The 72,089-nt window shown below is 46.2% G+C and overlaps 1 protein-coding gene and 1 pseudogene across 1 annotated transcript; one reads left to right on the plus strand and one right to left on the minus strand.

Moving 5' to 3' along the window:
• Nucleotides 1-11,026: 11,026 nt before the first annotated feature.
• OSR1 (odd-skipped related transcription factor 1) lies at nucleotides 11,027-34,458 on the minus strand. Its single transcript, XM_020784234.3, has 3 exons — nucleotides 34,111-34,458; nucleotides 16,731-17,411; nucleotides 11,027-12,226 (listed from the first exon to the last, which is right to left on the minus strand). The coding sequence occupies exons 2-3, from the start codon at nucleotides 17,375-17,377 to the stop codon at nucleotides 12,091-12,093; spliced, it is 783 nt and encodes a 260-aa protein (XP_020639893.3). The 5' UTR covers nucleotides 17,378-17,411; nucleotides 34,111-34,458; the 3' UTR covers nucleotides 11,027-12,090.
• Nucleotides 34,459-43,585: 9,127 nt separating this feature from the next.
• LOC144587150 (uncharacterized) lies at nucleotides 43,586-46,195 on the plus strand (annotated as a pseudogene).
• Nucleotides 46,196-72,089: the final 25,894 nt, after the last annotated feature.

Raw genomic sequence — 72,089 nt, forward strand, 5'->3', positions numbered from 1 at the left:
AAGGGAAGCCAAAGGCTCCTTTTAAAAAAATTGTAACCATAATTCATTTGCCAAAAAGTTTATAAGGAAAGAAACTGTGACTAACTTCTTCCTAGGGGCACTGGAATTGCAACAGTAACTTAATTACTTTTTTTTAAGGAACTAAGCTTCTTCTGGGTGAATCTCAAGCCAGGAATCACATCTACCCACTGGAGAGGACCACTGTAGAAGAGTTTCCCCAGTCTGATGCCTTCCAGATGTGTTTAGTGCCAAACGACCACACCCTACCTCAACTTAGAGCTTGGGAGAGTTACTTTTCATAACTGAGCAGTGGCAGAAGGATCCTCTGGGACTCACCGAAATTCTTCTTCTGATGAGTAACTTTCCAAGTTTTGCCTGAACCAACATGGCCATACAACTCTGTGCCCCTCGCCTTTGCTTCTCCTCTCTTCTCTTCTCCTTGCCCATCTGAATTCTTGGAAAACCCTCAGGAAATAGATGAGCTTCCCTGTAGGAAGTCCTATAAGACTGCTACCATTTAGGCCCCAACATAAAGACGACTTATGCCACGAGTACACTCGGACAGCCTTTATGGAAAGCCTGTGCTCTCACCTTCAGCTAGGTTGGCAAGTCTTTGTGGCTCCGTCTAAAGTTGGTTTTGAAGACCATGGAAGAATTTTATCAAATATGGACCATTTAGAACAGCATCAAAATGAACTGATTTCTGCTTTGTTTTTATAGCAAGTGCCATATGTACAAAGTTGACATTTTATACATGTTTTATAGATTCACCCCATAGATATAAATCTTTGCTGGACTCATCCTGCTATGCCAGGACAAGGAACTGCAACCTTTTGCCCTGCCTGCTCAGAATACAAAGGCCACCACCCCCCACCACCCCATGAGCTGGATCCCTTTAGGATTTCTTTATTAGCTAGATCTGCAGAGATGCTGCTTATGCTCAAACCAGACCAGACTGGGATGGAGACCTGGCAGATGGTTTTGCACAGACTTTTAGCAAACTGCTGTTCAAACCTTATTTTTAAAGCACAATGCACACTTCTAGGAGTGTATTTTTTTTCTACACTCCCCTTAATTTTTTTAGCAGTTCATACAGACAAAATTTTACATCTTGACAGTCTCACCACAAAAGAGACTACCTAAATTGATTGGTTACCCCTAGCAATTGTTCTTTCTTTTCTTATAAAATGTAATTAGTCCCATCTCAATACCTGCACTTTTTTGGTCTCTCCCACCTCCCTTTGTTTTTCTTTCTTACAAATCTTTTTCTCACCCCATCTGGGTACCAGCATCATCTGGGTTAGGAACCCCTTTGCTCCTTACTTCTCTGGAGATTTTTAATTATTATTATTATTATAACCTGTCCTCTTTTTCCTTCCTTTCTCAGAAATCTTACCCTTCCTCCAACCAGGTGCTAATTCAGCCTGTGAGCCTATCCACACTGGCATATCGTTATGGTATATGCAACCCTGATGGCACTGTTTTGCATGGGAAAAGAAAGAGATCTTGTCTGCTTGTTTTTGTACTTAAACTGATCCATCCATCCCCTTTAAGAGGTCTCCCACACCTTTCTCACCCTTGCCTAATAGCGTGCATTCTATTTAGCAGGGCAGAACAGTCCAGGAGGCCAGCTGAAAGCAGGCTCACTGCATGGCGGCTGCACAGCCGCCTTGTAGGTGGGCATCACCTCCACCACTGCAGCTCCAGAGACCACCTTAGCAGTGGCAGGGACAGCAGCTGACATGCTGTGAACCTGTGATTCCCCCCTGACTCTAGCAGCTTCCCACCTCCACTGATCAGCTGTCTAGTGGAGGGGACAATCTGAGAGGTGGGGAAAAAAAACCCTTGCACTGAGGCTGTCTCCTTACTCATGAGTAAACTGTGTAAACTCACCTGGGAGTAAAGCGAGTAAACCTTGCTTTGAATGGATCTGTAGCACAGAACCCACTTTTCCTGTACCTCCACAGAGGATCAGGGAAAGCACGGAGGTGATAACTGATCGGACTACGAGAGGTCACCTACTGTGGGGATTGGGGGGAGCAGGCCAAAGGGCACATCGCTTCTCCCCCTGCAACTCACTAGATGCTTTGTAGCCTGAGTCACCCTGCACCCAAAATGGCCAGTCTGGATAGGCCCTTTAAAAGGGTTTTTAAAAAACATTTTGCCTCTTCTCTTCCAAACCTATGTTCCTCTCTTCCTTTGTCTTTGTCTCCACCATAGACCAATGCTTGTTCAGCCTTTCCATCTTTTAATTTTCCTCTCCCTTACTCTCCTGGGCTTACTACATTCCACTTCTCCCAAACGAAGGCAACCATATTTGCATATTATTCCAATTGTTTGCTCGTTGTACATATCAGGAGGCAGATTATGAAAGGGTTGACCAAGATGGTCTCACTCCTTCTAATTCTTCCTTTCAAAGTTGGTTTGTAGACAGAAGATGGACAATTAGGTTTTCTTGAAAACTGTGCATAGAACACAAGGTTGCATAGTATGTTGGGCATCACCGTGTCCTCTTGAAGTTCACCATCTTTTCTTCAGCTGCAAGAGAGGCAGACACGCAACTGATACAGTGTTCTGAGGTATGTGGATTCCACAAAGCCTCCTTTAAGCCTCATTCGTGAAATTTGCAAAAATGTTCTCCATTTCTCACAAATTTACTAAATTTGCAAATCAATATTTGCACACACAAAAAACCGACAATTGGTGTCAGCCAAAAGTAGAGGAAAAGGAGAGCTGTGAGCACCCATTCCAGAGTAGAGACAGATGGGCAAGCATTGTCATTGGCCAGTGGAAACGAAGCTTTCTTCATGGAGATCACCGTTTGTGCAACAGCAGCACTTTTTTCACAGGGCAAGACTACCCTGTGGAACCTTCTAGTCACTGGAAGCTCATTAGAGTAGTAGCCCTTCTGTTGGGTGGCATTTATTCCTATGTAAGTGGACACAAAGGAGAATGCAGCCTGAAAGACAAAGGGCTATTTAGAAAAGATCTGTACAGTCTGTCTGTCTGTCTGTCTGTCTCTCTCTCTCTCTCTCTCTCTCTTTTTCTTGCACTGTCTTTTTATTTCAGGTTAACATTTTATTCTGGTGTTAGCTCTGTTTTCCTTGTATTGTAACATGTAGAAATACACTCATAGAGAGTGGTCTTGGCATCTGGAAATATTCGGCCAAACATCCTGGCACAAGCTGTTGGATTTTCACACATTCTTTCAGCGGCTTCTTTCCTTCCAACCCATCCCCTCCCCCCACAGGCACACATGTACACCCAACTCACACCACTGTGCCCCCCCCCACACACACACACCAGTTCCATTCACACTGAGACTTCTTCTCCTTCTTCAGCAGATGTCCTTCTGGGGAACTCATACAGAGGTAGAGGAGAGATTTTCTTACCTTACATTGCATTTCTCCATATCAGACTCCAAGGGGCCCTAGCCACCGCAGGGGAGAACTGGAGGCGGCGGAGGTGTGTGTGTGTGTGTGTGTGTGATCTGGCCATCTGACTGATCTCCTTTCTTGGACTTAAATCAGAAATTTTCCTTTTAGTTATTACTCAGATAAAAAGATGACAGAACATCAGGAGATAACTTGTCTTCTCCTTCAGCTCCCATCATGTGTGAACTGCAGGGGAGACGTTCCCACCCATATATCCCCTGCTGTTCTGGAGGAAAAAAGAACAGAACACAGATAGGTACGTTCTCCTGTCTTCTCTTGACACCTTTGAAATGTGTAACTCTTCCTTCCTTTCATGCAGTTATATATAAAGGACGCAGCCCACAGTTTTAGAATGCCATACCACTCCCAGATGCCTGGCATATTTTCTTGAAGGCAGCAAGATCTATTTGCCTTCCCTGTTATTAAAGGCTCTGAACCAGGGTCTTCATAACTCCGTTATTGATAGTTTCTACCAGTTACTTCTAACTATAGATCAACTAACTGCTTCAGGGTTTGGAACTAAAATGTAACTAATTGTTTTTTAAAAACACTTTTCAACCTTTATCTGGAAGTTGAGTCATGGCAACTGGATTCCTTTCTTATTAGGTTGAAACGTTTCACTACTCATCCAAGTAGCTTTTTCAGTCTGAGGAGAGTTGGTAGGAGATCCCTGATATATCCTCCACGTTGGTTTCACTTCACTTTTCAAACTTTGGTACTGATCTTCAAAGAACCTGGGAAGAAATTGTTTTCCTTCCTGATTTTCAAAAAATAACAAAAGTAGCCACTTTTTAATATGTTCTTTTTTAAAAAAAAAATCTGAGAGCTACAAACTGGGCGATGGTGCAACACAGGATTCTCTTCCCATCCACTTTCCTGTTGCCTCAACACTTACAACACAATGTGACCCAGCAGTGCAAGCCAGCACTTGGACCCCCTGGTCAACTATTTAGGAAGGTTCCACTGTCATAACCAGAAAAGGAGCTAAAAATGCAGAGTTGCACTGCACAAGGAGTGTGATTGTCCTTCCTCCTACCACGTGTTTCACCTTGGACCTACCATGTTGCCTCTCTGTAGGCCTAGGCCAAATACTTAGGCATTGTCAGTATCTGAGTTGATGTTCTCTTTCTGTTTTGTTTTTATTATCATGTCTTCATTGTTCAGAGCTGGTTGGTTGGTTGGTTGGTTGGTTGGTTGGTTGGTTGGTTGGTTGGTTGGTTGGTTGGTTGGTTGGTTGGTTGGTTGGTTGGTTGGTTGGTTGGTTGGTTGGTTGGTTGGTTGGTTGGTTGGTTGGTTGGTTTTAGAATGTTATCTGTGAGCTATCCTAAGGGGAGCAATCAGGATGCAAGGTGAGGAGGAGTGCGTCCCAAGGCTTCATGCAGTCCCTCCAGGCTTTTTAGTAGCTCCAAGTCATCTGCCAGCCCCAATTACCTTTTTAAAAAGTGAATTAAACTTCCTGAAATATAAACATAACTGACCCTCTGAAGTTGTGGATGAGTGACTTTATTGGGACCCATAATGGTGAGTACTCCACATCTACTCTGGCTGCACTGCTATGGGTTTTGACAGTGTGACCCACAACATGACAAACGCATTTAATTGTTCCTCTGATCAAGTGATCAGTGCCATCTTCTACCACCAGCCACCCCTGCATTCTATATATGGCAAACAGGGAAATCTTGGGCCAAGAGAAGAAATGAGCGCAAAGGTGACATCAGGAACGGCAACACACAGAAGTCAATGACAGAAAATCTCAGGCTCCCAGGACACCCTGTTTAGCAATGTGGCTATTGGGGAACAGAAGAGGAATTACAGAGACATTTGCTAGGCAGAGAGGTGACCTGGTTTATAGCCATATATGTCTGTCTGTATCTAGAGGTTTAAATAGAGTCTGGAAGTCTTTTTGTCCTTTGGATACACAAATAACCTGGTTTTCTTTATACTCTTGTGTACAGCTAAAAGGCTGTTTTCTTTGGCAAAACTCTGGTCTCAGCACAAAACCCATTTTTTTCCAGAAAGTACAAATCTTTGTATTCCAAAGACAATGGCCTAACAATGGTCTGTCACCTGGCATTGTGTGCCAGGCAGCAGACGATTTGCATTAGCTCATGATTCTACCCATTGCAGAGGTTCATCTAACCAACATTTTCTGTGTTAATCCCCTTGTTAATAAAGGTATTGTCACTGCAGAAGTTCATTGGCCATATATACAGTATGTACAGTGTGTGCATACACATGCAAACATATATATACATACATACACAAATGTGTGTGTGTGTGTGTGTGTGTGTGTGTGTGTGTGTGTGTGTATGAATCATGAAGGTGCCACAATACTTTCGTTTTTGTTATACAAACAACTCAGAGTAGCTGCAAGTTTGTTTTAAAACTAAAAAGACCAATCTAACTTATTTTGAAAGAGAATGGTTGGCCCCACCTGCCTTTTAAAAAAAATGTGGAATGCCTTTTTTTTTAAATTTGGAAGTTATCCAGGTTGCAAGGACTGAAACATTCATCTTCAAAAAGACTTTTCAAAATGGAAAAACAACCACTTCCTTATAAACTGAGCATGTTGGAACAAGATAACTTCCAAATTAAGTAAGAAGATTCCGAAAAAGGTACATTGTTGTATCTTTGTGAGCTAGGAAGGGAGCTATATCGAGGGCAGTGAAAGGTCACAGAAAGAAATTTTCTTTGACAAGTTTTTTTAAAAAACACAGGCTTACTTTAAACAAAGTACCAGAGTGAGTCTTCCTCAAAGGAGGCCTTTCAAAAAGGAAAAACAACCCCTTTGTTATAAACGGTGTGTGCATGGAACATGCTTATCAGCAAGACTGTTCCAAATTAGATACATTATTGCAGCTTCATCCCAGGAAGGTTGCAGGGAGACAGAGTCAAGAAACAGATTTTCTTAAAAGAGAAAAAAAGAGAAAACCACCTAAATCTAGGCTTATTTTAAAGAATAATAGAGTGACCGTTCTCCAGAAAGGGGGGCATTTTGAAATGTATGTCCAGGGAATGAGCATACAATTTTGTCGAACATATTCTAAGTATTTCTGTATTAGAAAAGTACAGAACTGTTGTTTTTGTCCCCGCTATGAGTGTTTTCAGTAAATATTCTTTCAGGGTTTCTGAGACCAGGTTCCTGATTCCAGTCTTCAAAGGAGAAATCAGCTCCAGGTCTCAGGTAACCTGAATTTCTGATGCTGTCAGTCAGGACCCAATTAGCGGACTCTCTGGAAGATAACTTTTAGTTTATTTCTGGCCAAACAGGCATATCAAAGTGATTATATATGTAAAAATATTTTAAAATATATTTTTATAAGAATAGAGAACAAATGTTTAGAAGCTCACTTGTTCAAGCTGTGAAGTTACTGTTTTTTTCTCTTTGTGGCTGGGGATGGTCTTGATGTTAGCAGAGCTTTGGTGACCGTATGATGTCATTGTCTCAACCACTCCACCCATCTTGTCACTGTACAATTGTTTGGTAATTAACAAAAAAAAAATCTCCAAAGACATTATGTGCTATCAAGTCAATTTTGGTGTGTGATGACTATAAGAGCTAATGACTTCCAGGCTGTCATATCATCTGCTCAGATCTTGCAAACCAACAACATCTTATGTTAGGTTGTTCTCTCTTCCTACTGCCTCCCCACTTCCTAGCAGTGTTGTCTTTTCCAATAATGTCTGCTCAGATCTTGCAAACGAAGAGTTGTGGATTCCTTTCTTGAGTCAACCCATCTCATGTTAGGACTTCCTATTGTCCCCCCACAGCACTTTCCTCAGCAATATTGTCTTTTCTGGTCAGTTCTTGTATTCTCGTTATATGTGTGTGGTAGGATAGCCTTAAGTTACATTTCTGCAGACAGGACCTTGACTGCCTTTATGGCTGTCTATGGCATCTTCAAGGCTCTCCTCCAACACCACATTTCAAATGAATTGACTTTTGTCTCTGTCTTTCTTTCACATTGTATTGATGATTTTGACCTTGATTTCTAGTGACAATCTTTGCTAACTCCAACTTCTCCCTTAAAAAAAAAAATCAAAAGCTGAGGAGACATCTTTTGGGAAGCATGCACACAGCATATTCATAGAGCTTTAGATCTGATGTAGATTTTCTTCCTCAGTTTGCTTAACCTGGAAACTGGAACATAGGTTTCTAGTCTGCATTCTGCAGAGCAGGCATAGCAACGTTAGCCGAACCAAGAGGTTAAAAGGTGTGTATATTTTTCCATTGTATATGTTACACATTCACACCTTTGCTTCACCATTTTATTAAGTCCAAAAAATTCCTTCACAATATTTTGGCAGAGGAACTATAATCATATCCCATCTTTTCTTGCTTCTGTCCCCTCCCAGAAACCATCATGCAGATCATGTGCTCCTCTTCTGAGATCCTCTAGCATTGGACAAGTGTACATGAGGGAAGCTTTCTGTTATGTAGTATATTTAAATATATTTAAACTCCTGTTTTTAAAAATCCAGGGGATTCAATTCTTTAAAAAAAAAAAAAAACACCACACCTCCAGTTTATAAATGTGGGATATTATTCTTCTGTACCCATGATTCAAAATGTCAAGAAATCACCTGTTATTACTGCAAAATATTGTGCTTGCACTGCCAGCAGGAAAAAGGATGCCAAGCTTAACGTAGCAAAGGGCAGCCTGAATGGTGACAACACCAATGGCAACAGTCAAGATGGTCTACAGGATCCCCTTTTCCACTCACTGCCATTCACACTTGTTGAAAAACAGCCTTGACAATTGCTTTGTGTTTGGGTGAGAAGTGGTGAACTGATGAAGGAGTCAGCTTCTGGGATTTTCCATTGCATGATGTCACTTTGTGAATGGTAGTGAGCTTTTAGTAGAATGGATACAGAAACACAATAACCCACATTCATAAACTGGAGGGTTTTTTTTTGAAGAAGAAGAAGAAGAAGAAGAAGAATTGAATATGTGTCAGATCCAAGTGCTCCTTCAGATATCATGCTTCTATAGCACGGAAGAATGCCTTTTGAAGATTCAGATAGACCTCTAGTCTGATCCAGCCCGGTTTTCTATATACTTATGATTTTATGCCATGGCTCAGCTTTCTATAATCTGGTTCTCTGTGGATGTAAACTATTATTATTATTTTTTTTTACTATTTATTAAACATATTCTTAGCAGACACTCAAGGTGATTTGTTATATGAAGCAGTAGAATCCAGTATACAGCTTCAAGTATCTAACAGAATCAAATAATACATATGCTTTAAAAGTTTGCATGCACCAGGGTTTTTAAAAACAGACAACTCTGAGTGTGTTCTAAAATATTTTCTAACCCCAAAGAGAATCCCCATGTATTGAGGGTTAGGACTAAGCTTATGGTTAGGGTTGGAATATGTCTAGAATTTTCTTAGAAGTGTTCTGAAAACAGTCTCCAAAGGGGGAAATCATCTGGAGGTCTTGATCAATCTGAACTTTTGACCCTGTCAATGGGGACCCAATTAGCTCACTCTCAGGAGGAGAACTTTTAAACTCTTTCCTGGACAAACAGGCATTACAAGAAGGATGTTGGGTACATGTCTTGTATTTCTGGACCCCAATGAGAATTTCATTGTTTCCCTTCTCCCCCAAATGGGGCCAGACTGCTGACAATCAGAATGTCACTTCTCCTTGAAAACAGTGTATGACTTTAAAAAAAAATCCCAATACATTGCCTTAGCTGGAGTTTTAAAAAAATAGCACTCCAATGGCAAAAGAAATCAGTAAAATTGTTGGAACTTCTGTCCCAAAGTTTTTGTTTGTTTGTCGTTTTTGTTGCTGGGGAGGAGTATGATTTTAAAATAAACAGGTAAAAGTTGGAGAACACCTACTTTGTAGATCTAGTCGTCTGGGGGCCCGGCAACAAAACAAAACTCAAAGAGACTGAACGATACCCTCCAGGTGGGTGAGAATTAGAAACAGCCAAGGAGGGAACTAACTTCATTTCTCGTGGGAGGAAATCCCAAAAGGTAAGGCTGACTATTGAGAAGGATGTATCTCGACTGCCTGTCACCCTTACAGGTCCTAGTGGCAGGCCAATAGATAAGGTTTCAAAATGGATCTTAGTATGCTCCTAAATGGGGATTATGTTTGTCATCCAACACATCTAGAAGGTATCAGTTCAGGAAATGGTGACAAGTTCAATCTGAGCTACGCAGTGTGGTGTAGTGGGTAGAGTGACTGACTGAGACTCAGGAGGACTGGGTTCGAATCTCCACTTGGTTGTAGAAATTCACTGGAGGCCAGAGGGGGGAACTGGTAAAGACAGTCCTTAAGTATCTCACTTACCTTGAAAGCCTCATTAGGATCGCTAGCGGTTGGTTCTGATTTGATGGCAACAGAACACATACAGTACAACACAACATCTGGGATTAGACTCCAAGGCTTCATGATCAAAATCCAGACAGAAATTACAACTGTGATCCATGGGAAACGTCATTCTTGAGCTTGCTCATATATCCTGAAGTTACCAGCATGATATGACTTGCATTTGCATTAAGCCCTCACATGATTGATCTTACAGAATGTTCCAATGTTGTCAGTTCACACATTCTGTGCTCGTTAGAAAGTGCTTTTTTCATCATAATTTAGGCAAACTGGACAGTAAAGAAAGCTGACTGGAAGAAACTTGATTCACTTGAAATGTGGCACTGGAGATTTGGAGATATCCTGGACTACCAGAAAGATGACCGAGTGGATGCCATATCAAATAAAGTCTGTTTTTTTCTTTGGAAGCAAAAATGGTGAAACTGAGGCTGTCCTACTTTGGGCGCATCATGAGAACACTTACTGGAGAAGACTATATTGCTGGGAAAGATGGAAGGCAGCAGGAAAAGAGGAAGACCAAATATGAGAGGGACCGACTCTCTAGAGAAACCACAAGGCTTGAGTCTACAAGAACTGAACAGGGCTGTTGAGAACAGAGGACATTCTGGAGATCACTCATTCCTAGGGTCTCCATAAAGTCAGAGGCGAGTTGATGACACATAACAACAAGAAGCAAGCACTGAGGGACCAATCAACACAAATTATTCTGGTTAAACTTAATTTCCTGAGCTATCCTTTCGCAACCACATACAAATAAGATGGGTGGGTATATCTTTTTTAAAAAAATATTTGTTTTGGTTACTGTGATACAATGGATGGATGTTGGTGTGATGAATAACAAAATGATAATTCAAATCAAAGTATTTGCAGAATCCTAAGGGCAAGTGGTTCCCTCCCCCCCTGCACCACGTCACATCAATTCTTACGAGTTGGTGGCAAAGGCTTCTGGGAATTGCAGACACAACAAATTGCATAACAACCGATGCTTTGAACACTGTACTATACGGATTTGAACAAGTCTGTCAATACTAAAATAAATTCAGTAATCCTGAAGGCGACACAGTGATCCTTCTTTTTTCTTTTTTCTTTCAAAAATGTGTTTCATCAGCTTCAGATCCATCAACGGATTCGCATTCCAGGAAACAATCCCAGAACAATAGCAGTGCAGGATCACAACAGAAAGCAAAAGTACTTGCTAAGAACATGTTCAACCCAGAGAGTGAAAAGGTCACCGGACAACATCTGCCTGTAAAATACCGATTTATTTTAATACTTAAAAAAAAAACAACCAAAACCAAATAAATCCAGTGATAAATGTTCATTATCAAGAATCAGCATAAAGTGCCAAATAGCAATAACTTTAACCCAAAACATATTGGAATGTCTCAATTATTATTATTATTTTACACTGTTAAGAAGGAAAAAAAAAGATGACTTCAGATAAACTCTCCGGTTGAGCTCGGTCAAACCCCACCCCCACAAAGCCATCCGGACACCCCGGCCAACTTGAAAGTACCACTACGCTTCCCGCTGTGCACAGCAGTCACTTTGATTTACTGTGGTCAAGCTTCCCCTTTCTCACCTTGCATCGGCTTTGTTTTGTTTTTGTTTAAATAAATCCACAAATTACAAGGCACTAGACCCGCAGCCAAACAAACAAAAACCCCAGGATGCTTGCCAGAGTGTGTGTAGAGGAGGAAACCCACCGATGGATGGAAGACAACGAAGGTGTTAAATTCTGTAAAGAACAGCAAGGGTCTGTTCTGTGGGACAGGAGAGCCATTTGGGGGGAGCCCTCTTTCCTCCCCCCACACACACATACACAGTTTGTCTGTGGGTTGTCCTTCCAATCTCAAGGTGCCCCAACTGTGCAGTCAGTTACTTGAGCCATTTCTTCTCCTCAAGTGTATGAATTCTGAACTTTTAAATAGTCACGCAGAAACACCCACCCACACACCCACAGGAGGGTAGCTTTTTCTTTTCAGCAAAAAAACTTCAAGAAGCCGCTTTCGGTGTGAGTCAATGGCGACGGTTCCTCTTCAATACTTGAGCACCACCTTTTGACGTAATGTTTAGTGGAGTCATGCAAGACTTACACTCGGAAACACCAGGGTTCTGGAAAGGCTGTCTGTCTTTGGATATAGAGAAGGCTTGTGTGTGTGTGTGTGTGTGTTTGTTTTTCAACTCTCTTTGGGTTTTTTAAAATTTAAATTAACAATGTTCTGTGTTTCCCGTTGTCTCTGTCGAGAATTTGGTCTAGAATGCAGAATGGTCGGGGGATGAAGATCACAGGAGGCACCAGAAGCTTTAGCATTTCATTTTGGAAGGTTTCAGTTCTTTTACTTGTGTGTGTAGTGTCTTGTGAACAGCTAGAGTCCTGGACTGGCAAAATCCTTTCCCACATTCTTGACATTTAAAGGGCTTTTCTTTGGAGTGGATATATCTGGGGAAAGAAGAAGAAATAGGTTTTGGTTTTGGTTTTTGGGTTTTTTTTAAATGTACATTTGACCTCTCTATCAAAACATATTTCTGTCTCTGCTGTCTGGAACACACAATCAGAGCCAGGATCAAAGGTCAATATGGCGAGGCACCTGCCGAGGCCCCACAGACCAGCAGGGGCCTAATAAGAACATTCCCCCCTGGATTGGCTTCCCTTAGTCTGCAACATATTGATCTCTGTGTCTGACCTGGCAACAGCTGGCGGGAGAAGGAAGTGCATTCAATGCCTCTGCCTGGGTCTGTTCTGCCTGCCAAGCAACCAAATGACTACAGTGAAGATGAGGAGGAGATGACAACAGGGATGAGGAGAAAGAAATCACCAAGGGAAAAGTTTTTGACTGAGGTCCCTTGAAAAGCTGGAGCTGCTACTCTTTGGGCAAACCTCGTTCAAGAGGGAGCCTTGGTATCTGGAACCAAACTGCCCTTCCTATAGTTGAGGGCCTAGAAGTGTCATCTAGGGTGTCCGAGCTGCTGTATTCATTTCAAAATTATGTTCTGCTCCTTGATGTGAACAGGGAAGCCCAGCTGGAGTTTTCCTTTCTGTTGAAGTGCACCCCCACGCACCCAGTGAGTGCTCCTGAGCCCCAAAGAGATCATTGGAGGCTGGGTTTCATTGCAGCCTGCAGTGCTATGCATGCAGCGTCCATTGATTTTAATAGGGCATAAATCCTGTTTAATGAGATTGAGCCCGATTTAGCTGTGGTTACACTCAAGGGAATGGATGAAACCCTAGAGGCACATAAAGTTAAACCGTACAAGCATATAACTGTGCGGACACTCGATGTTTTATGCCGATTTCCATGAGTCATGACCCTCGAGTTAAAACTCCCAGCGTGGCACCATGGACTCTCCAGTAGCCTAGGATACAGGCTGAAATGGGAGGATCAGAGGAACTCAGATCAGATCTCAGATCTCTTGATGTGGTCCCCTTAAGAATTACCTCTGAAGGGTGTTCAGAGCAGCCATCTTGGGAGAAAGGGGTTTAACCCTTTCCTCAACTTCAACCCATCAGCCAGACTTTCAGGCAGGCCCACTCGACTGCCTGAGGTACGCGTCAAATCACTCCTCCACGTCATGACACAGCATTTTAGTGCATGAAGCAAATCCCAATCAGCACCTCTCCACATTCCTGCCACTAACAACACAATAAAGGAGGAAAAGGAAAAGAAAACTAACAATGAGCTGCCCTTTCATGATATTCAAATTCTGCTGCTTGACTGTAGCCAAGGGGAGGGCTTCAAGTCGAAAACATACAGTCACCTTTTACTTCCCCTCGTTCAAGGCGGGAATCATAAAGTTACTGTTTGCCTTTTTCTTTCCTTTTCTTTTTTAATTACTGGGCTTCTGTGGCAGGGCAGTCTATAAATTAAATAACGAAAGCTTCAATCCCCTGGAAACTATTACTGGTATTTTCTTTAGAAAGCTCCTTAGAGGTTCACTCAAGCTTTCCTGCTCACAGCAATTGTCAGAAGTAAAACAGAGGGGGAAATTAATGGATTGGCGGGGGGGGGGGAATCTGAAACACTGAAGCTGGAATGAGCAGTATCTCTTGGAAACTAGAGAGAACCTGCCTCCAGTGGCGCTCTCCACAGTTGGGGACTGGTCCTTGAAATACACTTACACTGCTAGTTCAAACTGATCTGAATCCAGTTTATCTATCAGGAATGCCAAGAGCAATTTGGGAAGCCAAGCGTAATTCTCTGTAAAGCTTCCGAGGTTACTTGGCTGACAGCCACTGCAGTTCGAAACTGGTTTAAATTTGTTGCATAAATATATTTTCATTCTGAAACTGGAAATATGGAAGTCAAGTACCAGCCGGGTAGAGGTATTGTTATGATTGAGATGTGGCTGAGCTTCCCTCATGTAAATATCAACCTTTGGGCTCACTTGTGGTGAGGAGTACATCAGAAACTGAAAAGCTTATGGTGGGAAGAAACAAAATGAATAAATAAGTAAGACCTCATCCACAAAGTAGATCTGCCAGTAGATATGCCTTTTAACCCACTACTCCAGCTTTACTCCCATTGCACTAAATGGGATAAAAGGATTGACCCAATAAATTCCACTGAATCTCAGTAGGATTTCTTCCATGAAGTTGTTTTCAGTAGGAGCAGGATAAAACGGGGTTGAACTCAAATAGCTGAATAATGTGGAACACTGTCTTTGTGGCTGCTCCTGTTGTTTTATTTAGTAGTTATTGGAAAGATTTATTTTTAAGTTCCCTTTCAACATAACCCCTCCCATTCAAAGGAGCATTTTAAAAGTGTGAAGCTATAAAACATGATAGAACAATAATTTAAAAATAGTGATCAGAATAAAAAGAATAACATGTAAATAAGTATTCTTTGTACGGAACACAGATTAGTTAAATCAAGATCATCTGATACGCACAACAGTGCCTAGGAATGACTATCCTAATTCATTGAAGGCCAACGTGAGAAGGTACCTCTTCCAAGGAGAGGGCCTAATCCAGCTGGCCCATCAGGCCAAGAGAGGTCAAGCCCTATCTCTCATTCCTGTCTGTCTCAGGGCTCTCCCAGTTGGGACATAAGTAAAGTTTTCATTTGTTGAAAAGGTTAATGCAAACTCATTTAGGGTCCAAAGTGTATCAGTTACGGTATATCCCCATCTACGGAGGATGGGGGAGACCCAACCACCTTGGAAAGTCACTGCCGGCCAAAATAGACATCATTAGAACTGGTGTGGGACACGGGGTCTGACTCAATGGGACTCGGAGTCCAACGTTTCGCAGCTGCTTTGACACTGGTTTCTCCATTCCTCTTTGTCCTGGTATACGCTGTGATTTGCCTGTCCCTATGTTATTGCAAAGGTCCGCGAAGTTGGCAGAGACTCCTCAGACTACCTTCCAGGGCCAGAGAGCCATGAAGCCACTTATTAGATCAATTGATCAGCACTGTCAGTTTGCCTGCTCAGAAGGAAGTCCCCTGGAGTTCAGATGGGGCATACTACATAGATTTGTGTAGCATTTTTGTCTAAGCTGAAGCCTGTCAGAAATTTCTGTCTGTAATATCCAGCCTCCCCAGTCAGCACAGACATTGGGCGCTAGTGATTGGAATGATAAGAAGTATAGTCCTGGGCCTCTAGAGTTGGGGAAGGGTTAGGGTGTAAAATGGCCATTGTCTTCACACCAGGGAGGTGAAATCAGTTTTAAACATCTTGGCCATGTATCCTGTTTTGAAACCTTCTTTCTTACCCCTTGAAAATATATGTGCTCGCTAAGGGAGGTATGAGTTTGGGTAATGGATATTTCTCCGTCACAGTGGGACAACATGGATGCAGATTATTTAATAGAGGAGAGTCTGTTACAGAGGAAGCCTCAGGGCACCTGGTAAATAGGAGCTCCCCTCCTAGCTCACTGCCTCTGAGATATTTCATAAAGTTCATTACTAACTTGGATGTGACAATGAAAAATAAGACGTATTAGTAAATGGCAGGGCGCATCAAGATCCCAATGCTGGTGTCAAGGAAAGACTCTGAGGCTTTCCTGAGCTCAACTTAGCAGAACGATCGAAAAAACTACCCAATACAGCAGGGCTGATTTATCACATTTTTAATTAATCAAAGTAGTCCACCTTACCAAATATAAAGGCCTTCTCCACCAAGACACCCTCCGAATATTTTGGACTGAAGTTTCCATCCATCAAAACAAAGTGACCAAGGTTTGGGCAGATGATCTAACAATCTGGGTCTCTCTCCCCCACCCCCCAACATAATGATTAAATCCTGACTCTAAACAGGGATAGGCAACTTGCAGTCTTCCAAAGGTGGACTGAACCCACCCTCCATCCTCATCACTCAGCACCAACATTTCTGGCTAGTGGGTTCAGAGCTGCAGTTTAGAAGCATCTGGAGGACCACAAGTTGTCTAAACTTCATGTGAAGTTAACCGATAGCACCACTGCATATTAGAAACTACTTATTTTACTTTTCGATTAGAATTTATTTTGGCTTTTTGTTTGTTTAACTTCTGAGGTACCCAACAGGTAAAGGGCATGACTAACAGAGTGTCTTAGTATTTGTTTATATCTAGTGACGCCTATCCAAGCTGTGCTATAGTAAAGATTTGGGGAGATACGCTGTAAAATGATTTATAATAAACATGGGCATTTTATTTATTTATTGCACTTCTGAACTTTGCACCAAAAAGGCATCTAACAATACTAAAATATATCTCAAAATGAATGTTGATTAACACATTTATTATTCTTATTCTTATTCTTATTCTTATTCTTATTCTTATTCTTATTCTTATTCTTATTCTTATTATTAACCCATTAAATAAGGGAGGCAGAACATATAACCCTCCAGATGTGGTTAGATTCCATCCCCCATCAGTCTTAACTAGTGTAGCCAACAGTGAAGGGTGATGGGATATGCAGTGGGGTGACCTCTGGATGCCCACATATCCGCCCCATCTCTGGACCTACCTGTGATCCCTCAAGTGATCTTGCCTTCGGAAGGCCTTGTGGCAAATGTCACATGTGTACGGCCTTTCGTCTGTGTGGGTTCTTTCGTGAATCAACAGGTTGTAGGACTTGGTGAAGTGTCTGCCACAGAATTTGCACACAAATTCCTTCTTGGTTTTGGAAGGTAACCTCCCGCGGGTGGGCTTCTTCTCCGGGGAAAGTTTGGTGACCTCCAGCAAGGAGCCCAGGCCGGGAGGGGAGCCCTGGCTCTCCATCTGTCCCAGTTTGGAAGGGTCCTCCTGCGTAGCTGCCACGGCCAGGTTGGCGAAATCAAATCTGGGCTTGGCTTTGAGAGGCATGTTGGTGGCTTCATGCTTAGGATGGATGACGTGGGGGAAGAGAGGGAAGGCAGGCAGCTGGAATCGGGCATCCACCAGGCTGGCCACGCCGGGCACTTTGGAAAAAGACGAGCGAGGCAAATGCATGGCCGGGTAGCCCAGGGTCCATTGGTGGAGGTGAACGGCGTGGAGGGCGCTGAAGCCGTAGAGGTTGGGCAGGTGGTCCGAAGGGACGGCGGGCAGGCCATTGAAGGCTTGCAGAAAGGAATAGTTGGTGAGCTGCAGGGAAGGGTGGATGGGCACAGGGGCAGGCAGAGTCTTGCTCCCCATGATGGCCGAGAAGCCCACGACAGAAGGCAAGTGCCTGCAGGAAAGGAGAGACAAAAAAGAACACAAAGGGGCTTGATTATTCCAGGCTGAGTGCTCAAGAATCCACTGAGGCGTTGGTGAGCCTTTTGTGCGTTCAGCTTTCACTTCATTGGAATGTTTTGGCTTTGAGCAGAGATCATGTCAAGCTGGACTGTCCTTCAGGATAACCGGTCTCTAGAAGAGGGAGTTTCTTCAGATCTAGACCTGATTTCTCACCTCTCACAATTTGCAAATTAGCTTGCTCCCTTTTGAAACTGGCCTTAAGGCTTTAAGCATGAGATTCCTCGGAAGACTGCCTCAATCACTTCTCTCCAACACCAAGGTGACTGCAGCTGCACTGGTGGGTTAGGTGCAAAGTATACTTTGACGGAGAGCTGATAGTTTAAAAACTGCATGCCTAAGAGAGCGAGCAGACAGAGGTCCAAATCTTGCCTTGGCCATGAAGAATTTACCAGGTGGCTCTAAGCCAAACATTATTTTTAAGCCCCCTGGCCTAAACTATTATACAGAAGAACCAACGCTGACTTACCTGACTTTTTTAAATGTTTACAGACCAGTGGTGCCAAGTAGTTGGAACTGCTATCTGTGGGGTCCAATAATCATGGCCCTCCCAAATGTGTTAAGATTGCAGCACCCATCATCCCTCAGCATTGGCTATGGTGGCTAGGACTGATGGGGGTTGCAATTGAGCAACAATGAGAAAGCCACACAACTTCCCCACCACCACCTCTGCACCAAAACAAATGCTGGGTGTTAAGTCACAGCTACTGTTAATTATCACAGTAACCTGCAATGATGTGAGTCAAAAGTAGCATGTGAGGTGCTAGACCAAACAAAAGACCCCTGTTGTTCATCCCATGTGGATTCTCCAGAATCTAAATCAGTCTTCCCAACCTTGGGTCCCCGACCAGATAGGCAGGGTATAAATTAAATAAATAATAATAATAATAAATGTTCTCAGATTAAACTCCCAAAGTCTTTATCTTCCTGGTCACTAACTGTACTTTTATTATTATTATTATTATTATTATTATTATTATTATTATTATTATTATTATTATTAGTAGTAGTAGTAGTAGTAGTAGTAGTAGTAGTAGTAGTAGTAGTAGTAGTAGTAGTAGTAGTAGTAGTAGTAGTGTTATTGTTATTGTTATTATCATCATCATCATCGTGTCGTCGTAGACTACGACAACGACTACTACCACCAGCACCACCACCACCACCAAAGGCTTTTACTACTAGCTGTGCTGGCCCAGATTCCTGGGAGTTGTAGTCCAAGAACATCTCGGGGCCCACAGTTGGGAACCACTGATCCAAATAGAAAAGAGAAAGACATGACCTGTTGAAACAACTCAGCCACCTGGCAATGAACACTGAGGTCCTTTGCTTCTTTCCGAGAACATTTCGCAGGTGAGATGGCCAGTGTGTGTTTTCTGCTCCTCATCTTTGGAATCTCCTTGGAGAGCTTGTTGGGACTCAGAGAAAGCATGTGCTGTGCTTCTCTACTAGACTGGAGGGGGATGTCGCAGGGACGACTGGCAGATATTCCTTTAGGCAGCAGAAAGCTAAAATTGTCTGCCTGCCTGATGGTTTGTTCCCTTGGGGGTAAAAATCAGTGGTGTAGTGGTGCCAGGGCTCACAGGGTCAGAGCATCATGCCTTTAGCATTTGCTGGGACAGTGGCATCGTCTGCCACCTTCAGGATTCCCTCTCCTTTCTGAATTTAGCTGCAACCCACACAGTAGCTGTGGAGGAAAAAAATGAAGGGTTTTTTTTTCATTTTTTGAAAATTAACTGATCTGATCTGATGCGTTCTGAATTTAAACACAAAAGTAAGACACACCAGCTTTTTAGAAACACCGCCTCCTGATGAAGATGAAAAATACTAAATATAGATTATTCATGCAGATTTTAATAGTTGCCTGTATTTTTAAACTCTCCTTGAGGGCGTCGCTGACATGAGGAGTGCCTACACTGCAGAATGGATGAGTGCCATACTAATCATGTTCCTTGCCCCCAACTTTCCTGAGGGCTCCATTCAGCTTTTCTCTCTCTGGATATATGCAGTCCCCAGTTCTGGCCCAATTCACCAGAGTACCTGTCTATTGAAGGTAAACAAGAAGAATGCAAAACATTGTTCCTTGGCCACACTGGAATGTGAACAGACAGAAACCACACTGACTTATTCTCCTGCCAGAACAACATAAGAGTAATATCTGGGCGCCTTTAAAATTGGCTGGCAAATGTTTTGAGGACTTTGCCCTGCCTCAGCAGAGCAAATTGCAACGCTCAGGCGTTGTTCCAGCACAATCTGAACAATGATCAGTGCTTGTGTCATGTCCACGTCCATGTCAATGATGAGTGCTTGTGTCATGTCCACGTCCCTTATGGGGGTGCAATGCCGGAGTTTGGGTTTGGAGGTGTCCTGGGCCATCACGTTGGAACTGACTTATAGCAACCCTAATAGTAGTTTTTTCAAGGTAAATGAGGTACCTCTGGAGTGGTACCTCCTCCGGTGAATTTCTATGGCCAGGATTCAAACCCTGTTCTCCAGAGTCCTAGCTCATCACTCTGCCCACTACACCACACTGGGAATTCACAACTTTCTGGCCATAAGGAGGCATCTTGTAACCCAGGTCTCTATGCAAGAGTGGTCTGGTGGAAGAAGGCCGCAGAGCTTCATCGTGTTTTGCTTGCATAAATTGTGCGCATAATGTATGCCACTGCAACCCAGTGCATCTGTCCTGGTTTAAAAATAAACCCTGCTGGATAGCTCGGTGGCTGAGGTCTCTGGCTGGGGAGCCAGAGGGTGGGGGTTCCATTCCCCCACTGGGCCACCTTGACCAGGGCTGGACTCAATGATCCATAGGGTCGCTTCCAGCTCTGCAGTTCTAAGATATATAGAATAAATTGTATAAAATTACAAATAAATGTAGGAGGGCAGGAGTAAGTGCCTGTGCCTTTTGCCCTCTCCCAGGGATACCTGCTTCTCTTCCTCCCTCCTGCTGAGCTGCTTCAACTTTAACCTACAATTTGCTTTGGGAAGCAGAGATCGAGGATTTAGCAGAGCTGACTTCAAAGTCTTCTCTCCTCCCCCTCCCATTCACTCACATCCTGGGGCATCTGAATGGAGGCTGCCAGCCCTTTCTACAGAAGAAGTAGAGGGACCCTTTTTCATCCCCACCTTATCCTTTTGAGGGACCATCTAGTCCATTAAGGAGAGCCAGCGTTTCCTAGGGGAGAGAGGTTAGGACTCCAAAGACTTGGGTTCAAATCCTAGCTGGACCATGAAAACTCATGGGAAGACAAGCAGGCAATACTATAGTCCTTCCTCAAATGCATGATACTTTGAAAACCCAAGTGGGTGCGACTTGAGGGTGAGTAAGGGACGTGGTGGCGCCGCGGGCTAAACCGCAGAAGCCTGTGCTGCAGGGTCAGAAGACCAAACAGTCGTACGATTGAATCCACATGACAGAGTGAGCTCCTGTTGCTTGTCCCAGCTCCTGCCAACCTAGCCGTTCGAAAGCATGCAAATGCAAGTAGATAAATAGGGACCACCTCGGTGGGAAGGTAACAGCGTTCCGTGTCTAAGTCGCACTGGCCATGTGACCACGGAAGATTGTCTTCGGACAAAACGCTGGCTCCATGGCTTGGAAACAGGGATGAGCACCGCCCCCTAGAGTCGAACACGACTGGACAAAAAAAATTGTCAAAGGGAACCTTTACCTTTACCTTTAAGGTAACTGTGAGCTAGCAGGCCAATTAAAGAACCTGGGACATACACCCCTTACATCTGAAAGGCTGCAGTTAAGTCCCTTCCTAAGGCTGGTGTTACTCTAAGTTAGAAAACAGGAATTTAAGCCTCGGTGTCTCTTTCCCCGCTCAGCACTGTGGATCAGGGACCCTCTTGGGAAAACGGGTTGGGAGCGATTTTCCCTCCCTGCTAGAATTCCACTGGATAGCAGGGTGAGCTGCTCCGGCCAAGCCAGTGGGTGATTCACAGTCCCCGTTCTCTGGGAAAAGAAAAAGGGGTGGGGGGAAAGACCCCCTAAAAGGCAAGGGGAGGCCGGCACAAGATCAGAGCCCTCAATTTCCGGAACACAAGAGCAAAACAACTCGCCTTTGGTGGCACGTCTGTCACTCCTTTTATGGCACTTGATTGCCTGGACAGAGAGAGAAAGAGAGAGAGAGAGAGAGAGAGAGAGAGACTGTGAGTGTGCCATAGATGCGGGCTTTCTTGTGCCCAGGGGTAAAACCGGCCTCTTCTCAACCTGACGCCTTGTGTGTGAACCACGTTCCCCTTGCCAAGGATTCCTGTTCCCATTGCGGCCCATGGGAGTTGTAGTCCCCAGGCATCTCGATTGAAGCCAAGAGGGAAAACCGACTGGTTCCCCGTTCCTGCTGGGACAGAACTACCCCCGTTCACGTTAGGAGGGCCAAGAGAAAACGAGTAGAGGGAGAGTTGTAGACACGTGCTGAGGAAAAAGGGTCGAGTCTGGGCTCCGGGGCCCAGCCGCGCACCCCTTAGGCTCGCAAGGCGGTGCCCGCCAGAGGGTCCGCCGACCTGTCAGGGCTTAAAGCGGCGGTCCCCGACCTCTTATGGCGGAACAGCCATTGGGCAAGCCGCGAGGGCGCGATCCAGTCCAACTTCAACTCCCTCAAACTCCTGCCCTGTTTTTGTAGGGGATTTTATAGAAATTTAGGAGGCGCGGGGGGGGGGAGGACACGGTAAATCAAGTTGTTGGATTGAAGAGGAGGAAAATTGGATGCGGCTCTTCTCAAGTCGGAGAAGACACGTCTGTTCCGGCATAAACCCCACCGCGTTTTATAGGATTTTCTAGGCAGGCCTTCAGGCTCCAGAAAACGAAACCGAGCCACCAGTTTTTGACGTCGAACTGCCTAAGGTCCAGGAAGAATAATTCTGGAACTTTTCCTGCTCTCGGATCAAAAAACGCTGGCTAGATTGGGCTTACTTCGTTGTCATGCTGCATTCCTTTCTTTTTGGGTTTGCTTTCGCGAAGTTTATTTTAAATTTCCCTTCTTTCTTCCGTCCCCGGCAAAACTCAAGAGAAATAACTCAGAATCCAAGGAAGGAAGGAAGGAAGGAAGGAAGGAAGGAAGGAAGGAAGGAAGGCTGCAATTGAAATAATTTTCGGGACGGGTAGGAATAAGATGCGAAATGGAAAGGCGAGAGACTGGCCCCCTCGCCTATGCGAAAAGCGAAAAAAAAAGGGGGGGTTAACAAGCCGGGAATGGTTAGCCTGGAAGTTCTGGCGTTGGCCGGATCTTCTCACTGCCGAGGTGCCTCCGAAGCCCACCTTTCACACCACTTTACATAAATCAGCTTCAAAAAAAAAGGAGGCGGGGGGGGGGAAGGGTCTCGCAGCCTGGAGGAATTCCATCGCATTGACCCAGAATAAGCGAGGGTGACATTTCGCCAAGATTTGCCTTTTCTAATTGGATAAATTTGGGATAGGGGTCGATTCAAGCGGGGGCAACCGCGCACGCTCCCCCCCCCTCTTCCCGGCAACCTCCTCCTTTCGCGACCGCGCTCGGCTCTCGGAGCTGCCTCCTTTCCCCGGGGCCGTGCGTGGACTGCGTGTGTCCACGATCTCGTCCCGCCCTTGGGCGGGGGGGGGATCGTGGGGAAATGCCTTACTGACCCGTTTTAAAATAGAACCGGGCAGCTACTAGGAGCTGAACTCGTGCCTTGTCCAGGGCCGCCCCGTGCTACCGATCCTGAACCGTAGAGTTGAAAACGTGACCTCAGATAGCCATAAAAACTGACTTGCGCGTGAGTCCTGTACACACGTGCTTGAGAGTGCGTGTCTTCCTGCACGCAATGTGGAGTTATTTCGGAGCAGACGGGTCTGCGCTGGCACGAAACAGTTTTAAGATTATTTAGCAAACGAAAATGTTGGAACCCCACGAGAAGGTCTCTCTTGAAACCCTCGGGCAAGTAAAGGAGAGGCGCTCGCTCCTTCCCACGAAGCCGTTCTGGAATCCCAGCCTTAGCCCGAAGATGGGGATTGGGGTTTATGGGTGACCGGGTGGAGCAACGAGGGGCTCCGTCTCGGTCTGTGTGCCAGACTGGAGCTAAGCTCCCAGAAAGCAGCAGGATCGCAACCAGAAGAAAGCCAGATTTTTAAATCCTTCTTGATTTCACCTTTTGTGAAATTTAAGCCATCCACACGCCATAAACGCTGCCATTTCGCAACGCTGGTGTTCTATTTTAACCACGTGCCTCAATCCAGCCCTTGGCCTCTCCATCGCTAGCAAGCGCGCAGCCCTGTGGAGCCTGTAAGCACACGGTCAAGGTCCTGCAAGGCTGCGATGAAACGGATTTCGTTGCAACTCGCCACTACCTATGCCTCCTTCTCGAGTTCCTTTTTTTTCCTCCCCCCCTCCCAATTACTGGAGGAAGGGGGTGGGGAGAGAAAATCCAATTTGTTTTAAACCCCAGGATGCGGTTTAACCGGCTTCTGGATGAGTCTCTTGAACAGAACTGTTGCCTCCCACCTTCCTCGCCCAAGACCGGCGCTGGGAGGCGCGGAGCGGTGGGTCGGGGGTTGGGGGGTAGGGGGAGAGAGGAGAGCGCCTGGAAACCGGAGTAGGTGAAGAGGAGGGCGCTCGGAAACGAATTCAAACCTCTGTCACAGCCCCGCCCCAGAAAGCCGCAACGGCTCTTCCCATAATAGCCTCCATTGTGCTCATAATGGTTTTGTTCGCTAGGAACAGTTAGATTAAAACAAAAGGAGGTGGCAAACTGGGGGGGAGGCGCACCCAAAGAGATTGTGAGAGTTCAGGCTACGACAAGTTGTTTGGCCTGACTCCAAACTGGTAAATTATCCTTCTATATCCATTCAGTTTGGCTAAGATCAAGTGTAGTGTGTGTAGTATACACAATCCAGGGGGAGAAAGGGGGGGGGAATAGAAGGGCCAGGGTCTTTTCGGGAACATCAAAGCAACGAACTTTGGAGGTCTACGGGGAGACTCCCCCGCCGGCCAACCTCCTTCTCTTCCCCCCTCCTGCCCCCCTCCCCAAAGCAGGGCCTTTATTTTATTTCAGCGTCACCTCTACCTTTAAATTCTGTTTCTTGTCAGCAGATCTTTATCAGCAGGGTGTTTTTTCTCTCTCTTCTTCTTCTTCTTCTTTTAAATGAGAAGAGCCTGGGAGTCCTCAGGCACTCCGCACTCCCACCTTTTCCTCCCCCGCTCGCCCGCCCCCCCTAAACTCCAAGAGTCTCTCTCTCTCTCTCTGGAAAAGTACATGAGACCCAGGACACTTAAGGGGCGAAAAAGAGAAAGGGCAGGAGATGAAGGAGGAGGCTGCGATCCTAAACATGTTTCCTTTGGGAAGGATGCTGGTCACACCTTGACTTCGGAGGACAGGGCTATCTGGATTGGGCGCCCCGGCTGCAATCCTACGTCTACTCTGGAGGAGAGTAAGAACACAAGCCCTTTCTAAGTCAGCGGACCTCACTACCTCCTCAATAGGGGCCGGGCGGGCGCTCTGGAAGCAGGATCCGTCCCAATTGGGTTGGGACAGAGCACAGCAGGACCAAGTCCCATCAGAGAGGCCGTGGGGCTGGGGGGGGGGCAACAATTCCTCTCACGAGCCCAAAGGGACATAAGAGGAGTTTAGGATGACGCTGCGCGTCTTCGCTTAGGAGCGCATTCGGAATCTCGAAGTTCTAATGGGCTTAATGGATTTTTCCCAAGAGGTTCCCTGAAATTATTTCAAGTGGAACAGGCCGAAACCACCCGCTGGTTATGGACTACCTTGCGGTGACCATCAATAGCCTGGCTTTCTCGACTGGAAGCTAATGACGGGAGGCACTGATTTCTACCGACCAGACTGGCAAGACGGAGTCACTTCGCTTCCCCAATCCACATTCCACAGAAGACCGAGACATTTCATGTTTATTGACTTTAACTAACCCCCCTCCTTCCTTTGGTTCCCTTGTGAACATAATTATTTACACCTCAAGAGGCAAGCGCTAATTTATTCCGAAATCAGTTCCACCAGGTCGGATTCGGATTTATTCCTCCTGGGTGCAGGCGTTGGGCTCAAAGGCACGAGGTTTCTCGTTATTGCCAAGTGTCTACTCTGAGGAGGACTGAGACTAAATCCAACCCTTTGCGTTCAATGGAACTGCTTCCATGAAGGGATGCTTTTAAGGCCAAAGGGACAGATCCCAATAACCTTCGAATTGCAGAGCTGGAAGGGACGCTCTGGATCATGGAGTCCCGCCTCAAGGAGGCAACGAGGGGGAACCGAACTCCCAATCAGATGCCTAAGCCACTGAGCTATCTAGCAGTGAGACTTTCTGCCAAAGAAGTGTGGTTAGGATGCTAACCCTGTGGCCGGATGTAGTAACCTAGGGACCTTAACAAGAGTTTGACAAATAAGGAAGTTTCTTTCTTTCTTTCTTTCTTTCTTTCTTTCTTTCTTTCTTTCTTTCTTTCTTTCTTTCTTTCTTTCTTTCTTTCTTTCTTTCTTTCTTTCTTTCTTTCTTTCTTTCTCTCTCTCTCTCTCTCTCTCTTTCTTTCTTTCTTTCTTTCTTTCTTTCTTTCTTTCTTTCTTTCTTTCTTTCTTCCTTTCTTTCACTGTAATTCCCAGAATCTCAGAGCTAGCCTGTTGGTTAGGGGAACAGCAGCTCAACGTCACTTTTCCTCTCCGAAGCAAAGCTTCCTTTACGATGAGGGAACTGCGGGGAAGTCTGGCCATGGGAAGTTCTTCCTTCCAACTCCGACCGTAAGCAGGGCTTACTTGAAATTAGAGTCCTCTGGAACAAACGGAATTGGACTTCCCAATAGGTGTATTTAATTACTGGCTCTAAAACGAAAACCATCGGATTCAAGGCCGTGGGGGCTTCCTCCCAAACACGCTCTTAAGCTGCAGTCAATGCCCTTGAAATCAATCGGATTTTACTTTCATGACAGGCTATAGCTGGGGGTAGGAGAGGAAGCCCTTCGCCTCTCGCCGTCGATAGAAAAACTGGGCTGGAGTCAAGCAATCCGCTCGCCCGCGTTCCCTCCCTCCCTCCCGAACCAAAACCCAGTCGCTCTCAGTAGAATCCAAGGGCCAAGAAAGAGTTTGCCAGTTAGCCTGATGGATCGGGGCCGAGCTGAAGCCGATTTCATCGACAGCTGCTTGGCAACATCTGTGAGGCAAACATCTGGAAGACAGGTAGCGCCTCCCCCCCTCCAAAACACTGCTCTTTGTCAGGTCAAGATCTGCTATTTTGAGAGGGGCAGAAGGTTTTTAGTATAATTTAACAAAATTGGGGGAGGAGGCCTACAAGGATTGGGGGAGGGGGATGGAGAGAGAGAAAGTGAGAGCCCGCCCTACTTTAATTTTGCAGCTCTCCATTTTAAAACAAAGTAAACTCTATGGAGCGCCTTTGAGACACGGAGGTGAGACCCTCCAAGGCAGAACAGATGCAATTGCTCAGCCTGTCTGTAATCCTACAGCTTCCTTGAGAGTAATCAATATTAAACTTAATAACATTTATTTAGAAGTAAATGTGCCAGAATCACTCAGTAAGAGGTAAATCTCCTTTTTTTCCGGAGTTCTGGGTGAGCCACTGGAGACAAAGACACTGGCATTCATTCACATGGATAATTTCTTTGTTAACACGTGGTTATTAGACATCTATTTACTAAAATATGGTTGACGGGCAGCCCCTGATATTGGGGGCTGGAGCCGTTTCCTTCGGTTCACTGCCCCTTTCTACCACCCAGGCCTCCCTACCCTCACAGCAAGAGTGACCAGGTGAGGCAAGGGCGCGCACACTCGTCCGGGCTGGGAGTCCAGCGCTTCCCTCTCCACATAGGTGATCTCAACGCCATTTCCTTCACCTGCTCCACTGGAATTTCATCTTTTCTGTGGCTTGATTTTAAGGTAGGTCTGAGGGGATGATGGGCCTTCCATCTGATGTCCCTGGATTGCAGTTCCCATCACCCTTCACCACTGGCTCTGGCTGATAGGAACTGGAGTCCGACAACATCTGGAGAAGGTCAGGTTGCCCAGCCCGGTTCTAAGGAGTCACAGACAGGCAGAGCGACAGGGAGGCAAGGAAAAAAGGAACCACATCCCATCACTAGTTTCCCGCCCCAAGGAAGAGGAAATTGATCATCCTCCAATGTGGAGGATAGGCACTCAAGGACAACTCGGTGCCTTGCCAGTTTGAGCTTCATCGGAGCCGTCTGGACCCTAAAGGGAGCCCATCATCCTCACCCAGGCGCCCTGCAGTCGGATCTTCTCTGCTCGTATAAAACGAGAGAAAATCGCACCGTGTCGTGTCCATAGGGCTCACTTCCTACTACGGAGTTTTAGCCGAGGAGGAAAACCACGTTGGCACCCCAGAAGGAAATATTCCAGATTAGCTCCCCTCCCCTTTACCCCCCCCCTCATTCCCGCACACAGATGACCCATACTAAACACACACAGACGCGGCAGAGAGTAATACTTCCCTGGCATCTGTCGTGCTTAAGGCCTCCCGGGAGTTCCCAGTCTGAGACTCCTTGGCACCCGCGCTGGGAAGCGACCGGGCCCCACAGTAATAACAAGTCAAGTATTGTGGCACCATAAGGATGACCGCGGTCTATTGGCATAAACTTGCCAGCTCACTCTCTGGCGATGCAGCCCGCCGACGGAGAGGCCAACTAAACGAGTCCCTTCTTAAAAGCCCACCTGCCTCTTGGTTCGTTTTGCTGCCCCGGACGAGCAGTTCTAGAACCTTAGAACCGCAGAGCTGAAAGGGACCCTATGGATCATCCAGTCGAGCCCCTGCCAGGGAGGCTCAGCGAACGATCCAACCGACGTTTGACTTCGCAGCCAGAGACCTAAACCACCGAGTTATCCAGAGCTATTGGAGCATTACGATCACGGAAGGAAAAATGTCACTAGCACGCAGTGAAGGTTTTAAGGTTCCAGTGGAGGGGCGTTCCACCGACACCAAGATAACGTCCTTTCCAGGTGCTTTGTGGTTTTGCAACAGCCCCTGGAGGCCAATTGCCCGAAACACGTGGGTCATATTGAGGAAGGAAAGCCAGATGGAAAGCGTTTTTCCCGCTCAGCCAAGACAATCCCTCGCGGCTGCTCTCGCATGAGGGTGGCAGTGAAATTTTCCTTTAATTTTATGGCTATATTGCGGTTCAGCAGATGGCAGGGGCTTGCATTTTTATTTTTCTCTTGAAATTATCCATACGTCTGCCATGTCTTCTTTTTTTTTTTAAGGCGACGGGGGGGGGACGGACTGAATGATCTGCAGATGAAATATTCGATTCATAAATAAAGAGTGGAGCATCCGCAAACTCCCCCTTCCCCTAATTAATCCCACATGTCGAAATGGCCGAAATCAATTAGCTGGCTAGCTTTGCAAGTGCCTGCATTAAACGCAAACACACTCACCTCTGCATGCTGGAGGGAGAGACCGCCGCGAAAGTTGCAAACAAGCGGGCCTGTCAGTCGAAGCAACGACCTACCCTCCGCCTTGGGTTTTGTGTTTTGCTTTTATGGGGGGAAAGTTGTTTAATTACTCCGGTGTCGCTTTGCCGGCGGTTAATCGTTTCGTTATTCCCTCGGCCAGATCCGTAGCATATTTTCTTCCAATTCCCAGGAAACGAGGAAGGAAAGCGCCACCTTCCAGAAACAAACCCAGGGATCACGTTCGGCTAAGGCGGCAATCCCATAAATGTTTACCCGAGAGTAAGTCCTCGAGGGACGGAATGGGTCTTAAGTCAGAGTACAGGACGGCCTGCTTTCTTCAGGTTACGGCTTTATTAAGGACCGGCCTTTTCCTGTTTTCCCCCCATATTATTCCACGTCTATATATGGAATTTTCTTCCACTTTCATTTTGTTTTAATTTATATTTACAGCTTTATAGCACTTTCTAATCTCCCCCCCTCCCTCTTGCTGCGGCGTTCCTTTTCCCGAAGCGCCTGGAAATTTATTTTTCTTGCCTCACCCTTTTATCTCTTGCTTTCTTACCTTCCCACCTCACGTTCTGAGCCTAAAACTCCGTAAATCATATTATTAGGCAAAGTGTGTGTGTGGAGGGGAATCCAAAACGAAATTCAAAAGCGCCTTTAACTTAGGATCGCGGCCTGCGTTCTGGAGTAGCCTGGCTCAAGAGCTGCGCGGCTGTACTGGAGCCTAGAGACGTAAAATTTCCAGAAATTTTTGAAGCCATATAAAACGGCTTTCTGGGGGGAAAAAACAACGGGGGGGGGCGGGGAACCTGTTCCTCCCCAATTTTTACGTCCCCCCCCCATCTCCATCTCTAGATAAGACGCAGCCCCAGCTAGAGATGTTTAATTTGTGGAAATGTTGAAGACATATGAAACGGCTTGGAGGGGGGGGGGAGGGGGGGTGATGTTCCCCCCTATTTTCCAAAAATCCGTGTGTGTGTGTGTGTGGTGTCTCCCCCGTTTTTCCGATTTTTTCCAGGCATTCCCGTCTCTACTCAGGGTTCCTCCCGAGCGAAGTGGCCTGCAGGGCCTTCCAAAAAAAAAAGACCCAGTGCTTTCTTTATTTTTTCCTCTTTTTTTTCTTTCCCTCTCTCCCTCCCTCCCTCCCCGTTGCCGCGGGCAGCCCGGGAGGAAATGGAGCGTGGCCTCTACCTGTGTTTAGGAAACACAACAGGAAAGGGGCTGGACGGGGCGCGCAGCATTCCGCTGCCTGGAAAAAAAAAAGTGGGGGAACGACACGGCGGCGGGATCTCCTCAAGCGACGCTATGTACGGCTCTAATTGAGCGTGAACGAGTTAATTGCGTCCCCTAATGAGGGCTGGGAAGGGATCCAGCGGCCCCCGTGCCTGCGCCTTGGAGAGCTGGGCTCGAAAACCCGGGCAACGGGGCTTTAGAAGCGCAGAGCTCACGAAATAAATGTGATTAATTGGAGCAAGTTGGACGGCGCGATCGGCGTTGACAAGCCCCCCCCCCTTCCAGTCCCCGGCGGCCCTCGCCGAGTCTTTGCACACACGAGAAAAGAAGGCTTCGCCCCTACGAAGCAGGAGGATCCCCGGGATCCAGAAGGCTTCGCACCAGCTATCAGAGACGGCCCTCGCGATCTGCGAGGGATTCGGCCTGGATTTGCACAGGGTCACAAACTCACACACAGACACACACACACAAAACAACACGCACAGGGGAAAGAACAGGGACCTCGAGGCTGTCCGAGGCATCTTCGGTGGACGTTGCTGATGCGCCCCGACCGAAGTGCGCGCTTCAACGAAAATCCGCATTCAATCCCCTCAACCGCCTGCGCCAAAGCCTAAGGTCCGAGGCACGCTTTCAACGAGATCCGTCGGGGCGGGAGGGCGCGGCGGCGCAAAGAGGACCCGCGACATCTCAGGAGGGGCGCCGCTGCTGCGGGACCCCCCGCGCCCCCTTCCGCGGGCCCCGCTGCCCAAGCCAGAGAGCTTCCTCCGAGGTCGTCGAGGCCCACGGCTGTCCCCTGGATGTGTGTCCTCCCACCTCCGGGACAGAAGAGTCGAGGGTCTTTTCTTCACGTGACTCTTGCTAGGCCTCCAGCTTTCTCCCCGTGCTGTCTGGTTGGTTGTGTGAACGACCCCCCCTCGGTCCGGCCTCCTCGCGGGTCCGACATCCCCCTTTGCTTTTTAAGACGGCGGCGCGATCCTAAACTTTTGGACTTGAGAGTCAAGAGAGTTGAGGATCCTGCTGGATAGGTCCGACCCACCCACCTACCCCACAACCCCCGGAACCAGGATAGAAACCATATGATTGGGAAACAATTCGCGTGTTTGTGTGTGCGCGCCCGCGCAGTGGGTGTTAGGACTCATAGGCGCCTGCGGAATTACGGTCTGGCGCGGTGGATTGGGGCTCCTCGCTTTGCAAACGGGATCCAGCCCCCGGACCCAAAAGGAAAAACTCCATGGAAACACCGAGCAGACACGTGTATACACTCCAGAAGGAAATCCCCCGGGTTTTCCATTGGTTTTTACTCTCGAGTAAGCATGCATAGGATTGCAGCCTCAGCTTCCCTACTCAGCTGTTTCGCACACACACACACAGTGTGAAGTGGCTTCGGTCTGCGAACCGGGGTCAGTGAGCTTAACGGGATCCAGTTTCTTAGGAAAGTTACCAGGGGTGTTCAAACGACACACAGCTGGAAGGAATACTGTGGACTTTCAATTTTGCAAGGTCTGCCGACCACTAAGATGCCCTTTAGGCTGCGTGCTGCTGACCCCTCGCTCGCTCCCTCCCACGACGTGAAAGGAGAAAAAAAAACTCTTGAAATACCAATCCGGTGAATTTTTCAAATAATCATCACTCTCACGACGGAGACGCCAGGGAATTGACTCGAAATGGCAGGCCTCACAATCGAGCGCCCTGTATAAATCTATAACCAACAAGTGGCATATGTAATTCATATACCCGTTCGGAGATAGAATACGGAATTACTTTCGCGGAAAAAAAAAATCACGTTTACTTTCTCACCCACATTGGCACCTATACAGACGTGTACGTATATGAAGCATAGGCAGGAGAACAAGGAGAGAACAGTGAGTCAATTAATTTACAACGATTAAGAAATAAACCCGTTCCTTCGAAGTCCCTGGCTTGATTTCACCGTATCGAATGCAAAACCCGTGAATAATTCGGACTGACGGAATCGAGTTAACGGGCTGTGGGAACGAATCGAAGAGGAGTTTATCCAAAGTAAACCGAAGAGCTAGTTAAGAGCACACCGAGTTAGGCCTGGCCGCCCCAAGGTGGCTGTTTACTCTCACTCCCTTTTCAGCCAAGCGCCAGACACCACGTCTCTCTTCTCGCCTGATCTGCTTTCTAAAGACGTGGAGGGGGACCTGAATTCGAACCCACGCCCCCCAAAAGGCGCCGCTTCCCTTTCAATCCGGGGAAGATCGCAAGCGCTTAGATCCGACCTGGGGGCCAAGTTTTGATCCGCTCGGGCCCACCCCGCACCCAGGTGGGATTCGGACCCACAAAGGCAGCCTTACACGAGAGAAAGGCCGGGAGAAACAGGCCAGCCCCCCCCCCCTTGGAACAGAAGGCCTCGCCCCACGGCCGCCGCGGATCTGACACATGGGGTCCGGTGTTTGTTCCAGCCCAGCGTGAGCGCCGGTGGCTGTCGCCGGACTTTTTGGGAACAAGCCCCCCAAGCCTCCGCCGGGGCAGGGGAGCCAGGCGGCGAGTTCAAGGCACTCGGGCGCCCAGCAAACGGCCCCGAGGGCGATCCCTTAAAACACGGCGGGTAAACAGCACCGGGGAGAACTTGCCTGGGCGGCGTTGCAAGCCTGAGCGCCCTTCTCGGGGAAGCAAGTCTGGATGGCCTCCACATTTTCCGGCAAACATGGACGGGGCTCGTAGCGCCGGTTTACCAACGGCCCTACATTCGTACGATTTCGGTTTCAATGAGAAGGCGGGAGGAGGGCTGGTCAGCAAACGAAAACAAGCGTCCCCCCTCCCCAGATGCTCCCTCGATCCCCAGCCCGGCTTATAAACACGACCCGAAACACACCCCGAACTTAAAACGCCTTTAAGAAGAACTCGGTCCCCGGGATTTCGGCCCAAGCGGGCCTCCTCCTATTGATGGTGTGGAAGGAGACCCAAGCAACCCACAGCTAAAGTTCATGCAGCAGGTACAATCCAGATTCACCCCTGGAGGAAGGGCTCCTTCCCGCACCCCCTGTCCGCCGCCCCATCTCCCGACCCCCGGCCTTCAGCGGGGCACAAATCATATTTAGCCCCGGCGGGACAAGTCGGGTTCGAATCCCGGTTCGGAAAGAAGTGTTGGAGACACCGACAGACGGAGTTTCTCCGCGTTTCGGGGCTCTCCGAGTGAATCTACCGGGAACACGTTCCCCCTGTTGTGTCTTAAGATCAACTTCACTGTTGTCCCTTCCAGGTCCCCCCCTCCCCCCCAGCCTTTGAAAGCACTTTTAAGCCCAACTGAGCGCCGTCCCCAGCCTCTTAAGGGCGCATCGCATTTAAGATGGGAATGGGGACTGACCGGAGGAAATTCCTGTTATAGCTTTGGGGGGGGGGGGGACACAGTTCTGGTCCCTTTCCTCCAGCGCCGGTCCCGTTGCTTTCAATAGGATTCGTTGCCATTCTGTCTAGGACGGCAGCCCGGGAGACCGAAGTTCTCCCGGGAACTTTCTCGCCGAGTTGCCCGCAGGCTTTGAGCCTCAGAGGAGCAAAACTGAGAAGCCAGCTCCACCCCTCTGGCGGCGGGAAGGGGGCTTTCCTCCCCCAGGAAGGAGGATCGGAGCCTTGGGACCCGGTGCAGAAGGCGTGCCAAGAGCTGGAAAGGAAGGCCGGCCCTGCTAAGGGGAAAGAGATGCCCGGGGGGGGGGGGGGGACCGCCGCTGGGGCCGCCGCCGCCGCTGCCTCGCTTGGGCCGCTCCAAGGCCGGAGCCGAAGGAGAAGGAGAAGGCGGCGGCAGCGCCTCCTCCGCCTCCTCCCAGGGAGATGGGAGCATCCTGCGCACCGGGAAGCAGCCCGGCGGCGTCCAGCGGGCTCTCCAAGGCAACGCCGTTGGACCCCGGGGAGAGGCAGGCAAAGGAAGGCAAGGGGCGCCCGGCCCAGGGAGAGGGTGGGGGGGCGAGGGGGGTCTCTCTCTCTCTCACACACACACACACACACACACACACATTGTCTCTTTCCAGGTCTACTTCAGAGGAATAGATGGATGGCTTTACCTAACCGCGCTCTTTGCTCCCTCGACGGCTGCGGCGGCTGGATCGGGCTCCTCCTCGGGTCTTCCAGGGGGAAACCCCGTCGGGCAGGCTGGCGAGCCCCTGGCCTGCGCTCTCGCGGGCGGGCGGGCTGGCTGGCTGGCTCTTCCCAGCCGGGCAGCCCCAGATCCCGGTCGGGGCCGCGGGGCGGGCTGAAGCCGGGAGGAGGAGGAGGAGGCAGAAGAAGAAGAAGACGACGAGGAGAGCGCGGGCGCCCGCCAGGTGGGCTCCGGGCGGGCGGCGGAGGGCGAGCGGCGAGGAGGCTGAACGAGCGCCCCGGAGCAGGCGAAGCGCCGACTGAACGGACGCCTTCCTCGGGCCGCCTCCTTATTTCAACCCCCGGCTTCCCTCCCTCCCTCCCCCCCTCTCCGCTCTTCGCCTCCTCCACCCCTGGGCATGCGCACTGGGGAAAAAAAGTTTGCGAAAAACTTGGGAAACTGTCCCGCGGGCGGCTCGGCTCCTGGTTGTGGGGCAGCCCGTCCGCCGCGGCCAAGGTTTGGCAAGGAGTCAAAAGCCCCCTCCCCACGCTCGGGCAGATGGGGAGGGGCTGGCCTGGAGGTGATGGCGGGGGGCACTTCTCTTCCCACCTCGTATCTTTTTCTTGGGAGCCTCCCTGCAGAGTCTCCCTCTCTGGAAAGGTTGCGCGGGAAGGGGGTCGTCAAGCCATCGCCTGCCCACTGTTGCCGGGGTGGCAAGATCGAGGCCAGGGTGGCACCGGAGCGTACAGAGCCTCGCTTATGGATCGGCAAGGGCGCCCTTGGGCAGCCGGACTGAAGGCCACGTACTCCAGAGCACGTTGGTCTGGCATCACCATCGCTCCCCAGCCTCAGTTCCAGAATACATTTAAAAAAAGGGGGGGGGGATTCTCGACCTCTAAGGTGTAACCCAGTGGAGCCACATCTGACCTGAGCGCTACTTATCATGGTTCCCAAAATGCGTCCAGTCTTAGCAGGAGAGGCTCACTGGATCTATCCTTCCCCTCCGGCGTACTAGGTCCCATTTCGGGCATCTTTAACCTCGGGTTCGGTCTTGTCCCACCGCATTCTCCCATCCAAACCCTTCGCTTGCGGGGTAGACTCCACGGACCTTTAGGTCCCATTCGATCCAAGGACCAGAGGTTTCTCTCCTGTCCTGTCAATGAACCCTCCCCGCCCTTTGAAATGTGTGATCTGGACTTTGATCCACCCGGGCAGATTCTTCGTGGGACAGACAGGCCGACCAGTCCCGGCCGCCCTATTTAAGCCGTCGGCGAGGAAGCGGTGTCAGTCTGGGCAAACCCTATTTAAGCCATCCATCATCAGGGAGGAAAGCGGGCTTTCTTTGCTCCGAGTTGACTCTCCCCTTTCCGATCAAGGTAGCGCCACATAACAGGGAGGTGAAGACAGATCTGTCCTCAGAACAGCAGCTGCTTTCCCCAGCCGTGACAGGTTCTGGGTCTTGCTATCAAATCCCCGTCACTTTTTTTAAAAAAAAATACCCCCCACCCTCTCACACACAAACACACGCAAGGGCACAGTGGAGAAAAGCGCGCATGAGATAGTGGGTTGTTCTGATGGAGACAAACAGAAGCCGAAGGCTAAGAGGAGAACGAATCAACCCAACGCCGTGTGCTGTTCCCAGTTCAAAAGCAAAGCGCATCCTGCTCGAAAAAAAAACCATACACACACATCCATCGTGAGATCCTAAACCTCGGTTCCCGCCGCCCTCTTTCTTGGGAGTGATGCTCACAAAACCAAGTGTCACCGCGTCCACACGATTTATTTATTTTATTTTTAAATTTTTCTGCGAGTGGGAGGAGGTCATAGAGGGAGGCGCCGCCGCCAACACGGGGTGGGGTGGGGGGTGGGGGGCTGCCTTTGCGCGTTTTTCTCCGGCCTGATCCTCTCCTCGCAGGAACGGGACGCCAGCCTGCCCACCGTGGCTTAGGACGCGGCAGCCCTAAACACCTCTTGTGTGCATTAAAATACATAAATAAATTGTAGGTTGGAAAGGAAGCGTCCCCTGGTCTTCCTCCACCCGCTCCTCTCCTGTCACCCGTGGCCAGTTGGGATTCCGTTCGGAACAACCGTGCAGGCTGGGATCGGGCTCCGCGGCTGCGCCTGGACTTCAGAGTAAAGATACTCTGTGAATTCAAGGCAGATTACTTCCGAAGGAAGGCGTGTGCGAGGATCGGGGCTTCGAAGGGTTGCCTTCTCGGAAGAAGGGAAAACGGCTTCGATTGACAGGGTCTTGTCCCCGCAGCTGGAAAATTATCAGGGGCAGCTTAGGTACGAGAACCAACAGTGCAAACGCTCTGTGCTCGTCATTAAAAGAAGAGGACTCTACTCGGGTCCCGGTAATTTTTGCAGGCACAAAAATTAAGCCACAACACACCTGCTTCTTCAGAACACCCGGGAGGGCCTGGTGGTGGTGCGGGGTTCAAGGAGGCAGCCTTTTGGCGCCAAATTATGGGCCACGATCCAAGCGAGCTTGCTTACATCTCCCGAGATGGCAACGGGAAAGCGTTAAAACGCAACGTATAGATTGACTAGAGAAGACCACACGTTGGGAGAGACAGATAAAACTCCCACCCACTTCAATTTCAAAACAAACACGGACTGGATTCTTTAAACAATCTTTCGATTCTATAAAGATGCGGGAAAAAGTAAGATTAAACGAGGGCTCTTGAAAACCAGGATTTTAACCACAAAGTCATCCAGAACTGCGGGAAACGCGCGCTGCCTTCTGTGTCTCCCGTACCTTTACTCGCCAGCCAACCAACATTCATAAACGAATAACGCGTTTAAGCTCAAACGAATCCTCCTCGCCTGGCCCTAGAGCAGAGAATGCTTCCCAACGTGGATTTATATCCTACAATCCAGTGGAAGTGGAGAGAATTTGACAGGGAAGGAGGTGACCCCTCTAACATGGCTTGATTCCGTCCTTCAAGCCTCTCGTTTCTAAGCACAGATGAGATTGCGCGGTTAGAGAGCGACCTTAAGCACTCGCCATTGGGTCTTAGGATCGCACTCAACCGATTTAGGAAGGCTTCCTTCAGAATAGGGCTGCAGGTAGAGGATGGCACCACTGCTCCTTGAAAAGAAGCTACACTCACGGGGCAAATTTCTCTGCCCAGTTACATCGTTTCCTTGCTAGGAGGTTCGAGGCGTTCAGCAGGAGTTGTTTCAGAGCAAGTGTGCCATCTACTCGCGAGTAAATTTTGCACCAAGGAATTGTGTTTGTTTTGTTTTGTTTTGTTTTGTTTGCCACCTTGGACTATTTAGCCAGAGGGGAATCCGCAACAAATAATGGCTTAAATTCGAATTCACTCCAGGTCCAGAAAGGTAACGGCTTGGAGCCCGCGTCGATTTCAGTGGAATGCTCTTTTCACAAGATGAAAAAAAAAGGAAGGGAGGGGAGGGAGGGAGGGGGAAATCGAGAGAAACTGGCCTGGATCCTGCTTCCGAACCTCCGAGGCTGACAGCCCGGCCACTCCGTTTCTCATTACCGGAGTGGAAACAGTTTAACCTCGCATGTAAAGGGGCTGGTGGAGAATATAGCCGCTGCGCTCTCTTCGGACGTGTTTGTTTAACATACGGAATATTTGGAATAGTCTCTCTCTGTGTGTGTTTCTCTCGAGGCGGCGGCGGAGTTTTTGAAACCGAAGTGACACGACTGGTGTAAACATACTTTCTCCTAACTGCTCTCCTGATTGAATAATGGCGCTGCGGAGCCGCTCCAAAAACTGGGAATTCTCCCGCGACCTGCGCTTCGGTTTTATTACATCCCTCCTCGGGTTCCCGTCTCTTTAACAAGTCCGCTTTTTGCCCCCTGCCTGCCTCAACCCCCCCCCCCACGCCAGCGCCGCCAACGGCGCTTTAAATTAAAATAAAATAAAATATTTCCGAGATATGGAGGGAATACCCTCGCTTCCTCCCAACCCCTGCCCTTGCTAGCTAGGATCTGCAAGCGATTAGCAATGAAGCCTGAAGTTTACGAAGCCTCGTTTGAAGGAGAAAAAAAAAGTGTGTGGGGGGGGGAGAAAAAAAAGAGGTTTTATTTGGAGGGGGGGCATTCTTTCCCAGAGAAAGTTCTAACTGCCAAGAGACTTGCGGAGCAAGAGAATAACCCCCTCCCCATAAAAAAGTACACGATCAATCGTCGCAGAAAACGTTTCCCTAAATATCTGGTCGTTTTGAGTGGCTCCAGGAGATATTCAAGACCGTATAAAGAGAGGCCGCAGCGGCATCCAAGCAGGGAAGGCACGCCATCCTTCACGGATCCTTCGTGGGCAAATTTAGGAAAACAATCGGGTTGGGTTGGCGGGGTGTCCCTGAGTGGCATTCTGGCTCCTCACTTCTGAACGCTGCACAGCGCCGATCCTAAGAGTGCAGAGAGATCCAAAGTACATCCGCCCCAGCACAGCGCCCAAGAGGAAGCGTTGAGCTTCCTCAGTTTTAAGACCTTCAGGACAGACCCTTTTCTCGGTCCCATCGTCCTCAAAGGGATGTTTAGTGAGGACCGCAGAGAGCGTCCCCCCTACACACCTTTTTTAAAAAAAAAAAAAATTGGCCGTGGAACTCCATTCCACCAGAGGCTGGGCCTGGCTGCTCCCTATTCTTTCTCTGCAGGCAGACCTTTGCGAACCGAATGGATTGGGGGCGAAAAAAGCTTTGAATGGGAATGGGGCACTTTATGGATTTATAAATGTACTTTAAAAATGTTTTTAAATTGTTTTCAGGTAACCACTTTATTATTATTATTATCATTATTATTATTATTATTATTATTATTATTATTATTATTATTATTATTATTATTATTATTATTATTATTATTATTATTATTATTACTACTACTACTACTACTACTACTACTACTACTACTACTACTACTATTACTACTACTACTACTACTACTACTACAGTGTCCTGGCCTCGAAGATAGAAGATCGTTTGACTCTACAGAATTTACCTAAACGTTGACTTACCACTCGATGGGACTAGCAACAAGATATTGCTTTATAGTATTAATTGTATTTTAATATTTAGCTTCTTGTGATCATGGATTTTACGGCCGTTTTGTAAGCCGCCCGGCGGTCCTTGCATGGGTAGAAAAGCGGAATATAAATGAAACAAATACTACATAAATACAGTTAAGAACCGGTCTCATTGACACCAGCACTTCTTAAGGATACTTCGGCATTCCTGATCCCCGGCCGTTCTGCGTGTAGTTTCGGTCCTGAGCTTCCTTCTTTCGTTCCTCCTGTGTAATGCTATCCACTTTTAGTCAGAAACAAGGTAGAAATTGCAGGCGCGCATGTGTATGGCAGTAGCGCTCAGTGTTCTCCGCCTACTAAGTGCCTTCACCGGCAGTAAGGAGGCATAAAGATGAGATCCATCGATCCATCCATCCATCCATCAATCGCCGTGTTGGAATCACACGGATTCCCGTGGAAAACCCTTGTCTGAAGCGTGAGAGGTGCTCTTACTTGGCCTGAAAAATCGTGTAAGATTGGAGTGCCCGAATCCTTCGGCTGAAAGAGAACGCATTTTGCGGAACGAATTCGCAGCCAATGGGAAAGGCTCGGAATAAGAGTTGCCTGTCTAAACCAAACCCACCCACTTGCCAGAAGAGTCCCTCTTTTTTGGGGGGAGGGGGAGAGGATTTTATTTAGTAGGACGTTGCCTCAAGCCAGAGTCACCTTAAATGATGGAGAAACTCATCGCGGTTCTTGAGTCCAGCCCTGTTTGGATCCTGGACTGGGCGGAGCGCCCTGCTCTAAGCAACCTGATTGCTTCGGTTTTTTAGCCCCTGTGTGGCTTTGAGGTACCAAGAGGAGGAGCTTCTTTCCTCCGAAGCCCGTCCCAGTCACTCGAGGAGGCCGAAGCCCGTCCCCGGTGAGTGTGCAGCGGTTCAAATCCAGCCTCGGCCACTCAGATCCACTTCTACCCCCTCCCCCTTGCTGGCGCGCTGCGGGATCCTAAGGCTTCCGGAGGGACCGAACCGCCCGTGGCAGGTGACCGCTGCCCCCCCCCCAACAGCTCCCCGCGTCTCTCGGCTTCAGGACTGTGGCGCTGAAGTCAAACCAAAGGCATGGGTTCCTAAACCCTCTCCACCCCCCCCCCGCGGGGAAAAGGTCAAGTCTGTGTCTCACTTCAAGCGGGGGCACAGAGCAGCAAACCTTTGGTCAAAGCCGAGAGCAGCCACACACACACACACCCCCGGAAGAAAGGAACAGACCGATCCTCTGGCTCCTGCTTCCGTAGCGGAACCCCCCCCCCCCTCCGCCTTCTGCAAAGCCGGTCCAAGCTTTTGAAAAGAAATCCACAGAAGCGGTGAGGATAATAACGGCGATTGATTAACGAACTAATTAGCCGCACCTTTTCAGTATACCTGCCATAGACGCACCTGGAGCAGCTCCCCGAGAGCAAAAGGCAACCTCGCTTGGGGGGGGAGAGGGGGTCCATCGGGAGTGCAAGGGGGAGTGGAGGAAGCCTTCGAGCACGTGACCGCCGGATCCCGCGTGGAAACCCCCCCCACGCCCTCCATGCTCCCCCGCCCTCGTGGCCAATTCTCCTCTCTTTATTTAGAGCCCCGCTTTCTGGCTCATCCTGACTCCGCAACACACCGCATCAAATGACGTCACTAAGTCAATCATATTGCATTCAGCGGGTCTTCCAAACAGGGGAAAAAGTTGGGGCAGGCGTGCCACCGCCATAGGCGGCTGCTCAGATCATGTTCCCCCTTCAGGTTTCCTGAGAAGGACATCAGAAGTGGGATCGGGCGCCAATCCCGTTGAGAACAGGATTCGGAGTTCGGTAGAATCAGCCCTTCAAGGGTTTCGACTTCTTGTGTAAGATGTTGGTTTAATTTTCGTAAGGGGAAAAGGACCTTTTTTAATCCTTCCTGCACCCACAACTACACGCACACGCGAAAACAAGAGGAAGGACACTTAATGCGGGTTATCGCCCTCGGAACAACTCTGTATCGTCTTCATGACGCGGTGGCCGGGCTGAGTGTGGTGGAGGCAGCACTCCTGCACTCACCGGAGAGGGAGCTGTCTTGAACCCGGCCAGATTTACTCCTGAGTCGACAGGCTGAGGAGTATCTATAGAGCGGCGCTGGAAAGGTGGATGTCAACAAAATGTGGCTGTCATCTCCGACCCATTTGCTCTGTGGGCAAAGTGCAGTTATTCTCCTCGCATGCCTGACCTAGAGGGATGATGATGATGATGACCCCCCCCCCGCCCAGGGCTTCGACCCTCTTGTCCTTCAGGCTTTCTTGCTGCCTCCTTACAGAAGGCGCGCCCTTGCTTTCCCCCGGTTCATGAGGGCCTCTTCTCGGGCTGAATGGTAGGGACAGACCCCGTCGAGCGAGGTTGCCTGAAATAACACAACGGCGCTTACCTCCAAGGAGACTGCGCACCTGGGGAAAGAGGAGGCTGGAACTCCTTTGAGGAGAAAGACGACCAGCATCTCATCCGCGCCTCTTGCCGGGCCGAAGCACATCCCGGTGCTTCGGCAGTAACAGCACTGAGAAGATCATGATGATGGCACAGACCCTAGAACGAAGGGCCGTGCGGGACCTACCGAATGGACCCTGTACAACCACCGGGTCTTTTTTAGCCAGCTGCCCTGGCCTCGGGGATGACCCCTAGAAGGTACTTCCCAGCCGGCCTCCTGGCTCCCTTCCCACCGCAGTTTGGACCAACTGGATAGGATGATGCTAGGGAAGCAGGACCTAGCGCGAAGTGCGCAGCCCGGCACCGCCCATGTTTCCCTAGTAATGTTTCCCTAGTAAAGCTCATTTTTTGGTTCGGTTCATTTCATTACATTTTCAGGCCAATGCTCTCAAGGTACGACAGCCCTGCGAGGTAGGTCAGGCTAAGAGAACAAGGTGCTCCGGCGCGTTTCCTCGTCTTGCAGACCTCGACTACAGAGAAGGTCGCAAGTCCCGGCTCTAACCACTGCAGCACGCTGCCCGCCCGCCTTAGCCCCTTACGGAGAAGGGACCAGACCGCCCAAAAGGCGACCGGAGCCCCGTCAAAGCGACGGAGGCAAAGGACTTCACTGCGAGGTCCGGTCCCTGCCCGGCTTAAGGCCCGAGGCAGGTGGAGAAGGCGCTGTAGCCGCCCAGGATTCGCCTCCTCCCCCCCCCCCCAGCCCCTGGGAGGGACGCTCCCGAAACAAACCACGCCAGGGAGCTGCCCGGGGGAGGTGGCCTCTTTCAATCTGCCTCAGCATCTCCTGGCTCAAGCTCCCCAGGCACGGACGAGCACACGCACCGCTTGGTCTGGGTCCTTCGGCCTTTGCCTCCATCGGTCCTGGCCGTGTTCTGTGGGGCCCGGATTCCGAGCAAATCCTGCCTACTGACACCCAGGCAGAACTCTGGCATCTCGAGCGCCCCCCCCCCCCTTTGCCAAGGCTCTCCTCCTTGTTCCGTCTGGAGCCTCCGCTCAAAGAAGGAAAGGCAACCGGGCCCTCTCCCAGCTAGCCTCCTAAGATATAGTGGATCTGCCACCACCCTTATTCCCATCCAGTCTCATCATCAGCGCCAGCAGCAGCGGCGGCGGCACATACATTCACCCAAACAGGTTCTCCGGAAGAAGCAGCAATTGGTTAAAGCTGTGGAATTAGCATTGCTCTCTCTCTCTCTCTCTCTCTCTCTCTCTCTCTTGCTCTCTCTCTCTGTGTGTGTGTGTGTATGTGTGTGTAGGAAATAAATAGGAGGAAGGGTGCGACAGACAGATGGATGGCTAGACGGACGAACAGACATACATACAAAGATGGACGAACAAACGTACAGACAGACAGACGGACAGATGGACGGACAGATGGACAGCTGGATGGACAGACAGACAGACATGGACTGAGAGACAGGCAGACGGATGGATGGATGGACAGTTTACATTAGAATCTCTGGTTCTGAAGAGCTTGGGATGTAGATCAGTTTTCTTTGCATCAAGTGCAGACTGCCTTCTACCAAATTATTGCTCTCGTCTTGGAGGAGAAAAATGTTGCACCAACAACCCATTCCTGGATGTGATCATATGGATATGGGAACCATTAGTTTCCATTGGTGTTTGTTTCTAAATCACTTGCAAAGCTAGGTGGCTGAATACCACAGTTTCTTCCCTTATTCTGCTCTTAAGGAGTACCTAAAATGGTCTGTTTGCACCTCTGTAATCAAGGTGACAGCTTTTTGCCACTGTTCTGTTCCTGATGCAGTCTGAAAATTCTGCTTGTCGCCATGAGGAGGAGAATGACAGTGAGGATATTCTGGGTTCCAGTCAGCCACCCATGTCTCAGTTCCCACTGAGCCACTTTGGACGCTTAGGTATTTTTAAAATTTGTTTTTCTACTATTGAAAATTTTTGGGAGTGAAACAGATAGAGTTCTTGACATGAAAGATTTTCCCATCTGGTCTCTGTGATCAGGTAAACTGGTGACTTAACAGATGGACGGATGGACAGATGGACGTACTGTCTGCCTGTCCATCCGTCTGTCGGTCCATCTTTCTGTCTGTCTGTCCATCCATGTGTCTGTTTCCATCCATATGCCTGTTCAACCAACCATCTGTCTGTGTGTATTTCTGTCTGTCCACCTGTCCACCCTTCTGTCTGTCTGTATTTCCGTCCGTCCATCCAAGCATCCATTCATCTTTCCAACAGTCAGTCCATCCATCTGCCTGTCTGTCTGTCTTTTTGTCTACTTGTCTGTCTGTCCCTGTGTGTCCCTCTGTTCGTCCATCTGTCTGACTGTCTCTCAGTCTGTCTCTCCGTCCGTCCATCCATCCATCTGTCTGTCTATCTGTCTGTCCATCCATCTACCTGTCTTTCTGTCTGTCCGTTCATGTCTGTCCGCCCATCTGTCCGTCCGTCCATTTGTTGTTCGTTCGTTTGGTTCGTCCCTCTGTCCATCTGTCTGTCTGTCCATCCATCTATCTATCTCGCTGTACGTCCACCCTTCTCTCTGTCACTAAATTTGGAAATAACTATTTCACTCCATCTAAAACTCTCTAGGCACACCCCCATCACTTAGGTATTTTAAAATTTTGCTTTAGTGCAATTGAAAACTTTTGGAAGTGAAAGAGATAGAGTTCTTGACATGGAAGATCTTCCCAATTGGTCCCAGTGATCAGGTAAAGGCATATGTTCAGAGGAAGTTGTCTGTCTTTCCATCCGTTTGTCCATCCATTTGTCTGTCTGTTCATCCATCTGTCCATCTGTTTGCCTGTCTGTCCGTCCACCCATCTGTCTGTCTGTCTCTCCGTCCATCCATCCATTTGTCAGTTGGTCCATTGGTTAGTCCATCTGTCTGTCCATTTGTCTGTTGGTCGGTCAGTCCATCTGTCTGTCTGTCTGCCAGTCCATCTGTCTGTCCATTTGTTCGTCTGTTCATCCATCTGTTCATCTGTCTGATCGTCTGGCCGTCCAACCTTCCATCTCTGTGTCTGCCTGTCTGCCTGTCTGCCAATCTGTCCAATTGTCTGTCTGTCCATCTGTCTGTCTATGCGTCCATCTATCTGTCTGAATTTCTGTTTGTCCATACCTCTATCTGGCTGTCTGTCTATCCGTTTGTTTGTCTGTCTGTGGACAGACAAACTGACAGATGGATGGATGGATGGACAGACTTACAGATGAATGGATGGACAGAAAGGCAGACAGGGACAGATGGAAGGACTGCCAGACAGACAGACAGACAGACTGATAGACAGACATACAGACAAATGGATAAAGGGATGGAATGACATACAAACAGACAGACAGAGAGATGGGTGGATGGACGGAGAGACAGACAGAGGAATGGAGGGATGGAGACAGACAGATAGGTGGACTAATGAACAGACAGACAGGCAGATGGATATATGAATGGAAAGATGGATGGACGGACAGACAGGTAGACGGACAGATGGAAAGACAGGTGGATGGATGGAGGGATGGACAGACCAACAGACTGACAGATAGATGAACAGAGAGAGGGACAGAAAGACAAATGGATGGATGGACAGACAGACTGATGGACAGACAGTAAGATGGACGGATGGACAGACAGAGCTAAAGATGTACTGTTAATCCATCCATCTGTCTTTCTGTCCGTCCGTCCGTCCGTCCCTCCCTCCCTCCCTCCATCCCTCCATCCCTCCATCCATCTGTCTGTCCCTCTATCCATCCATCTGTCCATTTGTTGGTTGAAACAGATGGACAGAAAGAAATACAGACAGACGGATAGACAGCAGACAGACAGACTGATGGACGGATGGACGAATAGATGAATGGATGGATGGACAGAGCTAAAGATGGACCATCTGTCCATCCATCCATCTATCTATTTCTGTCTGTCCATCCATCTGTCCATCTGTCTTTCTGTCTCTCCATCCATCTGTCCATCTGTCCATTTGTACATTTCTCAGTCGGTTCATATGTATGTACGTTTATCTGTTTGTCCGTGTCTCTGTGTATACGTCTGTCCCTCTATCCTTCTCTCTGTCTGATCATCCATCTGTACGTCTGCCCATCCCTCTGTTGATCTGTCCTCTTCATCCATCTATCAGTGAGTCCATCCATCTCTCCGTCCATCTGTCCATCGGTCCATCTGTTCCACTGACTGTCTGATTGTCTGTCTATATGTCTGAGATATGGAGGAAGGAAGGAAGAAAGTAATTGAGGGAGGGAGGGAGAAATGAAAGAATCAATCTAAGATACAGCACTCTGGAAATAACCTTTTCCTTCATTCTAAAATACATTTTAAAGGATCTGTTCAGTCTTGTCTCCTACCCTATCTATCTATCTATCTATCTATCTATCTATCTATCTATCTATCTATCTATCTATCTATCTATCTATCTATCTATCTATCTATCTATCTGTCTGTCTGTCTGTCTGTCTGTCTGTCTGTCTGTCTGTCTGTCTGTCTGATTTTTTACTCCCATATTTTCTCCCACTCTGAATGTGGATAAATTTGTGCATTGTGGTATTTTTTGTAAGAAGAAGCTGGCATGTGCATTTTCCTCATCCATGATTTGACCTTAAACCAAATCTGGATCCCACCCATTGTTCATAATACATACGCCCTACAGTTTACATCATAGTCTCTGGCTCTGAAGAGCAGGGGACGTAGATCAGAGACTCCAGTTTTCTTTGCATCAGCTTTATTGCAGTTGAGTCTTTGCGTAGCAATGAAGACTTCCTCTGAACATATGCTTTTACCTGATCACTGGGACCAGATGGGAAGATCCTCCATGTCAAGAACTCTGTCTGTTTCACTTCCTACAGTTTTCAATAGTAGTAAAACAAATTTTAAAAATACCTAAGTGGCGGGTGTGTGCCTACAGAGTTTTAGACTGAGGGAAAATGTTACTTCTAGATTAGTGCTGTACGTTAGATTCCTTCCTTCCTTCCTTCCTTCCTTCCTTCCTTCCTTCCTTCCTTCCTTCCTTCCTTCCTTCCTTCCTTCCTTCCTTCCTTCCTTCCTTCCTTCCTTCCTTCCTTCCTTCCTTACTTACTTACTTACTTACTTACTTACTTACTTACTTACTTACTTACTTACTTACTCCATATCTCTGATAGACAGACAGACAGACATGCAGTCAGTCAGAGAGACAGACAGACAGACAGAAAGATGGAGGGTCCGACAGACAGACTCATGTACAGACAGACAAAGATGGAGAGAAAGACAGTCAGACAGAAATGGACGGATGGACAGACAAGCGGACAGATTGACATGGACAGATGGAGGGAAAGGCGGACAGAAAGACAGACGGGCGGAAGGACAAACAGGTGGACGGAGGGATAGAGAGACATACAGACAGACAGATAGACAGACGGATGGATGGACGGACAGATGAGGAAGGACAGACAGAGAGACGGACAGATGGACGGACAGAGAGGATGGACAGATGGAAGGAAAGAGAGTCAGACAGATGGAAGGACAGATGGACAGAGCTAGAGGACAGATGGACAGACAGACTGACAGATGGATGGATTGACTGAGAGACAGATGAACGGACGGATGGACAGATGGATGGACGGACAGACACATGGTAGTAAAACAAAATTTAAAAATACCTAAGTGGCAGGGGTGTGTGTGTGGAAAGTGGCTGAAAGGTGACTGAGATATGGGTGGCTGACTCAAAACCTGAATATCCTCATTTTATTCTGCAACATTTTGTTGCAGCTCTCATGGTGACAAGCAGAATTTTCAGACTGCATCAGGAACAGAACAGTGGCAAAAAGCTGTCACCTTGAATACAGAGGTGCAAACAGACCATTTTAGGTACTCCTTAAGAGCAGAATAAGGGAAGAAAGTGTGGTATTCAGCCACCTAGCTTTGCAAGTGATTTGGAAGCGAACACCAATGGAAGCTAATGGCTCCCATATCCACATAATCACACCCAGGAATGGGTTGTTGGTGGAACATTTTTCTCCTCCAGAACAAGAGCAACAATTTGGTAGAAGGCAGTCTGCACCGGGTCCCTGTGCATGACCTTCGATGTGCCATCAACAAATTAATCAACCTTCCCTAAGGACAAGATCCGGTATAGTGATATGGAGAGAGTGTGAAACCAGGACTTGGGCGACCTGGGCTCTAATCCCTGTTTGACCATGGACACTCTTGGGGGGGGGGGGCAGCAAGCAATTTAAAACCTCTTGGATCTTGCATACCTCTAAAATCATATTAGGATCACCATAAGTTGGACTTGGAAGCAACTCAGTGGCACATAACACTCACACACGTCTGAAACTTAAAACTATAATGATGGCTTTCACGTGACTTCTGCTGCATTCAGCCTTTCCACAATCACTTCTAGTTTTAGAGAGTTTTAGGCTGATTGAACAGGTTATTTCCAGATTTAGTGCAGTATCTTAGATTCCTTCCTTCCTTCCTTCCTTCCTTCCTTCCTTCCTTCCTTCCTTCCTTCCTTCCTTCCTTCCTTCCTTCCTTCCTTCCTTCCTTCCTTCCTTCCTTCCCCCATATCTGAGATTGCAAACCACCTGCCTGATTTCATGTCAGTGGTCATACAAGCAAAGGAGGCCAGTGCTAGGTTTTGGAGAGCACGCTGATATGTCTCATAGCAGCCTGCTTTATGGATTCTTCCCAAGCTATGAAAAGGGGAAGAGTATAATTAAGAGCAGACAAAAATGTATTGTGCTGTGCAGCATCTAAAGCATCATTCCTCCTCCCCTCCCCTCAATCAATGTGAGCCTTATAAACATCATTTTTACAATATATTGTTCTATAAAAAAAATTTCTGTGCTAAAATCCATCATTGCCTTGTAACTCACCCATAATGGGAACAGGGTGCCCTTGGAGTGTTTGTAATCAAGCCGACTGAGTTATCGGGCTGCTGTGCATAAACGTGAATATGCATGAGCTGGTTTTATAAGGCTGCAGATGTTTCTCCTGCAGATCTGGGCCTCTTTCGCTCTCCAGCCTTTTCGAAGACATCCTGTACAGCAGTCAAATAATCCGAAGATTTAAATGTCCCCATGCAGCTGTTTAGTTGATGGATTGTAATGAACTCAGTGGTTCCTTTGGAGTCATTATGGTTGATCAGGTCAAATACCGGCTTTTCAAAGAGTCTCTAAACACAAAGGCCAGAATCCAATGCTCAGGTACACTTAAAAAAAACACAACATATCAAATCCAGCATGCCCAGTTAGGGCCAAAATCTGTCTGATTTCGACTGGATTTAAGAGTGCTCAACAGCACAATCCTGTATATGTGTACTCAAAAGTAACTAAAAATTCCTCTGAGCTCAATCATGGTTAAACCCAGGCAAGGAGGTGGAAAACTTCATCCTGAATCTCCCAAACAGAAGCTGTACACCCTGATCCAGGAAGAAAGAGACCTTGTTTCCACACGTGCTGCTATTACTTATTGCTATTGCTATTGCTTGTTGCTTTTCTATAGAAAACTTGTATCTAACCTTCTTATGGAAACAAATCTCTATGTTCATCCCGCTGCACTGAAATGATGATACATCATCCTTTTTTTATGTCTGTAGAGATACATATTGCTGTAATATTACGTGTGTTACACACACGGCAGGTTGAGTGTGACAAGAGGTGAACTGGACTTGAAGGGTTTGCTTAGAACTGGGTTTTTTAAAAAATTTGGTTTTAAATTACATCCTGCCTCCTTGCTCTGAAATGCAAAGGAGCTTAATAAGATTTAAATACAGATTTCTTTCTTTAAAAAAAAGCCTGATAAAAACACTTAAAAGGTTATCATTGTTTGATTGCGCTTATACAGTAACATGAAAACACTGAAGAACTGATAACAGTTCCAAAGACATCCAATCAGAGAAAAGGAAGAAAAGTTAAAGGAATACAGCAAAACATAAAGAGAAGCTGGTTGTTGTGGGTTTTTCGGGCTCTTTGGCCGTGTTCTGAAGGTTGTTCTTCCTGACGTTTCGCCAGTCTCTGTGGCCAGCATCTTCAGAGGACAGCACTCTGTGCTCTGGAAGCCTCTGTACTTAGAACAGCAATTCAGTTACTCAAACACTGACTGAAAAGAAGAGGAAGAGGAGGAAATTGGCTAGCTGACATGAAGGAGAGGGCCAGTTTAGATTCTGGGGAAGGAGGTCCAAAGCTTTGAAGCAACCAGTCGAAAGGCCCTCTCTTATGTCACCATCAGGCTCACCCGTGATGGTTTTGGAAAGAAGAAACATCTCACTGATTTCTTGTTGTGGGCAGGTCTGGAGGGGAGAATTACAGTCTTTCAGATAGCCTGCATCCAAACCATGTAGGGCTTTATATGTAATAACTCACACATTGAATTGTGCTCCCAAACAGACTGGTAATGTGTGGAGCCATTATACAGAGGAAGCATCTGAAACTAAGTTCCACTGAAATCACAGTTCAGAAGAGGACTGTTCTCCTCCATGGAATGAGTGCTCCTTTAGATGTTGTTGGACTGCAGTCCTTATCAGTCTGAGTGGATAGTCTGAGTGGATACAGCCAATGGAGAAGGATGATGAGTACTGCACAAGTTCCTCAGTACTAGTCTAGGATACAGGGTGGATTCCAGACCCAAACCTTCTTCCACTGCATCAGATAGAATGAGTGGGATTTCAGTTGACTCTCAGGACAATAATTTAAGTGCCATTGATTTCTGGGGTTATAAACCAGTGTGGATCTAGCTCATAGTTTTAAAGTATTGCATTTAGAAACCTAGTACTGTTCTCTTATCCATCATATTTATTTAAATTGATGTATGCCCCACCTCCATATGAAAGAACTGGACCCAGTTATAAAATAAAATAAAATAAAAGGACAGTTTTTTAAAAGTTTAAATAAGATTTAAACTTAAAAATAAACAAGTCCTCCCAAAAACAAGTCTTAATTACCATTAAAATAGAAGTGCTGGAAGATATTACGGATATTGTTTAAAAATATTTAACATGACTTATTTGTACAGAATTTAAATTTGTCTATAATTTGTTCTACTGCTTCCTGCAACTCAGTACACAGTCCTGCTATATTGAGATCCTGCCCTTCTCAGCAGAAAAAAAGTGGGGATCACATGTCGCTTTATTGCCTTTGATGTACAGATCGACATTGTAAACAGTGTCAACACCAAATGTGGGTCTGGATTAAGGCTGCCCGTACGTGGGCCTTGAAACCTGATCCTGGGCTATTCAAAGCTGACTGGCAGGAAATGGGAAGGATGAGGAAATCTGTCCGTTTTGCCCTCTCTTGTGTTGGAATGTACAAAGCCTCAGGTTCATTCTACTGCCAAGGCAAAGTTTGCGAATGTTGAGAATTTCTCAAAAAATGGACGCAAAGAAAATTCTTCTGCACTGAAACCAACCAAATTCAACAGGTAAAGCTATTCCCCATACAGAAAGGGCTGTGCTAGGCCTGCCCGCTATGAAGGTGGCATAACCGGGGAACCTGGCCAAAAAATAATAATATTTTAATTGTGTTTTTATTGTTTTGTCTTTTTATTGCATTTTAAATGTTGTAAGCCGCCCAAAGACTTTTGGGTCGTGTAGGCGGCATATAAGTTAGATAGATAAATAAATAACTGAATAACTGAATAACTGAATAACTGAATAACTAACTAACTAACTAACTAACTAACTAACTAACTAACTAACTAACTAACTAACTAACTAACTAACTAAATAACTAACTAACTAACTAACTAACTAACTAAATAAATAAATAAATAAATAAATAAATAAATAAATAAATAAATAAATAAATAAATAAGAGGTGCTAACCTTAATTCAGCACAAATAGGTTTGAATGCACAGGGACTCAAAACCAGACTATGAAGCACAAAAGCACCCAATGTGAAGCCTGCATAATTACATTGCAAACCTCCCAGAGAGTGCTTGAAGCGCTATGGGGTGGTATAGAAGCAGCACGCTTTGCTCATTTTTTTTTACCCAAAGTTCTGAACCTAGAAGGATGAATCTGTGACTCCCCCACCAAACACACACACACATACACATTAAAAGCCTCCAGCTCCTTCCATCCTGATTATAACGAAATGTGTGGATTCTGTAAAGCCTTGAAATTGAATTCTCATCTGTGTGGAAGGAGAGGTCAGGCTCTGATGGGTGCCACCTCTGGGATGGAAGAGGGCACCTCTAGCAAGCAGTATTTAAAGGCACAGGAGCCGTCCCAGAGGCAGAAGTTGGTCATTGTAACTGTAGCGTTCAGCCCTGCCCTCACCTGTCCGTCACAGCTGGGCAGTGGAACAGCAGCCAATGAGGGGACGGAAGGTGGTGCTAAAGGGGGAGGAGCTGGGATATAAAGGGGTGTGTGTGGTGTTTGAGAGATGGATTTGGAGTGGAATTTGAGAAACACTAATCTCTGTGTTTGTCTGTGGGCCTGTGAGCCAAAAAGTCAGTGAGGGAAGAGTCTGTGTGTGTCAGTGAGTGAGAGACCTTGATTAACAACTTGTGATTTACCCATTTTATTTTGCTGATCAAATAAACACAGTTTTATTTTCAAAGCAACACTTGTGTTCTTAAATATTTGATACTATTGGTGGCAGCAACTGTGTAGGAATAGTGAGCACTCTTGGACGCCTGAGACAATAGAGGCTTCAGCGCGCTCGCTACTGTAACCTAGCTATATATTCTTCTCAGCAGGTACTTAATAACATCAGAAGAGCCCTACTGGATCAGGCCAAGGGCCCATCTAGTCACTGTATCTCACAGGGGCCCCATCAGATGCCTCTGGGAGCACACGAGACCCCTAGATCCCTGTCTCCTGTTCTTTAGAGTTTGTTATTTATAGTTCTTCATTGTTCTATATTTGTTCTATATTATTCTTTATAGTTAGCTATTTGTCCGTAACTTCCCACTATAAGGCACAGAGTAATTCACAGCCTTTGGGTCAGAAGAGGCAGGGTGTAAAAATCCCAAACCTTGCTACAGAGACAGTAGAGGTCCCTGTTATGTCACAACCATTTCTGGACAATTTTTCTGCACCATCCATGAAGGGTGTGCACTTAGAGCCTGATGAAGTGGGTTTCAGCCACAAAAGCTTGCTGGTTATTTTAATTTTTTAGTGGCCCAATGAAAGGCATCACCTTGCAAATGGCAAGTGGTTATTTAGAATTTTCTTTGTATAGTAGTTTGAAATTTAAAGAAGTTCAACAATAATGATCAATGGTAATCCACATTAATGTTGAGTTAGCGTCACAAAGGCTGAAGTAGAGTGAGCTGTAGTGATAAAGTGTAGAAGGCTATTGTGACCCAGCCTAAACACACTTCTCACTCACACACATTCCCCTCTCACCCTCGAGCATCAGTACCTATTACCCAGTGTATCAGGATCCATGCAGAGGTACTTCACAGTAATGCCCACTGAACTCTGTAGTTTATTTACCTCTGACTGTAGGTTCAACTTCTAAAACGTACTGAACTTTGACCCGGCATAACTGAAATATATAACCTTTTAGCTTTTAATTAGAAACGCAAACCACCTTATAAAAAGTGGACGGAATCCTAGGAGGATTTATGGTGGTATAAGTGTAACTGCATAAACTGTGATGGCAAATGATTGCTAATTAATGAGTTGCTTCTTACATTCCTACTCATATGCCAGTCACAGAAGTTGGGGCACGATCAGGAATGTAATTGGCAATCCATTAATTAATGGACATTCACTACTGTGATTTACACAATTACTCTTAATAACTGTGTGCGGTCAAGTTGATTATGACTTGCAGTGACCCTTTCCATGGTTTTCTAAGTAGTAAGTACTCAGAAGAGGTTTCTCATTTCTTTCCTGGGACTGTGCTGCTTGCCCAAGGCCACACAGGCTGGCTCTTCTCCCAGGAGGCACTGTGAGGAATTGAACTCCCAACCTCTGGCTCCACAGTCAGAGACCTAAACTATTGAGCTATCCAGCCAGTTTTACAATTCTTGCAGTTACAGTTATGCCTGCATATATTGGCAACAGGATTCTGTCTAATGTGATCATTTAAACTACTAGAAGGAACAGGGAGCCCATTAAAAGGAAATGAAAGAAGCATCCATCTACTGCTTCGTTGTTTTCTTAATTCTCCGACTTCCTCTGCATTAATTTGTCAACAGACAGTGTGGTGTAATAATAAGAGTGTTAAACGAGAATCTGGGAGACAAGGGTTCAAGTCCCCATTCAATCATGGAAATCGTACTGGGTGACTTTGAGCCAGCCACACCGTCTCAGCTTGACCTACCTTGCTTGTTGGGGAGATAAGGGGGAGTGAAGGAGACCCATATAAACCGCCTTGAGCTCTAGGGAGGAAATAAGTAACTATCTATCTAACAAAGACAGTTTGAAAGTCTCTCATTATCACAAGGTCCAGAAGCTGCATTTCCCTGCATCCTTCCTGGTACATTCAATCTGACATGTGCAGATTGGCCCAATGTGATACAGAGGTCACATTACAGGATTGGTATTTGGGGAATCCAGATTCCAGGCTCCACTGAGCCATGAAACACAGTAGCTAACGTTGGGCCAGTCTTGTTCTGTCAGGCTGGTCTTCCTCACAAGGTTGTTGCGAATATGAAGTGAGGAAGAGGAGAACCCTATACACTGCCTTGAGCTGTTTGGAGGAAAATGAGACCAAAATGTGAACAATAATGGGAAGGAAGGAAGGAAGGAAGGAAGGAAGGAAGGAAGGAAGGAAGGAAGGAAGGAAGGAAGGAAGGAAGGAAGGAAGGAAGGAAGGAAGGAAGGAAGGAAGGAAGGAAGGAAGGAAGAAAGAAAGAAAGAAAGAAAGAAAGAAAGAAAGAAAGAAAGAAAGAAAGAAAGAAAGAAAGAAAGAAAGAAAGAAAGAAAGAAATGCTACTTGTAAGGACAACTCTGGGCTGATTTGAAGAACAACAGGACACATAGGTAATAAATAAATTTGAAAAGCAGTCTTTGCAATGGACCAGTAAGGTTGATCTGAAACTAAGGCCGACCCAACAGCGAATCTGCAAAATTTATCCCCCCAACATGGATAGGGATAAAAGAAGGACAAATGTGGGAAATACACCTGAGGATTTCTTTTATAAGACTTTGGGAAACAGGCAAGACTTGGTTTGAACTTATTGTTTCCTTCCACACAGATGACCAGTCTGGCCATTACCTAAAAAGGAAGACATGCCAGAGACCCTGTTGTCTTATGCATGTATTACTCCCCACATTATTCTGTTGCAGCAAAAGTTGCTAAAATGCTTGTGGCACCTGCATGATTACTAGCAGAAGATTCGTAGTAAAATCTTCAGACACGCCTCGTGATTGTTTCCATAGTCTGGCCTTCAAGAGAATCCAAAAACTCATACAGCTGCACTGATCCACATCAACAAAGCAGTTAAAACAGGTTTCAGCTCCACTTGAAGCAGGTCTTTTCTAAAACTAATGGTTCTTAACTGCTCCTTTGAAGCAACCCACCTTCAAATACTTTGCATTATAGCTTGGCCATATAAGTATATCCTTGCTGGGAAAATCCATTTTAATTCCATCTACTGTGAGGGTTACCGTTAAGCCCAGAGAAGACAGGGAAAATTGAGAAGGGTGGTAAATGAAATTAATGTCTCTGCTAATCATTATATCCCAGTGCTTCAGCTCTGCATACACTTGATTCATGCCCAACTATTTCTTATTCCATCAAGAAAAAGTTAGTGTTTTAAGCTTATTATTTTTTAACTTCCTGTAGAGATATTGCCTAAGTTTCAACCCTTGGATTTTAACACTTTCATCCCAAACACACTCCATATTGATGTAGCAGAGAAAATTATCTTTATAGAAGCATGTTCAGTGCTTTTTCTCTTCCTGAATAGTCCTGGTACATGTTCAGGTCAGCAAAGTGTAACAGCTAGTTATGCAATCCGATAGAGATAAATCACTGGGACACAATGGAAAGGGGAGCCGTGGAGGAAATGGCTTATGAGAGTATATGTGTGGATCTGGTATGTGCATGCACATGGGGGGGGGGGTAGAGAGGAAAAGCCCCTGAAATAATCAGAAGATTCTCCCTTTTCTGACAAAGCATGTTAAGTTGTTAGAATTACGGTGCTGCTGGAAACTGTACAGTTCATTCTTACAATTGTTTTTTCACCTGTTTCCTTTGCTTCTTCTTAGTTGATGTTTAAAAAGAATAAAGGCTTCACACCACACAAAGTTTTGCTGGAAATCTTGATGACTCACATGTTCTGCACTTCTGCCCTCAGTGTCCAGGTTTCAGAGATTTTCTCTTACTATGCATAGGCTTCAAAATGTCAAGAAACAAGGGTCGAAACTACACACTCGGGGAAAAACTGGGTGGAGTGCACAGCGACTCCTCTCAAGGCATATGACATCCAGCCTGACATTTAAAATGGCCTCCAGTACATACTTTTCTGCTCTGGATTTTACATGTAACCCTCAAAATATGAGAAGAAAGACCTCCAGAGCAGGGCAAAGGAGGGTGGAAGGTAGAGGGCAGAGAGATGGTGGTAGGTACAGAAAAGTGGTACAGAACGGAATACTACACATTAAAACAGGATGTGCATTGCAATCAGGTTTGTGTCTGCTTGCAGGTAATCTGCATAAACACCTTCATTCTGGATTATTGCAAAGGTGTCATTCCAGCCAAGATGGTAGAGAACAGAGCAGGTGTGCATTACACAGAGAAAGAAAACAGGTGTGTTGTGTCCTTATCCAAGTATTTTTTTAAATATCCATTGCCAAATGAGACACTCAGCTTAACTTAAGCACTAGACCTTAAACCAGGCCATTTTCTTATCTTCACTCAAAGTTCCAGCCATACAGAGATCTTTCCTCAGATCTCCATTTGGAATGGATAAATGATCACGAGTGTCATCTAGATTCTAGGGCGTGAACTCTGGAAGTTGCCCGGGGATTTCTCCCCACCCCATATCAACTTGGAGCCACGCAAACTCCCTCTGAGGCTTCTGCATGCTCCATGCTGGCCATGGATGTCCATCACAAGGCAGATTAAGTGGCCAAAGAAGGCCACACTTCCAGACCAGGAATACAAGCAGATCCACGTCACCCAGACTTCCATTGTTGGGTTCACTTACTAATGTCACCTTCTATTTCCTGTTGTTTTGGCCAGCTTGGAAGGTAGGCTGATTCTTTTTTGTTCTTTTTTGTTCTTCTTCTCTTTTTTTAGAGTTATAAATATAAATACACAGTGACACCATTCAAGGTAGAATAGTAAAGAGTCCAACTCACAACTGATGAAAGCAAAGGAAGTTGACTCTTAATATAGCCGCTTACGTCTGAAATGGGGCATGGAAAGGTCATTTTCCAGAGGTGGCCTCCGCGCTACCCCTTGACATCAGGTGATGAGCAAAGGCTCGTCATGGTGAAATACCTGAGTCCATGGGGTGGGGGGAGGAGGAGAAGGAGGAAAGGAGGGCTTGGCATCAGAACTGGATTTTTATCTCCAAGGAAGCATTATCTGCTATTTGCAAGGGAAGGTCAGGCCCTCGGGGGTTTGCTCGAAGACACACGTTGTGAAGCAACTTGTACGGGGAGCAGTTTTGCTGGAGGAGGGAAAAAGCGCCGCAAAGAGGAATAAACGTGAAGAGAAAGCGCCACCTGCTGGTGAGAACATGTGACGCGGGATTCAACCGGACTTCTTTGGCGGGAGCGCCCTGGCATCTCTCTCACCGAGTCTCTTAGCCAGACAAGTGCTGTTGTCAGCTCCCGACCCCGTTCCTCCTAGCCCGCTGAGGGGAGCCTTGGCTTCCTCCTGGCATGGCGCGGTCTCTTTCCTTGGGTCATTTATTCCAAGCGCTACGTCTCAGCAGCACCAAGAACGATCCCCCCCCCGCCGAAGCATCTTCAGGACTCCCCCCCCCCCACCTGCTTTTCCTCTCCTTCCCTCTCCACCTTATTGCCAAGCCGGATCTCAAACTCTGACTTTTCTGAGGAACTTGGTGAGGGTGGGGGCTGGGCGAGGGGAGAGGGATCTAGGAGCAACTTTTTCCGATCACATCCCCCTTCTCCCTCTTTTTCTCTTTCTCAGAGTTAAGAGAGGAAATGTTCCCCTCCTTCTGTTGGGTTTCATGGGGATGGTGCCTCACAGCCCAGCATCGCCCAGCCTTCCTCAAGCTGGGGCCCTGGGAAAGCCGTGTTCTCCGCTGCTCCTGGGTTCTATTGAGAGGGCTCCTGGAAGTCTTGGTTTTTCAGAAAGTAACTTTTAGAAGCTCTGAGGTTGTCGCATGAGTTTGGCTAGCTCTGTCCTTCGCCCAACAGCACCTCCACTTCAGCTGTCTTCCCCTTCTCCTCTCCATTCAGAATATAAAGGGTCTTATACTGTTTTACTTGTACAGTAGAAAGCGTGTTATACTGTCCGGGAGGCAATGGAAGACAGGAGGGCCTGGCGTGCTCTGGTCCATGGGGGTCATAAAGAGCCGGACACGACTAAACAACAAAACAACAACAGCAATACAGTGGTGCCTCGCTAGACAGTTACCCTGCATGACAGTTTTTTTCGCTACACATCGACTTTTTGCGATCGCTATAGCAATTCGCAAAAGAGTGATTCCTATGGGGGAATTTTAACTGGACAATGTTTGGTCCCTGCTTCGCAAACCGTTTTTCGCTAGATGACGATTTTGACAGCTCCCTCTGCGCTCGCAAAATGGGTGTTTTCGGAACCTAAGCTTCACAAGACAACTATTTAAACAGCTGATTGGTGGTTCGCAAAGCGGCTTTCCTATGGTGGACCTTCGCTAGACAACAACGATTCTTCCCCATTGGAACACATTAAACAGGTTTCAATGCATTCCAATGGGGAAATGCTTTTCGCTAGACAATGATTTCGCTAAACAGCGATTTCAGTGGAACGGATTATCATCGTCTAGTGAGGCACCACTGTACTGTCCTTGCAGGCACACATATTTGCTTCCTGTGGGGCCAGCATCTCTTTACTCTCTGGAGAATGTATCATCATCACCATCATCATCTTAGAACTTCAAAGCTGGAAGGGACCCTATGGGTCGCGGAGTCCAGCCTCTATCAGAGAGACACCATGGGGAATTGAACTCCCAAACACTTCATGAGCCCATCCCACTAGCATCAATTACTACTGATGAAACATCAGCCAAGCTTCCAAGAATATCAACGGATATGTTTGTTTGCTTTTAAGAAAACGTTAAAATAGAAGAATAAAAAAATGCACAATTTGACACATTTTTTAAAAAAAAAAGTTGGCCAGAAAATTTCTCATTTCATACCGTTATTTGCTTCTGTGAGAATTATTGCATCAGCCAAATGTTACAGCAGAAAAGATAAATTATAACTATTGTTAATAGAATGATGGGCTACATGAGTAATTGTCAAGCTGCCTGTGAGTCACAGAGGTCTAATAAAGCAATGGCTTTGCGGCTTGGAGCTATTCCATGGGACTCAATGACTTGGCCAAATCCATCTCAGGTCAACACTATGCTTGCGAGGCAAAGGAAAGGCTGGAGGTCTAAAATGTCTGTGAACTTCCTGGATGTCATCTGTTTGCTGGAGATACCCATCGAGATACTGAAATAGTTTCTCATTTATAGAGCAGAAACATACAGCAGCTTGTGTGTGTGCGTGTGTGTGTGTGTTATTTAAAGGAACAAACAAATCTTCTGTAAACCTATCAACTGATGTAATGTGTACTATGTTGAAAATCAGCACTGGTTTGAACAAATACACTGGTCACCTATTAACCTGACGCACCATCAAAATATAGGTGGCTAGAAAAAAAAAAGGGGAGGAAAGGCGAAATGTCATTGAAAGCTGGCTGCGTGTTACCATGCTGGCATCAGAACAGAAAAGAAGAAGAAAACCAAGTTACTCATGCAAGAGGGGAAGAGTGGACCTCTCTTTTTCTATTGCATCTCAGACTTCAGCTCCATCAACTTCCATCACTGCCAGAGTTGTGGGTTTTTTTAAAAGCAGTTTTCCCATCTGCACCAGTGCCCAGTCAGATGAAAGCCAAGCACAGAGTGGCTGCATGATTGCAGTGGTTCCCAGTCTTGAATCCCCAGATGTTCTTGGACTACAACTCCCTGAAATCTTGGCTGGCACAGCTAGTGGTAAAGACTTCTGGGAGTTTTAGTCCAAGAACATGGGGGGAGCCAAGGCTGGGGACCACCGCTGTAATGTCTGCTGAGCACAGCTGAAGCTTCTGCTCCCACCTCTCCAGCTTTTCCCTTGATTGCCTGTAAAGCAGACAATCTGGCTGATGGCTTAAACAGGCCATTTCCCACTGAGGTTAAAAAGGGTCTGCTGAATTTTAATACCAACAAAAGCGAGGGCAAGCCAGTTCCAGCCCAAAAGAAGTTGTTTGTTTGGGCCATTTGATTTTAGTATGGAAGCAAAAGACACCCTAGCACTTGTAGAAAATAGCCAAAATCATAGCCACTACACTCTAGAGTAGTAAATCACACTAGAGTTGAATCGATGGGGATCTGGTGAGTCTGCTCTTCCACACGTTCCATTGATTCAAATGAGCTTACTCTCACTGCAAGTTAATTTAATTAGAATAGGTCCATCTGTATGGAGGAGTTGACTCATGAAATCCCCATTGATATAACAGGCCTACTCTAGTGTAATTACTACACTAAGCAACAGGTTCTTGCTCTTCCTGTTCTTTAGACTCTTTTTTTTTTCAATAATAAATTTTATTGAAATTTTTAACATACAGAAAACCACAAGATACCAAAAAAGAAAAAGAAAACCAAAACGAAGAGACGAAAAGAAAAGAAAAAAAAGATCATATAGCAAAGAGAAAAAAAAAAACCTAAATTAACCCCTCTATCTGAAGTGCCCCCCCCCTTGGAGTCAAAGATTCCAGCCTCATTAGTCCTCTATTCTCCCTATATCTGTTTACAGCATATACTAATAAGTTTCTACATGTATCCTAAATTTCACCCTAAACTTCAGTCTTCTTCTGGGCCCAGAGATATATTAGTCCCCAGCTTTGTTTTACATAATCTCTTGGCTGTTCCCGCAATGCTTCTGATAGTGTGTCCAACTCTGCCATGTCCCATAGTTTCTTTAACAGCTCTTCCATCGTCGGAACCTCTTCTGTTTTCCATTTCTGGGCCCAGAGTAATCTAGCTGCTGTGAGTATATACATAAGACAGTGCTTCAATTTATTGTCATTTACACCTGAAATGACATTCAGTAATGCCATTTCAGGTTTCAGCTCTAATCTCTGCTGTATAATTTCTTTTACTAAGTCCCATACCTGTGTCCAATGGATTTTGACCTTTTCACATGTCCACCACATATGGTAGTAAGTTCCGACCTTTTTCCTACATTTCCAACATATGTTACTGTTACCCTCTGACATTTTTGCTAATCTTATGGGTGTATAGTGCCATCGGTAAAACATTTTGAGTACATTTTCTCTTAAATTTGCTGGTTTCAAAATCTTATTGCTTTCTTTCCACATCATTGTCCAGTTATCAAGATCTACATTGTACCCAAAAATTTTTGCCCATTTTATCATTGTTTCTTTCACCCTTTCATCTTCTAGTTCATCTTCTAATAAATAGGTATACATTTTCTTAATTATTGCTTCATCCGTATATAACCACAGTCTGTCTAAAGAGTCTGTTCTTTAGACTCTTAATAAACAGATTTGAATAACCTATTTTTTTCTTTCTTTCTCCATCAACACATCTGTCGGTTTGCAACTGCACATTTTTCTCTCTCCAACTGCCCATTTTGTAGCGCTGCTCCGATGACTGAGAAAGGCCGATGTCTGCACCGGGGTGACTTACGAGTGGCACAGGGTCTCTGCACGATTTGGAATCCTGGGAGATCATGGTTCTAAATGCTGTGTGAAGTCTTCCTTATGGTGAAGAAGGATGGGGAGGTGTAACCTGACTCGGCTCATAGACCCCTAGCTGGGAAGGCATTGGACTGGGAGGATTTATTGATACTGGGAAAGGGAAAAGGTATTGCCGAGCCTTTCCTCTTTCCTATCATCTTTCAGTACAAAATATACCACACTGGAATTCTTCATGGGCCCAAGTGATTCATTGCTTCACCACCACCACCACCACCAGCATCGCCACCAGCATCATTATTCACCACTGCTGCACTGCCATGTATCTCGACTGTCTACAAGCTGAACTTGCTTTTGGACCAGTGTCTTTTCTGAATGGACTGGCATGATATTACACCGGTGTGGACAATCTCCAGAGGTCTGCAACCTCTTTTCTGGAGAGCCACACCCGTATCTATGGCCTCCGTCCTCCACATAATTTTTTCTTACCAAAACTGGGGGTTTTGGCTGAAAAGCTCCCTTGCACCCTCTAGGGAACTAACCTTTTTAAAAACAATAATTTTGAGACATGGAGGATCATGAATGCTACAAGATCCTCAAGCTATAGCAACATTTCTCCATGAAGGGCATGAAGGGATATTTCCAGCCCCCTTTTCTCCTTCTCCTTTGCACTTTTTTTTTTTAAAAAATGGTGTTTCCCCCCCCAAGTGTGTGGTTTCTGGGGCCCTGGGAGGTGTGTGTGTGGCAGAATTCTTGGCCCCAGGAGCTGCACGCAGCGTGCAAGTCACATGTTATCCTTGCTTGTATTATGGACGAGGATGCCACAAAGACCACTGGTGCTCATCCACAAATAAGGATAAAGCTGAAATACTTTGATTTCTGCCAACACTGGCAGCTATCTAGCAGTGCGGTAAAAACTACCCAATTACATCACAGTAAAAGAAACTGAAATTATCTGAAAACTTGATAAATATTTTCAAGTACTGCTTTCCCCAGCTTTCTAGGTTGAAGATTTTAAAAAACTTGATGGTATTGTTGCAAAATGGACTAAATGGTCTAGTTTCTTGGGGTTTATGAACCAAAAAAAAAAAAAAAATGGAGCACAACACATTTAAGTGTTCCAAAGGTATGGTTGCAACCATCATGACAACCTGTGGATAGCAACCTACATCAAGGTTCCTCATAAGTCTGAAACAACATCTAGACACTGTTCTTTAAAAATGGGGCAAATGCCTCCTTTCCATTTTTTCTTGGAAAACTTCAGTCCATAATCTGAGCCCCTACTTTGAAGACCTGTTGACAGCAGAGTTCAGGATAACCTCCTAGCTCCCACCCACTTTGTATAGCTGTCCCTATGACCAAACAACGCCGCCAAAAATATGCCAAATGCAGCCATATCCTTTTGGAACACAACACACTGAGTACTGTGAATACTCCTCACAGCAACAGAAGGGGAGATATATTTTATTTGCTATACCTGCTGCTTCTGACTCCAGATATTCTCGTGTTCTCCTGAACAACTGAGGGGGCATTTCTATGGAGTTGGCGATTGGATACCAAATAGCAAATGGTTAATAAAGAGTCTTGCTCATGCTTAAGGGATGGCAGTAGTCACTGCGGTTAACCATCAGTTTATAGTTGTTCACCCTGTGTCAGGAAGTGCAGTGAAATGCACCACAACAGCGGGGGGGGGGGGGAGAAACATCCAACTTTGCTTCACAGATTCCATGTTTCCAAGAGGGATCTACCATTTATGAAGTTCAGAGGGTCATGATGTGTTCCAAGTGCCAAACTCTTCAATTTAGGAGTTTTGTTTTTATTAAATTTACGAGATTTTTACTCTCCTAAAGCTCTGGGGCTAGGGGTACATATCTGTTTCTATGAGATAGCTTGAATAACTTCTGAGAGACTGGGGACCAATTTTCCACACACAGGATCCACAGTGGGCCCACGCTAGCACCAAAAATGAGCAACAATTATGAAAAATTAAAACCAAATGTCACTAGAAATCTGCTACCACATTCAGTTTTACAGGTCTGGAGTTTGGGTGCATAGCACTGGGGGCCTGGACCTCATTTTATTACATCATCATCATCATCATCATCATCATCATCATCATCATCATCATCATCATCATCATCATCATCATCAAAAACCCAAAACTCACAGTTCATGGGGGCAGCAAAGGGTGGGAATAACTTTTTTAAAAATTGCAGATTTTCTTGGGTCAGCAAAAACAGCTTAGGAGAGTCCTATGGTGCAGTGGTAAAACTGCAGTACCGCAGTCAAACTTCTGCTCAGAACTTGAGCTCATTTCTAAAGGATTTTGGTAGCCATCTCACAGCTGACTCAGTAAAATAAGTACCCAGCTAATCTTTTTTTGGGGGGGGCCTGTTGTTTGCATAATTATGTTGTAATCCATCCACAGAGTCCTTTAGCACAAGGGTGGGTGGGGGCTAAAAGTACAAAAGTCAAAACAACAACAACACACAAAGCCTTTGGTCTTCATCTTCTCCACCGGTGTATTAGGGTGACTGAGAACAGAAAAGGACGCACGCCCATAAAGTATTGGGGCTGAAGCATCCAACTCATAGCACTGAAAAGTTACTAGCTACAGATCATCTCTACAAAAAGCTTAAGCCAATACTGGCTGTTTCCAGTCCAAAAGAGAAAGATTTGTGAAGAGTGATTTTAAAATATACATCTATATTATTTTCATACTTGACACATGACTCACCTCTCTAACATCACCACAGATGCCATGTACTGCGGCCCCAACTGCATCTGCAAATGTTTGCAAGTGACATGCACTCTGATCTCGGCAGGTGGCCAGATTTAGCAGCAGCATCCAAGGGGGAAACCATGACATGAACATCTTCTCTGTCCATAGAAAAACAATCTTTACAAAATGTGCTGTGGAGGCAAGGGTTGCCCTTAGCACTCTGAGTGAACTATGCCAGTGGTCTCCTTCAAAAGTCTCAAGTATGTCTGTAGATTTGTTGGCTGGCTTCAACAGTGAGATATCAATGTGAGAGATGAACTTTTGTTTTGTACCATATGAGCATTCCAACAGATGATCAATTAGTATACTGCACTTCAAAGGAAGATGCCCAAAGGGATATTTTATGCTACCCAAACCCACAGAGGATAACATAACAGTTTGGTTGTGTTTTGATTCAGTGGCTAAACTCCTGTTGCTTAGCATACTAAGTCAAACTAGAGTAGGCTCATTGAATCAGTGGGGAATTTGGTGAGTTATCTCCTCTGTAAGTTCCACTGACTCAAATGGGCGTACCCTAGTGTGACTCACCACGTTACGCAACAGGATTTCAGCCAATATGCCTCATGGTTACTATACAGACAAACATATGTGACAAAAGATGCACAAGCAGCTCAAAATCAATGACAGAAAGTGGCTAAGAATCTCACTACCATTCCTACTTGTCAAAAAACAACTCTTAACAATTGTTTAATGTTTGGGTGAGAAGTGGTTAACTGATAAAAGAAGGAGTCATCTGGGATTTTCCCTTGCTTGGTGCCAGTTTGTGAATCGTATTAAGCACAAAAAGGTGTCCTGTAGACCATCTTGACTGCATGCTGTCAAAATTCAGGCTGCCCTTTGCTATGTAAAGCTTGGCATCCTTGTTCCTGCTGGCAATGCAAGTACGACAGTGTGCAGGAGAGTTGAATGTCCTGGTGTTTTGAAACAGAAGTTTGAGTATATATACATTGCACACAAATTCCAACAGAAACTTCCCTCATGTAGAATTACCCAGTGCTGGAAAATCCCAGAATATGAACACATGACCTGCAATATGATTGTTGGGAGAGGACAGGAGCAAGAAGTGCTGGGATGTGGCTGTAGTCCCTCTGTGTCAAAATATTCTGAAGGGCTGATTTTGGACTTAACGAAATGGTGAAGCAAATGCTGGAAGATGTGCAACACATACAATACAAACATATACACACCTTTTAACCTTTCAAGTAAACTAATTTTGCCATGCTTGCTCTGCAGAATGCAGACTAGAAAACTCTCTTCCAGTCTCCAAAACCTTTCCCATGGATTAGGCAACCTGAGGAAGAAAAGCTATATCGGACCAAAAGCCCTATAGACATGTAGTGTGTGTGTGTTTTCCAAAACAGGCCTGCTCAACTTTTGATTTTTTTTTTTTAAAAATGGAGAAAGCTATGAGTTAGCAAAGATTGTCACTTGAAACCAAGGTCAAAATCATTCATAATATGTGAAAGAAAGACAGGGAAGAAAGGCAGGGACAAGAATCAACTCATTTGAAACTCATGTGGTGTTGGAGAAGAGCCTTATTGATACTACAGACAGCCAGAAAGACAGAAAAGTGGGTACTGAATGAAGTCAAGCCAGAACTCCCACCAGAGCAAAAATGAACAAATTACTGTAATTATCCTACCTTCAATATATAATGAGGAACTGACCATAAAAGAAAATATTGCTGGAAAAAGTGATGGTGGAGGAGACATTGGGAAAAGAGGAAATTGACATGAGATGGATTGACTCAGAAAAGGAATCCACAGCTGTTAGTTTGCAAGTCCTGAACAGAACTTACTAGAAAAGACAAGATTGTGAGGAAGGAGGGGCACTAGGAAGAAAGAACAACCTAACACGAGATGCTGTTTGTTTCAAGATCTGAGCACAACGGTTAATGATAGGTCATCTGGGAGGTCATTTAGTCATCACACATCAGAAGTAACTTGATAGAACGTAACTTCTATGGAGTTTTTTTTTCTTAATTACCCGACAATTCTACAGTGACAAGATGAGTAGAATGGTTGAAACTATGCAAGCATACAGTCACCAATGCTCTGCTAACATCAGGAGCATACCCAGTCACAAACAAAAAAACCCAATAATTTCACAATGTAAGATTTGTGTCAGGAGCCTGATCTCAGGAATCCTGAAACATGGTTTACTGAAAGCTCTCAAGGTTGGGTGCTCTGTGCCTTAGTAATTCAGGGATAGTCTGAATATGTCTTACAAAACCATATGCTAATGCCCTGGAGATACATGGCAAAATATCCCTTTCTGGAGGACTGACACTCCATTTAAAGCAAGTCTGGTTTTTGACTCTCCAAAGACAATGTGTCTCTTGACTATTTCTGTGACCTTATATTGCCCTCCAAACATTTCCTTTCCAAGCTCAGGAAGTTGCGACATTGTGTCTGCTTTGGAACATTTTTAGTGATAAGCTTGTTCCGTGCATGCTCACTTTATAAGATACTCACTGTTTTAGCCTTTTGAAACACTTTTTTGAAGACCAGTATTTCAGCCCCTGCAGCCTGGATTCCTTTTAAATTAAAAAAAATCCTTCCTACCCTTCTCTTTCAAGATAAGCAAGAGTGGTCTTTTCAATTTATTTGTTTTGTTTTAAATCTGGGGGCATTTAAATGTTTCTCATTTCTGCATTCAGAAGAAAGGTTAAAACAGTTTTACTTTTTAAAAAATAATTATAAAACTCTTTGCCCACACTTACCCATATTTGGCACTGAGGAAGAGGAGACTGTCTGCTACATCTCTGCTAAATGTGGTGCTAACATTTTAGAACTGCCTTGTAGAATGTTGATTTGCTCTGCCAGCATAATAACACCACTGCACTCTTGTGCAGAAAAAATACTGTTGATCCCAATGAAATTGGTGCAACTATCATTTTTTTCCCCAGTGGCGAATAGAAAGTCTTCATTAAAGGCAAGTTTGTTTTTCAAATTTGCACATGGTATGCTTCATAAATTCAGTCACACATTTTATCTGCTTGGTTTTGTGCACAGGATGGCTCCTTTAGCCCTGATACTGGACTGGTACAGTCCTTCCGCCCCTCTCCATGACCACACAGTAATTGGCTGGGAGACTCCAGGGCCTGACATGCAGAAAAACTAACACTCAGCAAGTTTATGTATGTTGAACTATATTTTTTTAACACTATTGCAGCTTTGTACAGCTTCATGCAAAGCTGTCAGTGTGGCACCACCGATGCTGCACTGGCCCATCTCCCACCCACCCCCCAGCTGGCCAGGCCACTCAGTGGACTTTGTGCACCGCTAGGGTGCTTCTCCAGTGGCACTCCAATCTGGGCAGAAGCTCAGCTGTCCCCTTCCCGCTTCTGTCAGCAGTCCACCGCTCATTGAGTGTGAGGCGAGAAACCCTGTCCCACCTCCTCGTCAGCGTGGTCAGGAGTGGAGGAGGCAGGGAATGGCCAGCCGAGCTCCTGTCTAGATTGGAGTGTGTATTTAAAAAAAATGACACCCTCCCCAACAAGCCATGTTACTTAAAATTGAGAGAGGATTGATTAGATACTTTTACCAACGAAAGCCTCTACTTAGCATCCTTGGCCAGGGAAACTTTCATGTCGCTGAAAAGGAAGACTTGCATGACAAAAAGTAGGATAGCTCTTCAAATGGAGAACAGGTCTCCCTAAAAGAGAGCATTTGTACCACTGGCCTGTGAATGCATTATTTCTCAAGGGAAAGGAAGTTAATTTTGTGCAGAGGCAGCCTGGACAAATTACAGAGATCTTGACAAATAAAACCCAGTATTTTTTGTCTCTCTGTCTCTTGACTGCAGGCGAGGGGAATCCCATGAGGCCTGAAAACCCCTCATTGGCATGTCTCATCCAGTCAAGACAGCCTCTCGCTCAATGAAAATGAAGAACGCATCAAAGTTTTGGGATGCTTTGTGCTCTGCAGATATTTAAATCTGGATCCATGTATTTACCTCCCATGGGACTGAACTCTGAAGAGTTTTGAACATTTCAGAAGTCAAGGCAACCTCATTCCCCAGCATGTTTGTAAATCTAACAGAGGAGTCATTGTGGTTGCAAGAGCAGCCACTGGCAACGTGTGTGTGAGAGACAGCACAGAATTTTGTTCAGGCTCTCACGGCCTCGTGTCTCTGGCATTCATTTAGTCATGCAGGTAAACATGCAAAGTGCCGAATTAAAAATTCAGCCCAGGGAACACAGTCCTTAGAACAGCACCACACAGCTTGGGGAAAAATACAATCCTCGTAGACCATGCCAGCATATGCAGTCCTATTTATTTAAGTAATTTGAAGACGATGAAGAATTCCTAAATACCTCAACATTGTACATTACAGAGGAAGCCTACGTTGTGGTGTCCAAACTCAGCCGCTTCTAGCTCTGGGACATATACCCTCCTTCTGAATCTTGCTTTGCCTCATCAGAGAAGGTGATTGCCCCAGGGCTTGGAAAAGTTACTTTTTTCATCTGAAAAAGGAACTTCACTAAATCCTGGCCTGCCTTGCGTTTGCCTTGGAAAGGCAACTGATCTGAAGGACCTACAAAGAAAGTGACGGCTCTTATCTTTCTCCAGTCTCACTTTGGCTGCCGTGGAGACCACAAAATTCTCTGGGCCATGGCTTCTGGGCTGACCACATTTCCATTCTGGATCCTGGAACATCATCCCGTCCTTCTCCGAGGTCCACGCTGGGCAACACAGCAGGACTGCTAACCACAAAGCAGCTTGCACCTGGAGCTCGCTTGCGAAGCCCAAGGGCCAGATATTTTGAACTGCGGTTTCATTCTGGAAGATTTTTTTCCTTACACATTTCCAAGACTTTAAATTCCAGTGATTAGAAAATAACTGGCTATTGCCCCATACAGCTGGCTTTTCTTATTCTTCCCACTATGGTTTGTAATCCAATGAGTGCCAAGCATTTTAGGTTTCATCTATGTCAACGGTAGGCTGCTAATTGTATGCTTAACCATGTTGTGCATCTACAGAAATGTGTGTCTAGATGGTGCCCTACTCTTTCCACATCACGTTCCCTTTAGTAGAATCACAATTGGCTGCGGTGTGTTACACAAATTCATTTATGCACACATAAATCATTAATTTTAGCTACAATCTTTTCTCTTCAGGTAGGAATACCCGTGTCAAAATACTCCAGTAACCTACCAGTTGTGAAAGGCACACGTGTTACTTTTTGAAACATGCAGGAAGTTCCTTCTTCCATAGATATAGGGAAAGGAGACAGGGTCAGCACAAGACATTCGGTTGTTGCCTGGGGCAAAGTGGCAAACAGCAAGCCACTCCCATCCTCCAGGTTCAAGGTGCGTCGTACCCAAAACCATCCAGTTTATTTTGAAACCTGAGACAGAAAATTCCACCTTTCTTTCCTCACTAGGCAGGGGGAAAAGATACCATGTTAAGAAATTGCTTTACCGACTGTTTATAGTTCTGTTTTGCTTTAAGTTAAGGTGAGCCAGGAGGGCACATCTTGTTTGAAGCAGAATTACAAGGTTTGTTTTAAGGTGACGTTGAGACATGTCTTGTTCCTGCTTCCACATCACCAAAAGTTAATGGCACGGAAGGAGGGTTGCATGCAGTCCCCAGTGGGTTCAGAGGCCACGCAACGTCCCCATCACTAGCAGTTGCCCAACCCCACACTGAAGCAATAATATCATTGAATACAACTCTTTTTCATGAGCATATTTTAAAATCTATACAGCAGGACCCCCATATCCACAGGATTGATATCTGCAGGTTCACTTAGCTGTCGTTTGCCACTGCCCTATATGCAACATACAAGGGTGTCCTCTTGTGGCCTTTGTCCCATCCCCTTGTATGCTGTATATAAGGTTCTCCTGTATCTGCGGTTTCAGGCATCCACAGTAGATCGTGGAACTGATCCCTTGCAGATACGGAGGTCTTAGTGAGCTTTCCCCTACAACCCGCAAACTGTTTGGGGCCTCTTCCTGACAACTCCACAACTGGTGCACAAACTGACTGCCATCCCGCCCACACTGCCTTTCCTTCCACGTGAAGGACCTAAAGGCATATGAGCAGTAATTTACATAGAGGAATGTGAGAGGGCCCACAGCAAGCAAATGAAGTGAAGAAGTATGTCATTGGTGGAGACTAATTTTAAAACAATTTGTTTTGTTGGCTTGTATTCTGTATTCACCCTTAAAAGGATAATTGCTGGCCACTTAAAATGCTTTCCTAATGAAGATGGCTGAATAATTCACACAGACTAATGACACTGTAGCCAAGCAACTGGGCCTCTATACTAGACTAACTGCCAGATACATGTAACTTCTGTTACAGCTGTGGTACCCAAATGTAGGTCCCCAGATGTTCTTGGACTGCAATGTCTAGAAGCCCAACCATCAGTGGGAGCTATAGTTCAACAAAACAGACAAGTGTTCCCCACTTCTGAAACAAAGATAATTTATGCACTAGATCCATTCTTTCAAAATGGGGTGTATTTGTCTACTTTAAAAGGAGAGAGTCAGATGATGGTACTTTTCTTCACAACTTTCTTCAGTAGGGGAAAATTCACCACACGAGGACAAATACATTTTTCTGATACTGTGAGCTACATTGTAAAGAAGCACACAATTCTCACTTTATCAATTCTGAGGCTAGCAGAAATGCCCCAAGTCCGAGTAATTATTTATTTCCTGTAAAAGTTCTGTTTCCACACCTCTTTTCTTCCAAACAGAACTACATTTTAGCTTTCCTCTTCCCAATTTGCTATGCTAGGTTGTCCACACTCTGCAATTCCAGTCCTCTGCCAATTCATTTTTTCCTTATCCTGAACAGGGACAGATGATTCTTCCATCATTTGTATTTTCCAAATCTCAAGTTTTTTCCATCCCAGCCATGTAGGAATTTGTGAATTTTTGTACTGTCCTTGAAAGTAAAGGGAACAAAATCCTCTCTCGTCCACACTTGCCAAATTCAACAGGTACAGCTTTTCCTAACATGGAGAGGACCATGTTATACCCACTTGCTAGATAAATGTTAAGGATAGCCCCACCTCCACCCCCACCCCCACCCCGAGCAGGACTCAGCAATCAAATATGATTGAATATGCAAGGATTCAAACTTATATATTGAACCATCCAAGCCCTCTATCTGGAAGGGTGAACCTGTCAATTTTCTTTTCTTTCATAGTTAATTGTTTAAAAAAATCTCAAGCACCTTCTATTGAGTTGAGAAAATAATCTTACAAACCGATTTAAACTGTTCCCACTTTTGAACAAACAAACTAAATTCTCGTTGATTTCTGTTTCTTCAGATTATTTTATTTTAGAAACAAGTGCCATGTTGATGCCTCAGGCCTTGTGGTATCCTTGGAGAAATGTTACCGAATTTTGTCAATCTTCCTAGTCCATTAACAAATCACTGGAAATGCCAGAACTGTCTTGAGAAAACCAGACACTTCCCCACTCTCTCTGACATCATCTCTGAATTCACAGACTCCGGTTCAAACGCCATGTGTATAGCAACATGGTGCACACATTTAAGCACCTACTTCTAACCATACAAAACTCAGTTTTTGAAAAAATGGAGGGATTAGTAGCTTGGAACCAGTAGCTCCTGCTTGTATAGTTCTGTTCAGTCATTTAAGAGCATGTTGAATACTCATGCATAAACGTATTTCAGCCACCCTCCTACATGAGGAAAATGAGCAGTCGCTAAAGGAAGACCTTCTGCTCTCGTGTAAGTTGGAACTCTGGGAAATCATGGCACTCTCACACGAAAAGTGTTGTCCTCCATGTGTAGGAAAGGGGCAGGACCTGCAGATGGATCGGGGAGCTTGGGTGCTTCGCTCATTGTGTGAGTGTTCCCTCTGGTCTGAACAACTGAATAGGGCTTCAGTCTCCAAGTACAGTGGTGCCTCGCAAGACAAATGCCTCGCAGGACAAAAAACCCGCAAGACAAATGGTTTCCGCAATGGG

This window comes from Pogona vitticeps, chromosome 1 (assembly GCF_051106095.1).
Source record: "Pogona vitticeps strain Pit_001003342236 chromosome 1, PviZW2.1, whole genome shotgun sequence".
Taxonomy (NCBI): domain Eukaryota; kingdom Metazoa; phylum Chordata; class Lepidosauria; order Squamata; family Agamidae; genus Pogona; species Pogona vitticeps.

Bases quoted from the DNA above. Each gene is read 5' to 3' on its own strand.
- OSR1 (XM_020784234.3), bottom strand. From the start codon at position 17,377: ATGGGGAGCAAGACTCTGCCTGCCCCTGTGCCCATCCACCCTTCCCTG. The intron at 12,227-16,730 runs GTAGGTCCAGAG...TTCTTTCCCCAG, and splicing joins GATCACTTGAGGGATCACAG to ATATATCCACTCCAAAGAAA.